The following is a 64,271-nucleotide window of genomic DNA, read 5'->3' as shown; positions in this document are numbered from 1 at the left end:
TGTGTTTGTAATTAAAATTAATTTTTTTTATCTTATGTCCATGCACATCCATCGATGGAATATATACAAACGTGATGTGAAAAAATAAGCACGTTTCGCGGTTGTCACGCCATCGGTCAACCAAGAAAACATATAAGTGACTACGGTTGACCAGTCCGATCGAATTCGAAAATATGGTGAAATTGACTAAATTTTTTATCACACTCATAATTTATTGTAATAAACTCATCCAACGGTCGGTTTTTTCATTTTCTTTGAATTGATAGGGGTTGCTCTTTGGAGTGTATGATATATAAATATAGATTTATAAGAGTAACTACGTTTGACCTAGTTGATCGAATTCGAAACGATAACCAAATTGGCTAGATTTTTTACAACCACCATAAAATATTACAATCTCTCAATCGAGCAGTTGATTTCTCCAAATTCATTTTCCACTTCACGGTTGTTTTAGAATGGACCTCAACAATTTAAATGCAATGTATAAGTCATACAACTTTAGGAGACAAATTAGTATAGGCCAACGTATTTGTAATTAAAAATTGAAATTTTTATCTTATGTCCACACACATCCATCGATGAAATATTTACAAACGTGATGTAAAAAAATAAGCAAGTTTTGCGTTCATCACGCCATCGGTCAACCAAGAAAACATGCAAGTGACTACAGTTGACCAATCCGATCGGGTTTGAAACTATGGTAAAATTGACTAAATTTTTAACCACACTCTTATTTTATTGTAATAATCACATCCAACGGTCAGTTTTCTCATTTTCTTTGAATTGCTATATGTTGCTCTTTGGAGTGTATGATGTATAAATATAGATTTATAAAAAATTAGTGCCTTTAAAAATTTATTTATCAATAAATTAGTATCTATATATAAATAAAGATTTTTTTTTGGTACAATATAGAATTATAGATATGTTATCTTTGATTGTATTTGATCATTATCCAATGAATTTCCAAAGCTTGATTAAAAAAAATAAAAAATTGTGTCTTTAAATATTTATTTATACATAAAGCCCGCAAGGCCCAGCCCAAAAAAGCCCGCAAGGCCAAGCCCGGCCAGGCCCGAAAAAGCCCGCAAAGCCCGCTTTATATGGACGGGCTTGGATCCGTCTATTTTTAATAAAGCCCGGCCCGGCCCGGCCCGCTATTATTTAAAAATATAGCAAGGCCCGGCTCGGCCCGGCCCAAGCCCGCTATGAATGGGCCGGGCCGGGCCCGGCCCGTTGACGACCCCTACTTTTACCCAATTACTTCTCCTTTTTCACCTTTTTACTTTTACCAAGACTTTTACCTCCACACTTTCACTTTTACCTTTTACCTCCTTTTTACCGAATTTACCATTACTTTCACCTTCTTCACTTTTTACCACTTTACCAAGGTAAAAACTTATTTAATCCAACTTTTACTCTTTTCTTCATTTTCTTTATTTTCTTTCAAAAATAAAGTCATTTCCTTTTCTTCTTCCTTTTCTTTTTCTTTTGGCCAAAATACACAACAACAATTCACCAAAATATTCAACACAAAATTCCAACACTTAGAAAACTAGGATAATAAAATTCTACTAATTAAATCCTCCTCAAACATCTAATTTTCACAATTTTCCAACAACAACAATAGCTCCACAAAAATCAAAATCAACCAAATAAATTCCAAAAATTCTAGGGTTTGTCCAAAACCCATTCCTTACCCTTTCTTCTTCAAAAATCACGGCCTATTCCTTCTCCTCGGCCTTCTTCACCTACAAATCCGTCCAACATCAACATCTCAACCAAAAACTCAAAAACAAGGTTGCATGGATAGATCCTTACCAAAAATCCTTGCCAAACCCGTAGCCTAGCTTCATGGTTTAAGGAGAAATCGGGTTCATGCACCAAAAATCAAAAATGGAAATCAAAAACTCGAATTTGGTAAGAAAGATGTATAGATCGAAGGAATAGAGGCTAGATTAGGATGGAAAATACCTTGATTTGAGCTTGGAAAGAAGAAATCAAAAAAGCCCCAATTTTAGCTTCGGGTTTTTGGAGGATTAAATGGCTAAATTTCATGATTTTGGTTGGAGAAATGGAAAGAGGGGAGGAAGAGAAGAAAATATGGAAATTTTGGTTAAAATCCGGGTTCCGGCGACCGGCGGCTAGGCGGCGGCGGAGATTTCCGGCGAGAGGCTAGAGAGAGAGAGAGTCTCGGGTAGAGAGAGAGAGAGCTGAAGGAAAATGAGGAAGAGGCTAGGGTTTTGGAGAGAATGAGATGCTTAAATACCTCTCCCAAATTTAATTGTGAAAAGTCAAATCTGCCCCTCCTTTTGGGCCAATGAGCTTGGGCTGCTCCTATTTCATTTTCCTCTTAATTTCCTTCAAGCCCACTCCGAAAATACACTTCAAACATCCTTATTTCTCTGACACTTCACCGAATCATTTCGGGAAAATTTTCCGGGTTTGTCCTAAGCCTCGATACTTTAAAAATACTTTTCTAGACCCAAATTGGATTTTCTCTAAATTTCTTAATCCTTTAAATGGCCTCAAAGTCTTAACCTAAGCGCGAATACTTGTGTACCATATGAATACGTAGTTTCATACGTTATACGACAAATTAAAATAAATAAGAAAAAGTACGGGGGTCTACAATAATAACAAGTTAACAACACACTAATAATATCATAAGAGAAAACTAAAAAAAGTTACATAAAGAACACTATAAAGTTGACCCTTAAGCACATAATAAATTACCTAATATACTTCTAGCATGCCCATGTTTCCACTTTTCAGAGCCCGAGTGGAACTGAATCCACAGGCCCAGTTCTCCAATGACAGGTTTGTTGTCTAAAATTATAGACATTTTTTTTGTCCAAAACTCATCTCCAATGACGGGTTGGATTTAGGATTTAGGGTCTATACCAAAAATCAAGTTTGGTGGTCTAAAGTCTATACAATGGTCTAATTATAAACCTTATTTGTTTAGACATGTGAAAGCAAGAGCTAGCCCACATGCATGGATGATTGAAATGTTCAACTTTCAAACTTGAAATTTCAATTTCTTACCATTGGACAGCCAACGTTTCTTTCCTTTTATTTTTATTTTTATGACTATGTTTGTAACGGCTATTTATAGGAAAAAAATATTTTTTCATATAAATTTTCGCCTTCACATCTTTATAATTTCTTGCTTTCTTCATCTTCTCCTGCTTCTTTTTTTCCTCATTTCACTCGCATACATACTAAAGTTTATATTCCTTATTCCAAAATGGCATCCAATAAAAAAAAAATTTGGATACCAAAAGAAAATGAAGTTTTGTGTAGATAAAAATCTAATCGATAATCTGTAGAGTTGTGTATGAACCGACACATGGATTTGAAAGTCTTATTTAACAATATAGTAAGATTTCTTCAATCACTAAAATTATATTTTTGTCTCAAAAATAAATTCTAAGTATAATTGAATTAGTATGTAACTAAAAACGCTTATGATTTTGAAGTATACAAATTAAAAACAATAAAATATATTAGAGTCTATCATTTGGATCTCAAAATATTAGAGTTTGAAAATTATAGACCTTACTGTTTGGATGAATAATACCTTTTAAAGGTGTAAAAATTTAGACCATGATCTATTATAGACTTTGATGATTAGAGATAGCCTAAGCCACCATACTTTGCCAAAATCACAAATGTATTCGCGTAATACTACCATCCTCCATGGAGGATTCGATTGCGATTAGCTGCCCTCTATAACAGAGATGCCAATGCACATCCTCTAGGTTGTAGGGATGGTGCCAGTGAAGCCTACCATATTGGATTTGCAGGAAAGAACCAGATAATGGTGGTTGTCTTATAGGACAGCCGTGCCAACAATCCTGAGATCGACATGGGATGCATCAGACAGGGAGAATATAACAACTAGATTAGATATGGCGTCAACTAAGGTTTGAGAGTTTTTGTTGAGGATGGAAAACCAACGAGCATAACAGAACGGCTAGGTCAATTTTTTTTCTTCGTTTTTTCTAAGTACAATATAGCTGGTGAGGTGCAATTTGAGGCGTTACAGTGAACATGACAAAATTAATATTAGACAAAAAAATATGTAAATACTCAGTATTGTAAGGAGATTCTCTATTTGATAATCAATGTTCTTCATTGATAAAAGTTGTCCAACTGTGATATTTACATCTTTGACCACTCAATTACAATAACCACAATAAATATGGTCATAAGTCGTAATTTTAGTTCTACTAGGTGTAATTTATTATTTTGACAATATTTGTTACATATTTCTAAATTATATTACATATCAAGATAGAATGTGTTGTTAATATGATAAATTTTATTTTTAAAAATGGCACATGTCAACATTAAGTAAGTAACATGTTAACCAGTTCAATAGGTTTTTACTCCATTAATTTATTAAAAATAAAAAATAAAAAATGAGGGTATAGCATACATCAAGATACCCTAGACGACCCCCTAAGAAATACTACAATTTTAACATATTGGTTAGAGTAGTTTTACAAAATATTCCAAAGATGTGTCATATCACTCATATCATATTGGAGATGCTTTAAGACACCGTTTAGGTGAATTATGCACGAGGCTATTGAGATTATCTCTAGCAATACTAGTCATTTTAGTCAAAGTTTAGCTAAAGTAGCTAAAAAGTCATTTTAACTAAAGTAGTTAAAAGTCATTTTAACTAAAGTAGTTAAAAAATTATTTTAACTAAAGTTGTTAAAAAATCATTTTAACTAATTAATTTTAAAATATGTTTGCATTAATTTTCTCTATATTAACTATTTTTTTAATTTATATTATTTATAAAATAAAAAAAAGCAGTTTAGATACATTTTTAAATTATATAAAATAACTTAAAATGAATGCTCTAAATTATAAAAGTAATACATCGTCTCATCACGTTTTTAATATTTAGAAACGAGATAACTAAAAGTTAAAATAAAGAGCAACTTAACAGTTTGGTGTAGCTATAAAAATATCGCTCTCTCTCTGACTCTAGCAAGAGAGGTAGGTTGGCGGCGGCTAGGTTTTGCTGGTGATGGCTCTGTACTTTCACCTAAGAAGGGGATCTCTTCACCTTCCTCTCAGTTGTTCCTTGGTAACGGCAGGCTTGCTCGGTGGTGCGTGTATTCTATAGGCTTCGGCCTTATTTTCTTTGCTATGTTCGTGATTTGTGCTCGCAACAATGATGGTGGTGTGGGTGATAAGGAGGCGATCTGAGGTCATCCTGGCGGATTTCAACGCATGGTGCTTGCAAAGGCTAACGCACGGATCTCAAAGAGACAACATACACATGGTGATTGGGTTGCTGATTGCGCAGCTTGTGATGAAGATCGCTAGCAGAGTTGGGGTGATCTCGGGCTTATGGTGGTTTGCTTGTCGTCGGATCTGTTTCGCTCGGAATCGGGTCCACGTGCTACCAATAGTGGTGGAAGCGCGGGTGACGTCCTTCAGCGAGTTGTGTATGGTGGCGGTGGCAGGGTTGTCTTCTCACTTAGTGTTTGCCCTAACTAGGTTGACTAGGCCTGGTATTGGGTTGCGAGGGCCATGTTTTGGGCTTGAATAGTTGTGTTGCTTTCCATTTTAATTTTCAGTTTGGGCCTTCATTTTTTTGTTATGAAAGATAATGGGTCTGTTTATTTCTTGCTTTGAGTGGGAAAGATCGCACAGAAAACAGAGACCCCGTTGAGTCCCGCTTTTTGAGGCGTTATTTTTATTCCTCAGGGCTCTGCTCTTCTTTATTCGGGCATAATCCTAGAAGGTGGGTGTAATAGGATATCACTAATTTAAGTTGCTCTTTTTGTTAGAGGTGGCTTTACAGTAGTTTTTACATAACGGTTTTTTCTGTCGCCCCATACTCCCATAGGAGGGATCGTTTTTGTATTGCTTGTTGAGTTACATAATGGATGACCTCTTCTACTCAAAAACAGTTTGGTGTAGCTACTAAAATTGAAAAAAAAAATTAAAAATTAAACATAGTACTCTCTAAAATAGTTAGAAAATTAAGATTTTTTTTTTTTTTTTGAGAAGGCTAGAAAATCAAGATAGAAAGTGCTAAACAACACCATTTGAGTCACAAAAATGGCTTCCTACCGTAAAGCTGCAAATGTGCTACCTCAGCTTCAACCACGATTATCCTAACCTGCAGAATTAACCCCTACACCGTTTGAATAGTGCACCGAGTTGTCACACAACAAACCCGGTAAGCTTTTGCAAGCCCGTATGAGTAACTCAAAACCACCACTAAACAACTCACCCAAAACTAAGGAAACAACTCACACCTTGATTCCTTAAAACACGAAATAAAAGAGAATAACTCACACTTTAATTTCCTTTCAAATCGAAAAAAAAAAAAAAAAAAACTTACACCTTGGTTTCTTTCAAAACGAAACATAGTGTTTGGACCCAAAAAGAGCATTTTGGCCCGACAAAGCACGTCTTGGAGAAATTGAGCCAATGTCAGTGGCTCAAGGTATATATTTTCGACAAGTTTGAAATATATATTTAGAGGCTAAATAAAGCCTACTATGGAAGCATGAAAATGAAAAGTCCATTTTAGCACTTTTTCCTACTTCGGCCAGGAGAAACCGAGCTAAACAAGGAATGAGGGGCGGCAGGCTAACCAAATGAAATCCAAATGAGCTAAAACTTTCCAGATTAATTCTAGACATCCTAAGGATCATTTCTTATGAAGAGTTCCAGAGCTAGATATGAGTGGAAGGCCTTCAAACAATCAGTCCAATCTTTTGCAGAAGCAAAACTGGAAAGCTGGACCTGTAAGAGGTCCATCAGCCTTTCTGGCCTAAGCACTATACCAAAAGCTCTGAAATTTTAACAGGATGATCTACACTCATAGTGGAACATTTGTTATGAAGAGATCATGGTCAAAATCTGAGTGCTTGATGGAGATAAAAATTCAAGGAATAAAGGAGCCGAAAGTGCTTCCTTATCTCCGAAATTCATCATTCTTGGTGTAGTATACATGAGTCATTGTATGAGTCATATAGTATGAGTCATTGTATGAGTCATATGGTACTTGAGTGTATGGTTACCAAGCATTCACACTACAAAATATTCCTATAAATACACCCTTGTACAACAACAAAAAACTCACCAATTCACTCATCAACACATCTCTAAGATGATCTAAGTTCTCTCTAGAGCAAACCTCTCTAAGAGCAACTCCTCTCCTTCTCTTTCTCTTACCGGTGATCACACTCCTAGTCCTAGTCTTCTCAGAAGCCGACTTTCAGTGCCACCAAACCCTCTGTCAACGTACTTCGGTCCTAGTCTCCTCGGGAGCCGATTGTAGTACCGCGATCAACGGTTATGGAACCAGCCAAGCAAGGGTAACGCCCTCGCAAACCTTCCAGCCAAGCTAAAGTCACGCTTTAGCAAGATCTCTATACTTCCCGGTGATTTCGCTCTGCTCAATCTGCAATATTGAGTATCGACTTGTGAACAAGAATAAACTACAGCAAAAGTCCTCACCACGAGGCATAAAGAATCTTACGACGAGGTTGGTGCTCTCCTCGTCTACAATCGCTCAAAAGAAGTCAGGTCAAGGGACACCCCCGACGACCGCACCCGAACGGTGCTGGCACGCCCGCGCAGAAAAGAGACTGTTGACCAAGCTGCAGCAAAATTGGAGCCAAACATTTTGGCACGCCCAGTGGGACTACACCAGAGTCTTTTTATGTTCACCATCATTGGGATGCCAGAGGAAAATCTTTACCAAAAGAAATTCCTGAAGTCATGGCGACGATAGAAGGCTATGTGTCCATTCCCATTCCAGAGAATGCGAGCATAGAAGAGCGGCTTGATATCCTTCAAAAGAATTCTACCGCATACCATGAGAATCTGAGAAAAGCCCTCGCGGAGGACCGTCAACGGCTCGATGAGTTCACGGTTCCGATCAAGAGGCTCGAGTTGGGGGCACAACAAACACAAGGTGAATTGGAACGTCAAGAACCTGCTCGTGAAGAGGTCGTTTCTGAGACTAACTTGCCTATAGGTGGCAATCAACCTAAGGGTCTCACTGGTGAGTCACAGCCTTACACAGAGGCTGTGCATGGAAAAGGTCATCAACAAGATTGTTCTTCTGACAATACAATTGTCTCTGAACAAATATCTTATTTTTCCATTGATCAAGCCAAATACGTGGCTACTGATCAGATGCATGGGGGGTAAGATATGACCCATGATCATCCTTTTGATCAAAAGAAGTTGGCAACAGTTGGCGACAAAGCCGATCTTGGGACACCGTCATCTCCCAAATTGCAATTGAAGATCATGCCTCGTCAACCAACAAAGATACTTGGGGGGCAAGATTACCCCTCTCACGAGCCAAATTCCTCCAAAATCTTCAACGTGAAGTATCTTTGTTCTTTATCTACAAGCTCTCACAGGAGGGAATTTTACCCTACAAATTTTGATACATCGGAGCTTGGAGTGAAGCATAGATGGCCTCCCCCGCGGTCTTCTAGAGGTTAGCCAAACATGGTGCTGCTAGCTTCTTTATTTCTTTGCATTTAAATTTCTGTTATTTTTTCGTTTCTTCTTTTCTTTTCATTAAAATTTGGTAAGGGGTTGTGAATCGTAATGGAATAGGTGAAGTCTCTTTTGTTAATATTGGCCTAAACTCCTTATTGATGCCTAGTTCAGGTCTCTTAAGGTTAAGGGCGGCTTTTATTAACACTTGTTGAACTGTCTTCACACTTATGACATTTCTCATCTTAGTAAGTATAGCCTATGTGAAATGGTGTCTAGAAAGGGGACAACGTTCATGACAGGTTCTTGAATCCAGAAGTGCGTGCAAATGGGCCTAAACCACTATGTGGGAGTAGCTCATGCCAAAATGGATTCTGCCTCTCTTGTTCGCCCTCCCCCACCTGGCCATTTCAGTAAGGTTGCCCAAAGGATTTGAAAGAAAATTTGTGTCTAGGCGACTATACTTGGGCCGCATGTCTAAACATTGATTCACCTTGTCTTATTGAATTCAAGCTACTTATTAAAAAAAAAAAAAAAAAAAATACAACTCTTAGGGGGACAATTCTAAGTGTTCCTACAAAGCTACTAAGCCGAGTCAGCGGCTCCGGAAACTTTTTCCAGCTTTGCCCTCGCAGGAAAGGCTGAGCTCAAGGGAAATGTGAGAGCCACTACTGTGACCGCCACCTCCATTGGAAGTAGTCTTCATGTTGCCAAAGATGTCCTCACCATGCATGGGGAACAGAGGAAGGGTTTCAATCTCCATGTTCATAGATCCATAACCACCATAGTTCCCCATCTGCCCGTTAACAGCAATCATCACACCAGCAGAAGAAGCAGAAGCAGGTGCAGATGAATTGGCAACATTGTCATCACCAACAAGCCCTGATCTTTGCATGGGCACATGAACATCCGAAGTGGACTTCTTCTTCTGCTTCTCCCGAGCCCTTTGGTTCACGAACCAAAAATAGACGTTCTTGAACTCGATCTTGCCGTACCATTTCAGCTGGAGATAGATCCTCTCAACCTGCTCTACAGTTGGGGACCTAACTCCCTTATTGTCGAAAAGCTCCTTAAGGATTCTTATCTGATCTGTAGTGGGAGTCCACCTACTCCGCTTATAAAGCATGTTAGCACTACTCCCGGCTGCTTTGTTGCTTCCTCCATCCTCGGTTGGTTGCTGTGTTTGTGGTTCCATTGGTGATGGATTGAGAGAATGCGAGAATTGAAGAGTGATGATGATGAGTAATTAAGAAAGATTGCTGTTAGAAATATTCGAATTGATGAAATGATTTTGGGATTGGAACTTTGGGTTTATAATGTGGAGGAAGATATAGGCATGCAAATATCCACCCTTGGATGGACGGTCAAAGAGGAGTCAAATCGATGTCAGTAAATCGAGATTAGTGATTCCAAATCTCGGGAAAAAAGGGACTAAGCAGCATGTGAGGAGCGGTTTTTGAGGAGTTAGCTATTATTAAAAGATTAATAGCATGTGGGGAAACCGAACGGTTTTCGAGGAGGTAACTGTTCTTTTCAAGAGATTATTTTTCACGACTGTTGTTTTTCAACGAGTGATTAATGCCTTAAATCTCGGAAAAGGAGTTATTGGTGCTAAGAGTTTTGAGTTGGGAGCCAGCAAGTGGATCCAAAAGATACATATTTTCTTAAAACCCTCGCCGCAAGTCTCTTTTTGACGCGGAGCATATTATTCCAAATCTCGGGAAAAAAGGGACTAAGCAGCATGTGAGGAGCGGTTTTTGAGGAGTTAGCTATTATTAAAAGATTAATAGCATGTGGGGAAACCGAACGGTTTTCGAGGAGGTAACTGTTCTTTTCAAGAGATTATTTTTCACAACTGTTGTTTTTCAACGAGTGATTAATGCCTTAAATCTCGGAAAAGGAGTTATTGGTGCTAAGAGTTTTGAGTTGGGAGCCAGCAAGTGGATCCAAAAGATACATATTTTCTTAAAACCCTCGCCGCAAGTCTCTTTTTGACGCGGAGCATATTTTTTTTTTTTTTTAAAAAAAAAAAAAGAAGTTCATATTATTTTCAATATACAACTATAGGGGCCTATATTTGGGGCCTTGCGAGACACAATTATTGGCTTCTCACGAATATTTGGATATCAGGATAAGAAAATATTATTGTATTCATAAAGTGGCTTTGCGGCCAAAAGCAGTACATTCATTACAAAGCCAAAAGTGGCTAGAATACAAAACAGGAATCTTCGGATTATCTTCTGAATCTTTTCTCAAGTGGAAGCAGCTATGGAATCCAACGTCGGGTTGAACCGCGCCCCTTTACATGGAAGCGGCAAAGGAATACAACATAGGCTTGGCCAACGCCATTATCCATGAGAAGGGGAGACTCCAGTGAAAGAAAATGGAGCCTCCAAGCCCCCTCAATTCGAAGCAGCTATAGAATCCAACGCCGGGTTGAGCCGCGCCATTATCTCCTGGAGGGGCAGAGAGTGAAGGAACCGAATATCAGCTTGAGTCTCTGCACCCCCTCTAGCCTTGGTAACCACCATTAGTTGGACGTGAAGTATAGGAACAGCCATTCTGTGGCTTGAACCCATTCCTTCAAAGAGTCCAGCCCTTCTCATCCCTCCAAGATTCTATCAAGAAGAGAAAGGGGGAGAAGGAGGTGAGAACCAAAGCCCCTTCCATCTGGAGGGCACAACACGGGCCGGGTCCAGAAGGAAGGAAACAGAGGAGGAAAGACGAACCTCAGAGTGGCCGTCCTCCCTTTCTCCGTTTCGCTCCGTGTGTAGGATTATGACAAAGATGATCTCGCATGATCGTGGATCCCACACTCGGAGCCCCCTCGCGTTTCTAAACCAATCTGAAGCCTGGCATTTTTGTTGCAGAACTCCAGAAGGACGAAACAAGGGGTTGCCTAAGATTACGCCATGAGGCCTAACCCAGGCTTAAGATTACGCCATAAAGCCTAAAATTTAGAGGCTAAAGGTCATTTCATGAGGGGAAGATTTGTGAAGAAGGAGAAAAAGAAGCAAGGACTGAAAGGCCATTTCTTGAATATTCCAGAAAAGTTGTTGTGAGTATTCCCTTCCCTAAATACAACTATTTATAGGGACTTCAGGCAAATCCCTACGCTTGGATGAAGCTCTATTTCAATTATCGAGAACGGTTTCCAAGAAGGTAACTATTCTATTCACGAGATTATTTTTTCACGACCGTTGTTTTTCAACGAGTGATTAATGCCTTAAATCTCGGAAAAGAGAGGATTAATAGCATGTGAGGAGACCGAACGGTTTTCGAGGGGGCCTACAGAGATTGGCCCACAAAGCTCAATTTCAAGCAAAGTTCCTCCACGCGAAGGTTCGCCGCAATAGCACTAGCTTCGGCCTGAGTGGCCCGTTCTCTGAGATGGGCCAGGTTGCGGCCCATTTCTTCAGAAGCTGCCAAAGGTTCATCGAGTTGGGCTTCTTCTGTAGCAATCGCATTTTCAACAAAGGCTAAACCGATATGGAGGTCCTCGATCCGAAGTTTGAAGTCGGACCTTTGGATTTGTAATTCCCGCAGGCGGTTGTTTCGCTCATTTAAAATACCGCGAGAGATGTCCATTTCTCGAGAGAGGCTATTCAAAGCTTCTCGAGTGTCATGAGCCTGGGCGTTCGCGACCGGTTGACGTTGGCGGGCCTCACCAAGTTCATTCAGCAGATCGTCAATGGCACTAAATTGTTGTAGGGTCAATGCCTTCTCCTGGCGAAGATACCTTAGAGCTTCCAAGACTCGCGGGAGGATGTCAGTCTCCAATACCCGAGGACCCAGATGTTCGTGAAGCACCATCTTAGCCTCATCCACAGCAGAAGGAGGAGTTACCTCCAACACCCTCCTCAATCTCTCTAATCTGGTAGGAGGACGAAGAGGAAGAGGCGCCACAGGATCACGAACCACCAATGCAAAAGGGTGGACAGCTTCTTCAGTTTCTTCATCTTCAACAGGTTGGTCTGTCCCTTCTGCTGCAGGAGAATCTGGAAGCTCAACTCGCGGCTCACCATGGGCAAGTGGAGTAGATTCAAGCACAGGGCCATCGGCTTCGACAGTTGTCTCATTTATTCGCGAGACTTGGGGGGCACCACCACCGTCAGTATCATTTTCCATCTCTAGGGTGACTGTCCGGCCGATAGGACCCTCAGCATTTGTAGCCACCTCCTCGGTACAAACCGAATCCTGGTTAGATTCAGAAATGTCAGAAAGCGGGTTTGGATCTAAAGGGAAATGGAAAGCATTGGCCAACAGTGGCTTACCTCTCGAGCTGTCGGGTCAATATCTGGTACTTGGTCTTCAAGAGGAAGAGGCCTCACCTCATTCACCTTTTGGACCTCTAGTGCCGCTAGAATCTCTGTCGTCATCAGTTCCTCATAAGCGGCAGAATCCTCAGAGTGGCTTTCCACACTTTCATGCTCCGAGGAGTCGTCATCAGAGATCGTTATTAGAATGGTGGGACCTTGCAGATGCTCTGTAGATGTGGGAGACGGAAGAGGCGCCACGGGGTTAGTTGATGCTTGAACTAGCGAGAGAGTTGGCTCTTCTGCAGCGGCTGAGGATCCAGCCTCGCTCAGGCGAGTGGGATCAGTAGTCCTCCGACGGACCTGTCAAAAGATACATAATGAAGATCCTGCCCAGATTCTAAAATTTAAATAAAATAAAACAGGGCCAGAGCTTACCAGCCGCATTGACAAAGGCTCGTCATCCTCAAAGTCCTCTTCAGCGATTTGGGCGCGACCGCGTTTGCAAGTATGAACAGCAATTACCTGCACAAAAGAGGAATCACAACTCAGAAAATAGAAGGGGTTTGGAAAGCCAAATGTGCAAAGTCAGAATTAGTCTAGGGCAGTTTACCTCAGCAAGGCTCACATTGTCATCGTCAGAGGACTCCCCCTCAGGAGGCTCCTCGGCTACTGCCTTCTGTTTCCCGGCCTGAGTAGAGGCTGCCCTGCTCCGGGTGGTACGCTAAAAATAAAACAAATGTACTTAGCAATAAGGATTGATACTCAAGCCAAGGAAAAGAAATGGTGAGGGAAGTTGGAAAATTACTGATGCCCCATGTTCACGAATCTGTATTCCCGGTTGTGCTTGCCGCGAGGGCCTTTGCGGCTGCGGGGGCGGAACAGTTTGATGTTGCGGAGGAGCAGGAACAGGAGGCGGAGCCTCGCCAGCATAATATTGTTCAAGGATGTCGCTGTCCACGGCAAAGGGATGTTCCAAGTCGCGGAAAAGGATGGCGAAAAGGTCATAGTTATTCATGCCCCAACAGTTCACTGACACTTCTTTCCACCAATCAGCATAGTCATCATCAACATCGTTGAGGGGGTATAGCGCTCTGACCCAAGGGGGAATCACTATCAAAGTAAACTGACTCTGAAAGGGGGCAGACCCAGGCGGAGCTGATCTCCGCCAAGAGGTGTAGTAATTGGCAGAATCAACCAGAGGCTAGGGTACCAACTGGGCCAACCCAAATTGACGAGCAAAGTGATTGGGTGCATAAAGTTCGTAACTTAGTTCATCCGTGGCCAATTGAATGTCAGAGCAAGAAATAGTGCGGCGAAACATCATCATAGCTTCTTCGCGATGACCCGGGCGAGGAAGAAACCCATTTGCCAATATCGCGGGGAATCTTCTATTTACCACCAACTTCACATCCGGCATTTCATCCAGAAGATACAAAAATGAGAAACACTCGGAAAATGCCGGAGATTCATACCTTCCCTCGCGGCAGAACCACCGGCCCAACAGAACGTCATTTGGAGGCACTGCTGGCATGTCTGGTCGGCGAAAATGGGGGAAATAAGTCTGGAGCCAGAAATCCAAAATCCAGAAGGGGCCTGAGGATTGGACTTCGAATGGATGGATAGCGACTTGATAAAGGGCTCGATAAAGCGAACCCAGAACCGGTTGACCAAGGCCAACGACTGTGCCATTATAAAGAGCAGTGGCCAAAGAGGACCAAGTGCCAGTTGGTTTACCAGCAGAAGTACAGAAAATAAACTTACAGAGCCACCACTCGAGGAAGGCAATTCCCCCAGTTTCGTCATGATGTCCGCGGTAGTAATTTCGCCAAGACGGGAAAGATCTGCTATGAATGCTGCGACCAGTCTGAGTCATTTGCAGCGGGAATTTCTCGTCATCAAATCGGCCTTGAACATACGGTGCCGCGTGGATGGGTAGGCCCGTGATAGCGAGAATATCCAATAAGGAAATACTCATCTGCCCAAAGCGGAAATCAAAAGTGTTGCTGGCGGTGTTCCAGAAGCAAAAGGCCGCATCAAGAGGAGCGCGATTAAGGCCGCCGGGAATTTGAAGACACAAGTCAATAGCATCCGCAATGCCTACTGCGCGCCAGCGAGCCAAATCTCGGGCACGAACCTCATTGTACCAGACTACATCAAGAGGTTGGATTGAGGGCCAGAAACCAATTTTGACTCTATGATGTTTCTGGCCCCAACCTCCAAGATCGGCAGGAGACCGGAGAAGAGCCGGGATGGGACGGCGGATGGGAAGCGCATAATAAGCCATAGCATCATTTGGCAAACGATCGCGAGGTGTGGGACCCAGACTCGCTTGACTATCGCCGCCACCAAAGCCCATCAGTCGACTTTTCTCCTCTCCGGTCTGACTTCTACATCGAACACTCATGTTAGTCCGCCAGGTGAATGCGGCTTTCTCAGTGATTTCATCTGCCTGATCGATAACAAATGGTTTCTTGGATGCCATTTCTGGGTTGTGAGGAACACTTCTCCAATACGCCTTGATTTATAGCTCAAATATGTTTGGAGATTAATTTATTAGCTGGGCCAGTGAGTGGCCCTAGTTGATAATTAATGAGTCATTATTCCATCTTGAGAATCGCATCTAAGGCGACAGTGAAGATACTTCTCCAATACGCCTTGATTTATAGCTCAAATATGTTTGGAGATTAATTTATTAGCTGGGCCAGTGAGTGGCCCTAGTTGATAATTAATGAGTCATTATTCCATCTTGAGAATCGCATCTAAAGCGACAATGAAGATATTCCACCTTTTCCTACCACCGCAGGGCCAGCATAGTGGCTTGATGTTTTTTAAATAAAACATGATTAAAACCGATGCGGTTTTTAGATGCTAAAGTTGTAGCAAAATATGGTGGTTTCACTTGGTCACACGTCATGATGACGATAGCCATGATCCAATCATCCTCTTTGGCATAAGACTCGTGAAGGATTAAATGAAAGCAAACAGTTTGCTTTATGACCTATTTAGAGGCCTATATGGAAACAGTCAAGCCAATACAAGTGGCTTTGGAGCATCAACATTATAAGAGTAGTGCTGATTCAAGACCTCTTCAGTCAAGACGAAGACCTTTGACTTCGAGGTCTGGGGGGCAATGTTTGGACCCAAAAAGAGCATTTTGGCCCGACAAAGCACGTCTTGGAGAAATTGAGCCAATGTCAGTGGCTCAAGGTATATATTTTCGACAAGTTTGAAATATATATTTAGAGGCTAAATAAAGCCTACTATGGAAGCATGAAAATGAAAAGTCCATTTTAGCACTTTTTCCTACTTCGGCCAGGAGAAACCGAGCTAAACAAGGAATGAGGGGCGGCAGGCTAACCAAATGAAATCCAAATGAGCTAAAACTTTCCAGATTAATTCTAGACATCCTAAGGATCATTTCTTATGAAGAGTTCCAGAGCTAGATATGAGTGGAAGGCCTTCAAACAATCAGTCCAATCTTTTGCAGAAGCAAAACTGGAAAGCTGGACCTGTAAGAGGTCCATCAGCCTTTCTGGCCTAAGCACTATACCAAAAGCTCTGAAATTTTAACAGGATGATCTACACTCATAGTGGAACATTTGTTATGAAGAGATCATGGTCAAAATCTGAGTGCTTGATGGAGATAAAAATTCAAGGAATAAAGGAGCCGAAAGTGCTTCCTTATCTCCGAAATTCATCATTCTTGGTGTAGTATACATGAGTCATTGTATGAGTCATATAGTATGAGTCATTGTATGAGTCATATGGTACTTGAGTGTATGGTTACCAAGCATTCACACTACAAAATATTCCTATAAATACACCCTTGTACAACAACAAAAAACTCACCAATTCACTCATCAACACATCTCTAAGATGATCTAAGTTCTCTCTAGAGCAAACCTCTCTAAGAGCAACTCCTCTCCTTCTCTTTCTCTTACCGGTGATCACACTCCTAGTCCTAGTCTTCTCAGAAGCCGACTTTCAGTGCCACCAAACCCTCTGTCAACGTACTTCGGTCCTAGTCTCCTCGGGAGCCGATTGTAGTACCGCGATCAACGGTTATGGAACCAGCCAAGCAAGGGTAACGCCCTCGCAAACCTTCCAGCCAAGCTAAAGTCACGCTTTAGCAAGATCTCTATACTTCCCGGTGATTTCGCTCTGCTCAATCTGCAATATTGAGTATCGACTTGTGAACAAGAAGAAACTACAGCAAAAGTCCTCACCACGAGGCATAAAGAATCCTACGACGAGGTTGGTGCTTTCCTCGTCTACAATCGCTCAAAAGAAGTCAGGTCAAGGGACACCCCCGACGACCGCACCCGAACGGTGCTGGCACGCCCGCGCAGAAAAGAGACTGTTGACCAAGCTGCAGCAAAATTGGAGCCAAACACATAGAAAGCAACACACTCCTTGGTTTCTATCAAACACAACATAGAAAACAACTCACACCTTGAATTCTATCAAACACAACATAGAAAGCAACTCACACCTTGATTTCTATCAATTGTACCATAGAAAGCAACTCACACCTTGATTTCTATCAAATCGTTAATAAGTAAAACAACTTGCACCTTGTCCTCTTAAAAAACGTTAATAAGGAAGCAACTCACACCTTGTTCCCTAAAAACACGTAATCTCATGAGTTAGATATAACCAATCATCCCGTTACCCCATGAATCACAATTGTGGTTGACAGACTAGAGCTCTAACTGAACGTAACCACTCGTCCGGCCAAAGACGTGATTACCTGATATTCTGCCCAAGGTCATAGATCTTCATTCCTCGAACTTTTCAGTCCCATGGAATAAAACATTAAAAGAGTCTCACTGGACCCAAAATGTTACACAAATCTCAACGCTTTTCAAAACAATCGAAATCACCATTTCCATAATCATTGTTTTCTGAAAAGCCATAACCCAAAACAATAAAGAGCATCAATTCATGCATATTGTTTTCATACCCAAATCTCAATGCTTTTCAAAACAAATCGAATCAACAATTCCACAATCATTTGTTTTCTGAAAAGCCACAACCCAAAACAATAAAAAGCATCATTCATGCATATTGTTTTCATAAATCCACAAACCACCAAAACATATATATTCCACGTAAATATATATATACGTAGTCATCCGCTCAGGAATGCCTACTAATACCAACTATAGTTTGCAGTTAAATCAATAACTCTCAAAACGATAAAGGTAATTCTGTTCGTAAATGATCCTTGTGAGATTACTCACCTCGAAACTCCCGCTACGTCTTCACACCACTAGCCTACTTACAGAACGCACTCTGTCAAGCACCTAAGGAAAGTACAGCCTTGATTTCGTCAATGAAACACAAGGAATAACGTTCGAAACCCTAAATCGAACCAAAATTCCCAAAGTGACGCCAATCAAGGCGAAACCACATCTGAGACCTCCCAAAGTCTCCAGAATACTTCCACGATCGATATGTCCAAACCACAAGTCGATCGGACGTTCGGATCCTCACGGATCGAATAAATCAACCGGTATGAAACCGTAAAAATCATAACAAATTCATACGAACTCCAAAAATTGCGTATCATATATCAAAACGCTCGTATCGAAGAGTAGAAGATATATAATACCAGAAACCGTCCCTTACATGGCCGGAAAACCGCCGGCCAAAACTCAATATTTCACAAAACTTCCAACATCAAAGATGTTCATCTCAGCATGCTTGACCATTTTCATAACTAGCACGAAGTCAAAATCGAAGCGTAAAGGGTCAAAAACTACCTCGCAAGCCATGGATTACTGTTCAATCCGAGTTGAATCAAGTTTCACGTGAATCGATCCAAACAACCACCACAGATCGATCTAGGAGGTTGCTGCGAGCTTCCCAAGCCTAGTTTGAAGCCTCGCCGACGTCGGAGATCGGAGAACCGATCGAGTCCGAATACACAAAACTTTGCCGCCTTGTTGCACCGTCACCACTGCGAATCGACACTAGAGGATGCCAGAGGGAGGAGCGGATGGCAACGACGAACCGATCTAGAAAGTTTCACCGCCGGAGACCGCCGGAAAAGCCGGGTCGGGTCGGCCGGGTTCGGGTCGGGTCAAACTAAAAACTCAGATACTGAAGGCGTCGACCGAGAGAGAAGAGAGAGAGAAAAGAAATTTCCGGAAAAGGAAATGGAATTTATGAAATAATTTCTGATTTTCTCTATTTATACTAAAATGGAAACTTTTTCCGAAAGCCATAACTTCTTCATATGAGCTCTGATTTTCACGTTCCACATGTCCACGAACTCGTATCGACGCGTTCTACAACTTTCGTGAATGAAGTTTTCTGAGAAACCCAACGAATAAAAAGTCAACCTTGAACCCCCCCCCCCCTAAATCCACACTTTTCAAATATTTATTCGTCCGAAACACTTCCGCTCCATCCACGAGCAACGAAACCATCCAATAACCATAAATTAGATTCCGGAAATTCCTCGGAAAATAAATACGAATTTCCGGGGCATCACACCATTATCTTTGCGTTTCTTGCCTAACCAAGAAGCCATGGCCGTTGAATTGGCTCGACGAGCTTACAGACACTCTCTGTCATGTTGACGACCTGCTCAATGAGATCCGGACAGAGGCTCTGCGACACAAGCTGGAAGGTGGTCTATCTGGAGAGAGCAACGCAACTCTTTTTGTGATTTCTGGTATTGACAGAAAGCTTGTGGGGGTTGTTGAAAGATTAGATTTTATTTTGAACCAAATGGCGGCACTTGCTTTGAAAATCCGTGGCGTTAAAGATAGACCACGAGCAAGACTACCCACAACTTATCTGTTAGAGCAAGTTCACCTGTTGAGGTTGTTGGGCCAATACTATTCACTGCTTTTTGCCTTTTATTTCCACCATCTAGATCACTGGATCAGATAATGTTTACAAAAGATCACTCTGGGTCACTTTCTGGGTAAATTTCCTGACCTGCAAATTGACATTTTGTGAACAGTATCTGACCCAGTGACCTCAACGGTGAACTTGCTCTTAGGAAACTCTGGCATCTATGGAAAGGATGAGGACAAGGAGAGCATCATTAGATTGTTGCTGTCAGCCGATGCAACAGATGATAGAATTGGTGTCATTCCTATTGTGGGCATGGGTGGGCTCGGGAACACAGCCCTTGCTTAACTAGTGTACAATGATGCCAGAGTGAAGAAAGAGTTTGATCTCCAAGTTTGGGTTTGTGTTTCGGATGGTTTTGATGTTCTTAGAATAACACAGTCAATATATGAGTTGATTTTAGTTGAAGTTTTTCTATCACTAGTTTGCCTCTACTTCACCATAAATTGAAAGGTGCTTTGGCTGGAAAGAAGTTTCTCATTGTTCTTGATGATGTTTGGAATGAGAATTATATGTCCTGGGATTTGCTGAGGCGCCCGTTCCAATTTGGAGCACAGGGAAGTAAGATCATTGTCACAACACGGAATCAAGGTGTTGCATTATTTTTTATGGGTACTCTTCCAACTCACCATCTAAGCCAATTATCTGAGCAAGATTGCTGGAAACTGTTTGCTAAGCATGCCTTTAAAAATGCAAATGTTGGTGCACATTCACAAGATGAAATGGTCAGATTAAGAAGTGAAATTGTGAAGAAGTGTAATGGTCTCCCTCAATTGCAAAATCACTCGGAGGTGTCTTAAGCTCTCAATCAAATCTGAAAGACTAGGAGATGATATTGAAAAGTGAAATATGGAAGTTGCCAGGTGAAGATATTACTATGCAAGCTCTTTGGTTGAGCTACCATTATCTACCTTCACATCTCAAGCGTTGCTTTGCCTATTGTTCCATATTTCCCAAAGGTTACCAGTTTACAAAATCAGAATTGGTATCGTTATGGATGGCTGAAGATCTCTTACCACTTAGTAAGAGAAAGACGATGGAACAAGTTGGAGATGACTACTTCCTCCTTCTAATCTCAGGGTCTTTTTTTCAACATTCATGTGCTTATACAAAATCAGTGTTCACCATGCATGATCTCATTAGTGATTTGGCAAAGTTTATATCAGGAGAGTTTTGTGTTACGCTTGAGGAGGGTGATGTCTCACTCATCATTGTAAGAAAGACTCGTCATTTTTCCTACATGAAAAGTCACGTTACAAAAGAGGAACTTGAGGGTTTATATAATGCAAGATATCTGCACACCTTCCTATCATTCCCATAGTATTTTTCGTACCCCAGACTTTCACATGTTGATGGATGTACTATGTGATCTATTGCCAACATTACAATGCTTGAGAGTGCTCAATTTATCAGGATATGATATCAAACAGTTGCCTGGTTCAGTAAGCAGCTGGTGTTGTCTAGCAGTTTAATTGAGAAGTTGCCTGACTCAATTTGTACTTTATATAATTTATAAACATTATTGTTGAGTTAAAATGCAATGGGGCTCTGGCGAAACCCATACCCTAGCCCTCAGCCATGGCCACCGGTATCAGTCTCCCTTCTACATCATCTGTTGATGACACTCAGAAGCTGATCTTGTGTGGCGACCACCCAACTTAGTCCTAGGTTACTCATCATCTCTTGCCGGAAGGAAATAGGTGATGTGAGGGATATGGATCGGTGCTCCGGTCTGATCAGACTCAATGGTGATTGAGTGGACGAATGACCATGTCAGATCAGGCCGAGGCCAGGCCAGCTCAAGGCTGGGTTGTACACAGTCGGGAATGACCGGCGTATAAAGGTTGGAAACCAAGAGATAAGAGGCCCTGTGTGGCGGACGTGCGACCTCTGGACCTGGATCAAAGAGGCCAAATTCCGATTGATAGCGACGAGGGCCTTTTCTCTCCAACCCGTGGAAGTGGCAGAGATAGTCGTCGTGCACCATGAAGCGAACCAGGCTCTGGAGCATGCAGAGCAAGCCGGTGGGGTGTCTGAGATGATGACGGTGGCTGCATCTGATGCCCGAATTGGCAAAGGAGTGGTAGCGGCGGCGTCTAGCGTGCTTGGCAGAGGAGCGGAAAGTGGGGTGCTCAGATCATTTTGGAGGCTTGAATGGATTGGGTGGCCCAAATTAGGTTGGGTGCGCAGATCATTTTGGAAGCCCAAAAGGTTGTGGTGGCCCAAATCAGTTTTGAGACTAAAATCAAATGGACCTGGAGTGTCCAAACCTGCTTTGAGTTCCTATTGGAATTGGGCTCTTTGGTGGACCGTGCGAATAGGCTCTGTTTCTTCAGGGTTTCGTATTTGGGATCCCGGAGGATCATTACCCTGCAGCTGGAGGCTCGAGAAAATGGCAAAGGAAAGCTTTAGGTTTTCCTGGTCTTCTTGCCTGTTACTAGAAAGTTGGTCTTCTATTACTTTCATCTTAGTTTTCTCTAGTTGTACACTAATTGAGATCTCTAGGTGACTAGGTTTACTATTTAAAGAGAGGTTAGTAGTGAGGATTTGCTGTCTTGTAGTTAGGCTCAATAAGTGAACGTATGTGTTAACAGTGAGGGTCACATGTCCTTTGCTCGGTAGCTTATTGTGTCATTTATGATTTTGGTATGAGACAGCATATGATGTACATGCTTTCTGGCCATGGATAAATTAATGAAATCTATTTCTTAAAAAAAAAACATTATTGTTGAGTTATTGTCAAGAACTTGTTGAGTTACCAACTAATTTGGGGAGCCTGATCAACTAGCGCCATCTTGATATCAAAGGGACAAAGTTAAAGAAGATGCCCCCATTTATGGGTAAGCTGAAAAACCTACAATTATTAACTAATTTTGTTTTGGACAAACACAGTGGGGATAGCATTGCAGAGTCAAGTGAGCTTCAGCATTTGCACGGAAGTCTTTTGATCTCAGGACTTGATCACAATGTAGATGATGTGGCTGCTTTGAAGGCCAATTTGAGAGGCAAGGAATATCTCAATGAACTAGGTTTGAAATGGGGAGATGTTACTGAGGGCCCACAAAAAGATGGAGAAGTTCTCAACCAGCTTGAACCTCATCCTATGCTAAGATCACTTGTGATTATATCTTATGGAGGTGAAAGATTTCCAGGTTGGTTAGGAGGTCCTTATTTCTCTAAACTATCTTCTATTGAACTTGTAGATTGTAAGAATTGTGTCCGCTTGCCCCCACTGGAGCAGCTACCCTCCCTGGAGAAGCTTTCTATTAAGGGGTTTGAGGGACTGTGTTTGATTGGCTTCGAGTTTCGTGGCCCATTTAGATCTCCCAAAGAATTGAGTTTCATCAATATGGTCAAATGGCAGAAGTGGTGTTATGTTGACGGTAATCATGAAGAAGGCGGAGTCTTTCCTAATCTTTGTAAGCTGACTCTGGACAACTGTCCGGAGCTAACAAACATTGTACCATTAGACAACTTCCCAAAGCTTGAAGATTTGAGATTGTTGGGTCTGAAGTCCTTTGCTGGTTCACTTTCACAAAGATCTCAATGTTAGAAAGATAATGTTAGAAAGATAATCTTGCATATCTTCCGTATGAGATAAGCATGATCTGTGTATATCTGTTAATAGTTGTATTCCTTGATTGTAGTTCCTTAATTGTAGCTGTAGCTTGATTATAGGAATAGTTGCCTTGTAATTAGGAATCACTCCTTGTATATCTATTCACCGTGAATGAATGAAAATCCATTCTAGCCAAATATCTTTCTTTCATGGTATCAGAGCAGGACTGAAATCCTGTCTCTCTCTTTCTCGCTGCTGTGCTCCATATTCACGTGCAGTGTAGCAATCCCTCACCATGGCAGATGAACAAAAACTCTCTAATCCCTACTTTCTTCACCATTCAGATCATCCAGGTTTGGTTTTGGTTTCCAAACCACTGAATGGAGATAACTACTCACCTTGGCTGCGAGCAATGACCATCGCTCTTAATGCCAAGAACAAGTTGGGCTTTGTCAATGGCACTATCAAGCCTCCTTCGGAAGAAACACATCCGGATAATTATGCTGCATGGTCTCGGTGTAACGACATGGTCCACTCATGGATTGTCAACTCCATTGCTCCAGAAATCTCAGACAGCGTGATCTATTACACCACAGCTCGTGAAGTTTGGGAAGATCTTCGTGAGTGTTTCTCCCAAAGCAATGCACCTCGCATCTTTGAAATTCAGCGAGAGATTGCTTATCATCGACAAGAACAACTTTCGGTTTCTGCTTATTACACCAAGTTGAAGAGTTTATGGGATGAATTATCTTTCTACACAGATGCGTCTTCTTGCACCTGTGGAGCACAGCATGATCGACAAAAGCTGATGCAATTTCTAATGGGTTTGAATGAGTCTTACAGTGCTACTCGGGGGCAGATACTCTTGATGAATCCTCTACCTTCAGTTCGGCAAGCTTATTCTTCAGTTTGTCAAGAAGAAAAACAAAGACTTCTTGGTAACACACAGATGACCTCCGATTCCAATACAAGTGCTGCCATGGCCGTTAGAAATAATCGAACAAATCAGTCAGGTCGTTCAGGAAGGACAGATCGTTCAGACCGTTTTTTTAATGGACCACAAGATGGACGACGTACCGATCAAGATAAGCGTCGTTCAGGCTCCTTCAAAGGGCGACCTCAATGCACTTATTGTGGAGAAATGGGGCACTTTGTTGAAACTTGCTATCAACTAATCGGATATCCACCAGGTCATCCAAAAGGGAAATCAAACCTCTTTAAAAATGATGGGAACCGTGGTCATATTTCTGCTGCCAATCAAGTCTCCGAAGGAGTGACTAAAGATGAGGTAAAATCTGTGATATCGGGAATTTCCGAAGCCCAACTTCAACAGCTCTTATCTTTTCTTAGTACCAAAGATGGTGGTACTAATGATGGTGGTAATAATTCTCAAGCACATGCAGCCGTGACCAAACCAGGTTTGTCAAAAATCTTTTCTCACACTTGGATCATCGACAGCGGTGCCACTGACCATATTTCTTCGTCTCCAAAATTATTCTTGCATGGAGATAAAAATTATTCATTACCTCCGGTACTGTTACCTAGTGGAGAGAAAGCACATATTATCGCAAAAGGATCATTGCCTCTGAACTCTACATATTATTTGCATGATGTCTTATGTGTACCTACGTTCAAGGTTGATTTAATGTCTGTTAGTCGTCTAACGAGAGGCTTGAATTGCTCGGTGACATTTTTCCCCTATTGGTGTGTTTTGCAGGATCTGGTTACGAGGAGGATGATTGGTTTGGGTAAGCAGCGTAACGGCCTATATTACTTGGTGGCATTAGCGATGAAGAAAACATTGACCAACCCTCCTTCAGTCACAAACCACCAACCAGCTTGCAACCTCACCACCTCATCCACTGATCTTTGGCATAGTCGTTTAGGCCATGTTTCCTTTTCCCGATTAAGTTTTATTGCCAAGAATTTTTTGAATATTTCGGTTAATTCCAATAATGCTTGCCATATATGTCCTTTGGCTAAGCAAAGTCGTTTGCCTTTTGGTATTAGTGCCATTTCATCTGAAAGACCTTTTGATCTTATTCATTGTGATATTTGGGGTCGATATAAAAACCCTTCTCTTTCTGGTGCTCATTACTTCCTTACTATCGTGGATGATTACACACGCTTTACTTGGATATTTTTGATGAGACACAAAGCTGAAACACAATCACTTTTGAGACATTTTTTTCATTATGTGTCCACTCAATTCACATCTCGTATTAAAACTTTTCGAAGTGATAATGGTGCAGAATTTCTTTCACTTCAATCTTTCTTCCAAGATAATGGGGTTGTTTTTCAACACTCTTGTGTTTACACGCCTCAACAGAATGGGGTTGTGGAACGCAAACATCGTCACATTTTGCAAGTAGCACGAGCTCTCAAATTCCATGCACAACTCCCTACCCAATTTTGGGGGGAGTGTGTTCTTTCTGCAGTCCATATCATTAATCGTCTCCCCACTCCTCTTCTCTCTTTCCAAACACCTTTTGAACGTCTTTATAATAAACCTCCTTCTTTTTCTCACCTTCGGACTATCGGTTGCTTAGCTTATGCTACCAACCCTCGTGTCACTCATAAGTTCTCCCCTCGTGCTATCAAATGTGTTTTCATCGGATACCCAGTTGGTCAGAAGGCTTACAAACTTTTTGATTTAACAAACCGAAAAGTTTTCACCAGTAGAGATGTAGTTTTTCACGAAAACACCTTCCCTTATGCGTCTGTAGAGTCCAGCCACGTTCCCCCACCTTTGGCCCACACATCTGGCCCAATACCTTCCCCCATTCACGACCCCACTCCATCTCTTGACCCTATGTTTGACTCAGACCCTATTCCACCTTCCACTTCTCTAGATTCCACCGAACACGCAGCAGCCTCACCTCTCCCATCTCCTGCCATACCCATCGTTCCTTCTCCCGCTGCCACAACGTCGTTGTCACCGGAACTACCTGCTCCCACCTCTCCGTCCCCAGCGCCTTCACCGGCGTCTTCCCCAGCACTCTCACCCGACCCGCCCGCCCCTGCTCCCGAGCCTCTTCGTCTCTCCGGCCGCACCACCGCCCCACCGGTGAAATTTCGAGATTATCTCTGTTCTCAGGTCACGCTTCCACCCTCCGACCGGTCATCTCCCTTGTTTCCAGGTCCACACATGGGCACTCGCTATCCTCTCTCCAACTATGTCTCCTATCACCGCTACAGGCCTGCGCATCGCTCATTCATCTCTCAGATCAGTCAGGTCACCGAACCACGATCCTATTCGGAAGCTGCCGCCTATCCTGAATGGCAGGAGGCGATGCGGTCTGAGTTGCAGGCCCTCCAAGCTAATGGCACCTGGACTCTCACTTCTCTTCCGGCCGGCAAGATCCCGATTGGCTGCCGTTGGGTTTACAAGATCAAACATCGCTCTGATGGCTCCATCGAAAGGTATAAAGCTCGATTAGTGGCCAAGGGCTTCACACAATTGGAAGGTGTTGATTATCAGGATACTTTTTCTCCCACTGCCAAAATTATTTCTGTGCGTTGTTTACTTGCTTTGGCAGCAGCTCGTGGATGGTCCCTTCACCAATTGGATGTTAATAATGCCTTCCTCCACGGGGATCTCCATGAAGAAATCTATATGTCTCCACCGCCAGGGCTTCGGAGACAGGGGGAGGAACACTTGGTCTGTCGACTTCATAAGTCGTTGTATGGTCTGAAACAGGCGTCTCGCCAATGGTTCGCAAAGTTCTCTGAAGCTATTCGATCCGCTGGTTATGTACAATCCAGAGCTGATTACTCTTTGTTCACCAGAAAACAAGGCAAGTCCTTTACTGCTCTTTTAATATATGTTGATGACATTCTAATTACTGGAAATGACCCTGTGAGTATTACTGCACTCAAGAAATTTCTTCATAGTCATTTTCGTATTAAGGATCTTGGGGACTTGAAATATTTCCTTGGAATTGAGTTTTCTGCTTCTAGAAATGGGATTTTTATTTCCCAACGTAAATATGCATTGGAAATCATTAAGGATACAGGGTTGATGGGAGCAGCCCCTGTTGACACTCCTATGGAACGAGGATTAAAATTGTCTAACAAAAGTGACCTGCTCAAGGATCCGGCTCGTTACAGAAGACTAGTTGGGAGATTGATATATCTTACTGTTTCACGGCCGGACATCACATATTCTGTACATGTATTAAGTAGGTTCATGCATCAGCCTCGACAGCTTCATATGGAAGCAGCTCTACGTGTTGTACGTTATCTTAAGAATGCTCCTGGACAAGGTTTGTTTTTCTCTTCAACAAGTGATTTCAGACTGCGGGCCTACTGTGATTCAGATTGGGCAGGCTGCCCGATTACTAGACGATCAACCACAGGTTATTGTGTTTTTCTTGGTCCTTCGCTGGTTTCATGGAGATCAAAACGACAGAAAACTGTGTCGCTTTCTTCAGCTGAAGCAGAGTATCGAGCCATGACAGGTGCTTGTTGTGAGTTAACATGGCTTCGATATCTTCTCAGAGATTTAGGAGTGCTGCATCAGGAACCCGCCTTGCTATATTGTGATAATAAAGCCGCATTGCACATTGCCGCAAACCCTGTTTTTCATGAGCGAACTCGACACATTGAGATGGACTGCCACAACATCAGAGATAAAATCCAAGATGGTTCAGTTGCTACAAAATTTGTCAGTTCTACGCATCAATTGGCGGATGTCTTAACCAAGGCTTTGGGAAAGGAGATTTTTACTCCTATGATTCGCAAGTTGGGAGTTCGAGATATTCACTCTCCAACTTGAGGGGGAGTGTTAGAAAGATAATGTTAGAAAGATAATCTTGCATATCTTCCGTATGAGATAAGCATGATCTGTGTATATCTGTTAATAGTTGTATTCCTTGATTGTAGTTCCTTAATTGTAGCTGTAGCTTGATTGTAGGAATAGTTGCCTTGTAATTAGGAATCACTCCTTGTATATCTATTCACCGTGAATGAATGAAAATCCATTCTAGCCAAATATCTTTCTTTCACTCAATGCCCTAAATTTCTGTCCCTCCGTAGACTGATTATTGTTGGATGCCCTAAATTTGTATGGTCCTCAGATGAGGGGATGGATGCGCATAATTTGAGGAAATGCATATCTGTGATTCTCAGGAGTTTCGGTCATTGCCTAAACAAATGCACACCCTTCTCCCATCTCTCGAGCATCTGGAAATAAAAGTCTGTCTAGAATTCAAATCCTTTCCTGAAGGGGGATTGCCGCCAGCATTAAAATATCTTGGATTTGATTGTTACAAAGGACTCTTTGAAAACCGCCAGCATTGGGGTCTAGAAACAGTCAGCTCTATTAGAGATCTGAGTATCTCGTTTCAGGATGGTGAAGAAGTATATACATTTCCCGAGAGACTGCTTCCTACCTCTCTCACTTGTCTCTCCATCTCCGACCTTCCAAATGTTACGACCTTGGAGGAGTTGAGTTGCTTCAACTCTCTTTAATTGTTATACATTGCTAGTTTGCCCAAGCTTTAGAGCTTGCCAGAAGAAGAGCTAGCTTCTTCTCTTTCTCGGTTGGTGATCTGGGACTGTCCTTTGCTCCAAGAACGAGTCCAGAAGGAGAGAGGGGAAGATTGGTCCAAGATTGCTCACATCGCTTGCATAGAGATCAATGGAAAGGAGATATGATATGCTATATATGATGATGAGTCCCCAGTGCTCTCTGAGGTAATTCCTAATTCGTTGTGTCTACTCCCTGCTTTATAAAGCAATTTGTCTATCTTTTAATTACCTAATCAACTTGCTTTCAGAATATAACTTTGATTTAATCGATGTTTCCTATTTGATATTACTTTAGCTGTGACCTTTCGTCCCTGTGTTATGCTTTAGGAATATCCTAAATTGATTGAAACTTTTGAGATACGCTGATACACCTAAAAGCTTATATTGCTTATAACTTTGACAGGCTAACTATTACAATTTGTCCTCCGATCCGATTGTCTCAATCAAATAGTAATTTCTGCTCACAGATTCAACCATCTGTTTAACCTTTGGACTTTAGATATCTTTGAGGTAGTATGGAAAACAAGATCAAGTATATAGATTTTCTTTTGTTATGCAAGACAAAAGAAGTGACGCGTATAAATTTTGTCTCGGCAGCCAAAGTTCATGATTCTTTCCTTTTAATGTTTGTTACCTTGAAATAAATGAAACATAGTTATGTTTATTCTACGCCTCATTCTTGTTTTACTTGGGAGGTTTGGCATAGCACATATTGTAAAGCATGATGCAGCAACCATATCATCATACACTTACCAAGATCAATTCATAATTACACAAACACATGTACTGCAGCTATATATAAATATGTATTCAAGAACATTGCCAATAGGATTGGAATTGTACCTGCATCTACACTCTTGATTCCATCCAGGATAGTTTGTCCAAGTGAATACATGTTCGACATTTGATCACGAACTCAACAACACAACAAGAGAAAAGGAATGATCTTCAACAGCAAAAGGTAAAGGAAGCCTACTGCAGCAAATCACCAAGGGAATAGCCTTCTGCCTTCTACTTACTATAAACCTCACTAATGGGAAATGAACTGAATGTTTAGCGTAGTAGAGGCAGGGACTATCTCCTGCTATATATAGGCAAAACTCAAGATGAACTTATCCCATAAAGGAGTCCAGATAAAGCCTAAACTTATCACTTATGAGACTAAAGTTTATCACGTAAGCTTAATGTTAATCAGGTAATGTTAACTTGAATTTCCAACTCCTAAAGAGAGACATACTATCTCAATAGGTAACTAGATAGAGATAACTCATGTATTTCTTGTTATTTATCTTAAACTAAATCGATTGTTATTTACTTAATAAATATAGATAATGTAAAGTCCACTTAATTCTAACACATATGATACCGTATTGGCAAAATTGGACTTTGTTATTTCATATCCCATTTTGTCTGACTGATTAAATGGCTTACATTTATCTGCTATGTGTCAGGATCAGCCGTGTTCCCCTGGTCAGCAGCTGACCATGGGGAATATGGTCACTCACCGTCCGATTTCAATCGGACGGTTGACAGCTAAGTGATGAAATCTGAGATGAGAGCTGTCAACCGTCCGATTTCAATCGGACGGTGAGTGACCATATTCCCCATGGTCAGCTGCTGACCAGGGGAACACTACTGGTGTCAGGATAATGCACTTAGGTACACGATCTCTTGTTAGTTGTTTTATTGGATTTTCCCCGGTTTTCATTGCCCCTCAATTGTAACTTATATATTGACATTTTGTTTCTTCAAATGCAATTTCAACAGGCTCTTGACTTCTCGACTTTCTACAAGCTTCTGATGTGTACTTCATGGTTCTTGACCGAGTTATAACTTCATCTGAAAGGAGTAAACATTGTAGTTGCTGATAATTCAACCGTGTTGGCACTATCAACCTCTACATGCCCTTCAGGTATAGTATTTGTTTGCAGCATTTCATTTCGTCTATTTCCCTTGTTTTAGTTCACTAGTGTTAATTCCTCTGGTTAATATTACTATTATTTTTTTATTATTATTATTATTTTATCAATAATAGGACTTCAAGGAAAACTGCATGTGAAAACTAAGGATTTTGCATCATTCATCACTTTGTGGAAAATTAGATGCAGCCCTAGCTAATTATCTACATAGCAATAATCAGTTCTTAATTGCAGCAACTATCAATCAACTAATTCCAAATCACTTATTCATTTGCCACACTCCATGATTAATTTGAAGAATTTAACAAAGAATCCTTGGTTTGACACACTGTAGCAAATGATTATCTAACATCAAAGTTGATCATATTATGATCTCATGTCATATCTGATTTGTGCTCTTAAAGTTATTGACAAAAAGGAGATTTCATTATCTGACTCAGGTGCCATACAACAAGAAGGAGTTCTCTTCCCTCATGTAAATCATAAAAAATAAAAAATAAAAAGAATTCCACAAATGGTCACTCAACTATGATTTATGACACTTTGGTCACTCAAGTTTCAAATATATCACTTTAGTCACTCAACTATTACACTGTCAATCACTTTAGTCACCCAATGGGCATTTTATCTCACTTTGATCACTTCTCTTATTCATTCTAATACATATTTCTCAATTTTTCACAATTGGTTGGATGAAAATATCATTAATATTGTAGCAAATAATTTTTTTTAATGAAAAAAATTAAAGAAGTGACTAAAGTGATATATTTAAAAGTTGAGTGACCAAAGTGATATATTTAAAAGGTGAGTGACCAAAGTGTCCAATAGATAAAAATTGAGTGACCATTTGTGATATTTTCCCTAAAAAAATAATAAATAAATAAAATAAAAATAAAAATAAAAAAACTATACAAGCATTCACAAGGAATCCAAGAGAGAAACTCTTCTATGCATGATAGAGTGACTCACGTTATTGAGAGATGCCAAAATTACAAACGGAAATAAGTTGGGATGCATTACAGTTGTAATCACATCTTTTACACACCGTACAAAAATACCCCCGCTGCCACAATCTATGTAGCTAGAAGCTAGTATAAAAATATGTACCGGTGTATACAAGAAACTTACAATGGTATTGTTTGGCTCTAGTTTTTCTTGAGCTGGTCAACAGTCTCTTTTCTTGCGTGGGCGTGCCAGCACCGTTCAGGAATGAATCTGAAAACCCAAATACCCCCGAAGTAGGAAAATGTGCTAAAGTTGACTTTTCATTTCCATGCTTCCATCATTTTCTTTTCTTGCAGCTCGCATAATCTTCCATAATTCTGCAGGTACGCTTTATTTAGCCTCTAAATAATATATTTCGAACTTGTCGACAATATATAGCTTGAGCCACTGACATTGGCTCAATTTCTCCAATACACGCCTTGTCAGGTCAAAATGCATATTTTGGGTTCAAACAGGTATAATTGCCACAACAAGCTACTTTTCTTGGGTTGCTGATGATACTAGGGTTTCTTCTATGTGCAGATTTTGTACTTCAGCACTTGCCATCCCATTTGGATTTTCTCGGCAATTAATTACCGGGGGCTGACAATTTCCTCCAAATGACATCATTGTTTTTCCATTGTTTGTTCTTAAGAATTAATTCAACTTGTGATTAATTATGTATCGTCCACCAGGTCCAACAACTTTGATTCAATATATTCGTGCTAAATGTGGGTTGATGACAATTGATGACCCCATCCTAATGAGGACAAAAGCAAGCTATTGTAACCCTCAAAATTAACTCAAGCTTAGCTCACCAGAGTTACCAGGTCTTTTAAGTTGCAAGCCAAAAGAAAGGAAGGAAGAAGTCTCTGTAGGCTGTTTGGATCCTTGTATATGATATATGAAATAAGTTCAGTTTAAATTATTATTACCATTAGAGATTAATGGGTTGAGGACAAACAAATTGATTTGAATATACTGTGTCAATTTTCATCCTAGGATTATCCAAATAATTGAAAAATAAGACAAGTAAATGCTTGTCTTCAGCTGGGTATTCATTGATTGGATGTACCTACCTCAAACAAGTCCTCCAATGGCAATAGTAGTTGCAGAGTCCATGTTCTAAATATCACTGTGTTCAACCTGGTCCAATACAATGCTAAACCAACAAAGATTAGAAAACTCAACCTACTAACACTGAACAGAGAAAACTCATTTGCAAACACTAACATGAAATGAAAGGTTGCTACTTTTGAGAAACCATTGCAAGCCGAAGAAACACATCCAAGCGAAACCCATAAACCACCTAACTTTTTGGAGAAGATTCACGGCGGCATTTCGGCTGTTCCTTTGGGTGGCCGGCGGCATTTTTGGCGTCCCACATCTCCGTGTAGCATACACAAACTGGAGATCAACCTTGGGTCTCCTCTTTTTGTTTTCTGTAGTGAGCACTTTTGGGCCAATCTTTCTTTCCTTTCCTGCACCTTGGGCCTTCCTTTCAAAATCCACTCCCATTTCTCACAATGTACTTGGCAATTGTGGGTGAGGCTCTACATTCAAAATGAAGATCTTCGGACTACATCGTAAATATAAAAATCATTATGAAATTCTCATTTAAAAGTCCTCGTTTGTTAATACTGTACCTCTTGCAAATTTGATTCCTTTCACTAAATCCGATTGTATATGCAGTAACAGTTTATTACACCCTGCAATCGGCAAAATATAGGACTGGAACATTGCTCTGCTCCTAACATTGTCTGCTCTCCATTATAAATAGCACATAACAAAGGACCAAAGAAAATTACACAGAACATTGCTTCCCTTTATCTAATATAATGAACCTGTGAGACAGATATAAGAAAATTGCTCTACTCCTTTTATGTAATGTATCAAATAAGGAGATCCTTGATGAATTCATATTGTGAATACTTTGGAAGAAAAAAAAGAAACTAAACAAGTACAAGGTCAAATATGGAACGTTGCAGCTCATCTTATGAGCAAGAGCCCTCGTTTAAACTGTTAAAGTTGATTAACAAATTAATCCTCTGAAGTTCAAACTGGCGCCTTGGCTGCCGGTTGGATGAATGTCGATTTCTTTTAGCTGATGAATGTCAACATCTTTGTTTTGAAAAGAAGATAATCAACGGAAGGGGGGTTTAGGTGAACAAGATCCTTTAGTCATCGCATGAACATGCGGATATCTGCCACCTGAACAATAAGCGTTCACAGTGGGCACAAAGCAGGTTATTTCACTTCAATTGGCAACCATAATAGTAGGTCTGATTTGTGTTGACCTCAGTTGGATATGAAAATAGAAGACAAATTCTAATGTTAGCTATAACAAATAGCTAGCAGAAAACAAGGAAAAAAGAGAGCAAGAGATATGAACTATAGAGGCTGAGATACCTGTACAGATCGTTGAGTTCAACGCGTCATGAGTAAATCCAGCAGCATTGCACATATTTGATTGCTGCGAAAGAAATCCCAAGAAACCTTCATATATTTTGATTTAACGAAATTATGAAACAAAAACCAATCAACTGCGCACATAGAAACCGGGGAAAGAGGAAATTAAGATGAATTACTTCAAACTAGATAAACATTCCTGAATCTGAAGAGGCAGATTGAGGTTTACAATCCAACAAAGTTTACCTGTTACCAATTACAATTTTTCAGTCACCAAAAGGATGCAGGGATTCATTTCTAACACATCCAGCTGTTCCTCTCCCTCAATGACCAAAACACAAGAAAATTGAGACGCACCGATCTATGAATCCTATCACAAAACAATCAAGTTTAAGCAATAAGACTTATAATGTGGTTGAAAACTGATCCATTTCAATTAAACCTCTTGAATACTCTCTAGAATTTGGAAAATAACCAGGTACCTGGAAGGTTAAAAGAGCAACTAAATCTGCAAGCCAGAGTGACGAGACCATTTTAACTCCATATAGTTTCAGAAAATGACACAAATTATAACTTTGTTCCTGATGCCATCTTGCATTTCTTTCCCAGATTTGACACTAGTGTCTGAACAGAAAAAAAAAGACTATTCTGCTTGTCATGTCAAAATTATTGAGAAAATGCCACAAATTTCAACTTTTGTGGGATAGTTCTCATATATAGTTAGCCATAACAATTAGCAAGAACCCAAAATGCTAAGGATCAGCAACTCGATATTTTACTGATGGAAACAAGCAATAAAGAAAATGAAATATAGGAAAGAACTAAGAGTAAGAAGCTATAAATAAGTAGAAAACAACCCCATTGCATCAACAAGGGATCCAAGATGAAGCAAACTATTATCATGTAAAGCCTGACTTAATAATAAATGGGGCATAGAAAAGCATCAAATTTGATGGAACAATAGATTTCAAATCCAGTCAGTATACCTGGATGTCTTACTGAGCTAATCCATCAGCAACTACAATTTCTCGGTTACGTCTATGTAGGATAACAAAAGAGAAACCTGTAACATGTTCAATTGAACAAAAAAAAATCCTGTCACATATTTTAAACATAACCAAGTGAGTAAATTTGTGACAAGGAAAATATGAAATACTGGAAAGACGAAAAAACATACCTCAAGAGCACCGCTGGTTAATGAAATTAGCATAGTTTCATCAACTTGCCATTTGGTCCAAAATCATAAGTGAACTAGAGGAGCCTGTAAAAACAGAAACGGAAAGAACAAGAGGTCAGAACTCAAAATTTAAGTAACTTACCAATGGCAAACTACTCTGCTTCAAATAATGCAGCCGATAGAAAACTGTACACAACTTTTCTAGATGTATTATTTTTGGAGCAACTATAATCATATCTTAGTTTCTTAACTTTTAGTTAGTTAACCTAGGTTCAGTGTCACGCTGCAGCGGCTGCCAAATGCGAATGCTCCATTGCAGAAGTAGAGAACTGGCATGGACTCATCGATATCACTGTTTCTGGTGGCTTTCCCAGGATACCTCACTCAGAATGCTATACCGCCCGGGGTACCGATTCAACTCCTCGATCCTGTACCAAGAAAACAAAGTTAGAGGGATAAACCGTACCGTACGGTTTATGCCTCTCCGATGCCTGGGTAAGATACTAATATATAAATGAACTATAGAAATAGTGGATAAAGGAGTTATTACCCGTAAAAGGTAGTTGTGCTGATGCCTTTATACTCGAGCATGGGAAAGGAGTTTCCCCTATCTTCGATGTGGGACGCAGGTTGTTCTTCTGATGCCCTATCAGCCCTCTGTTGTGTAATTGGATGGGCTGTGCTGGCCATGCCCCGGGCCCTGGGTGCCCGGGGTGACATCCTCCATGGGCCCCGTCATGGTGGGTTGTGAACCCGGCCCGTGGCATGGTACCTGGGTATCCCTAGGGGCCCCAGCCAATAGTGCCAAACCTAGTGAAGATTTCTCTAGTATGTACAATCACATTATCATATCTTATTCCAATCGCTCCTTTTATCAGGGATGAGAGAAATCCCCTTGAGGAAGTGACTCTAATTCTGGACAACTATCTATGTGCAGAAACTCAAGAGATGGAAATAGAGTGTGCATTTCTTCTGGCAATGACCGAAATTTCTCACAACTTTCAATGTGCATAACCTTCAATTTGGGCGCCTCCATCAGGAAAGCATTCAAATTTTGGGCATTTATTTATTCTCAACCAACTGAGGGACAGGAATTTAGATTCTTGCAAAAGTGAAGCACCAGTAAAGGAATTCAGACTCCAGAGTTCTAGCCATTCAAGTTTTGGGAACTTGTCGAAAGGTAACATCTTTATTAGCTTTGGACACCTCTCTAGAACCAGCTCATGAAGATTAGGAAAAATTCCACCTTCTTCTTCTTCGTTACCTCCAACATCCTAACACCATTCTTCCCACTGTAACATATCTATGAAAGTCAATTCTTTCAGAGATCTGAATGGCTTAATTCCACTTGTATTGTTACCACAAAACTCCAGACCGACTGACACCACTCCACTAAACCCTCCAATATCAATCTTTACAAGAGAGGGTAGGTGTTCCAGAGGTGGCAATAACGAACAAAACTTACAATCGACTAGTGCATCAGAAACTAGATTAGTACAAGAATGATCTCCCACCCAATTTGGAAATCTTGTGCCTCCATATGATTCAATTCTGAGTTCTTTTAGGTTTGCATGAGGTTAGAGCAGCTCCAGCACTTGTCTATCTTCTTCTGAATCCTCAGTATCACCTCCCAATTTCAAAACTAGTCCTTTGAGACACTTCTTCCATTATGAGGAAATTCACCGGCAACAAGGAGATTATTCGGCCAGCGGTTAAAAGGTTTGCCATATCTTTTCTCTCTCTTCAAAGTTTATATAAGTAAAAGGAAGCTCTTATTAGTATGTTTTCATCAAAAGATTGGTATGAATATGGATGTACAAAACATAAGGATGCTTATGAGGTGAGAAAGTGGATCATTCGTGACACAAGTTTTTGGAACCATGTTGCTTATTGCATAAAGAGTGTTTTGCCACTTTTTTGTGTCTTAAAAGAGGTTGATTTAGAAGTGAGACCCGCCATGGGAATTATCTTTGAGTTGATGGATGCCGCAAAAGATAAGATTGCAAGTAATCTTGAAAATATGGAAGCAAAGTATGGACTAATTTAGAGGAGAATAGATAATAGAAGGAGTCCACAACTTCATCAACCATTACATGCGGCAGGTTATTACTTGAACCCTCAATTCCGATATGAAGACAACTTTAAATACCGAGCACGTGAAGAAGGGTTTGGAAGAGTGCATGGATATGATGTGGTTGGTGAGGCTCGTGTCGCAGCGGAAATACAATTGGACTTATATGAGCAAAAGCTTGGTAAGTTTGGAAGTACGATGGCCGAATCTACTAGAAAAATCCAATCACCCGGTTAGTTATTATTTGCTTAACTTCCAGTACTTTGAAATGCAATTTTACCAAATGTCTATATGATTTTGATTTATTAATCTATATTTATTTTATGTTCTTAGTGTTTTGGTGGGAAAAATATGGGACAGAAACACTGGAGTTGATGGATTTTGCTACTCGGGTCCTTTCCCTTACTTGTAGTGCATCGCGGTAAGAGAGGAATTGGAGTACTTTTGAAATGGTAAGTTTTGTTTGTTTTATCACTTTTAATTTGAATTGTTAATAGTTAATAATTGCTAGCCTATTGAATTGTTACATTTGTATGTTGAATGTTGATTGTAGATTCATACCAAAAGAGGTTGCATGCTTTAGTCTATGTGAAATATAATATTGCTATAAGAGATAGTACTTTGAAAAGGAATGCTACAATGACTGATTTTATTGTAGTGGAATAAATTGAATCTGATGATAAATGGATAACAGAGATAGAGGATCCACTTCTCCCAGCCGATCCACATTGGCTTGAGGACAATGTGGAAGATCTAACATTAAATGATGAGGCGGTAAGAAATGTGCCAATTGGTACATGTCAAAGTACCCTAATTGATAGAAAGCCTCCTTCTCGTGTGCCTACTCCTCCCCATGAGCCTACTCCTTCTCTTGATAAACATATTGTTTTATACAAAAGGAAATCTAATGAAGGAGCACGTTCAAGTAAGTTCTTGAAGAAATCTATGTTCAATTAATTGTATGACATAGTATTCAAATAATTTCTCAATTTTATCTTTAATTGTCCATCTTATTTTTGTATAGGTAAAAGAAAGGCTCCAAGGAAATCAATGCATCTTGATGACATTGTGGATGATGATATTAGAATTAATCCATATGATGACACCAATCCCCTCTTCGAGCACCATGGTGATGATAGTGATGGAGGTGATAGTTTGGGTGATGATAGTCTGAATGGTGATCTTCTAATTGATGAGGATAATGATTTCCAAAGATGAAGTTGATTTCAATAATTGCATGTTCTTGTTCTTTGGTCGTTCAATTTTAAATCTTTGAATTATTTTATGTTTGGTGATTTTCTTGAATCATATGGTTTTAATACTTGCTTATTATGAATGGATGACAATTTATAATGTTTTTTTTTTTGTTATAATACATTTTCTATATATAAGACTAATGATTACATAAATACAGCTCATTTATACATAAGGCTTATGCCTTATGCCTCAAGGCGAACGCCTTGCTGAGGCTCTCCTGAAAACGCCTTAGCCTTTTAAAACATTGGTATTTATAGAATTTTATAAAATTTACTGTTCCAACTGGTATAATTTTTTCCCTCAATTTTGTGGTAATTTTTTTGGATAAAAATGAAATTAATAACCCTCGATTTAATAAGAGTCGTTGATTATTTTTCCCTTCAAATCTTAGCCCTCAAATTCAAAATTATAACGGTTGCAGTGTAAAAAAAAAAAAAGGGCGACATCTGAACCGTCCATATTCAAAATGGACGAGTCATGGCCGTCCAAAACACAACCATTGTAAACTCACAACGGGTTAGCATGGGACATGTTTGTCAGGTGAGGCCCACTATATTTGACCAATATTTTGTTTTTTTTTTTTTTGCTGAGTGTTTCAAGTTTGCAAGGGATTTATGTAAAGGGGAAATTTCATGAATAGTACCCGAAGTAAGGCCCACTACAAATTTTAGTACAGCAAGTTCCAAAACATAAACTTTGGTACATCAAATATGAAGCCCGACCCAATATACGTACACAATGTGAATGACTCCATCAGTCTGCATGCCATCACACACATAATGAAGGGCAAAATTGGTTTTTCATTTGTCAACGGGTTTCCTCTATCTAAACCTTGCACACCGACTCTGCTACCCCAAACTCTAGCAATGGCCTTCAACGACCTCTCCACCGTGTCTGCCACTGCTGACGATGAGAAGTACGGGTTCAAGAGGCCTATGCCTTTTGTCATCACTTGAAGAATCAGAAGCACCAGATTTTGATCAAGAATCATGACCCCTGTGCCTTTTGTGGCTTCGCTTCTTCCTCTTCTTATCTCCTTCATAGCCACTCTTATATCCATCACTGCTGTCATCACTTGACCCTGAGGAATAGCTCTTTGGCTTCCACCTGGATCTCTTTTCCTACTTCTTTTCCTTTCACCACCTCCAATTATAGCCCATATGCCCAATCCTACCCTCCATCATAGTCGGATTTCTCACTGGAGCTCGACCTCGACAACCTCAAAGCAATCAGAGCCCTCGGAAAGGGAGACATGGGGACCGTCTTTTTGGTCCACGATCAGAAATCTGACCCGTTCGGTGTCTGCCCTTTCGCTCCAGTCTTTGCTCCGCGCCAAGCTTAACACTGACCTGATCCAACTCTCTGGCTTCAGAAGCAGTAACAGAGGCGGTCTGGGCGGCGAAGTGGCAGAGGCTGGGGCAGTCGGAGTGGTTCGGAAGACAAGAGCCAAAGTAAGAAAAGCTTCTGGAGCCAAGACTCCTCCTTTGTAGCCGATTAGTGGTCCACTGTCGATGGTAGCATCAAATTCTGGAAGCTTCTTCTTCTTTCCAATTGAGGAACCTGAGAGCGAAACGACATGGCTTCTGGAGCTTCAGGCGAGGTTGGTTCAGAATTAAGGAGAGGGACGAGAGCGAGGTCGCCATTACTGTGAGGCCAGATAGTAGTAGAGTAGTAGTGTTTCAGAGCGAGTTTGGAGAGAGAGAGAGAGAGAGAGAGAGAGAGAGAGAGAGAGAGAGAGAGAGAGAGAGAGAGAGAGAGAGAGCTGGGTGCCCAAAATAAGAGAAGGGAGATAGTTGGGTGCTCAGAGTAAAAAATTTGAAGAGACTGTTTTACCCCTTGGTATACTACAGTTGGCACGAAGCTAATGACATCATTGACCATCGTGTATGTTTACTGGGTCAAGCTTGAAACCTCATGTACCAAAGTTTATGTTTTGGAAATTGCGATACTGAAATTCGTAGGGGTCCAAGTTCAGGACCACTTACCAAATTTTTCCCTTATATAAATGGGTATTTTTTTTGTGTATTTTTTTTTCTTTGCTGACAGAAATAAAACAAGAAACTAAAAGAAAAAACCTCTACTAACACCCCCTCTCAGCTGATCCAAATGGACGCTGGGGACACAGCAAGGGGTAAACAGAAAAACCATACATAATCATTTTGAGAATTATGAGCCAAAGATGCTAGATGATCTGCCACAAAATTCGTTTCCTTGTAAATATGCCTGAAAACAATGAAATTGAATTGTCGAGCCAACTTCCTTATATCCTGAACTAGAAGTTGAATTCGCCATGGTACTTCACATCTTCCTTGAACACAGTTGATAAGCAGTTTGGAATCACCTTCTACTAAAATATTGGAGTATTGATGAAGAAGAGCAGTGTGTTAACCATCCCTTAAACTTCTGTAACAAGAGCAATAGTCTTCCCCAACTTCTTATTAGCAGCAAATAAAGGATTGCCATTTGCATTCCTAATAACATATCCAACAGTAGCATTTCCATTTCGAACAGAACCATCAAAATTTAAGTTAACTTGATTTGTGTTAGGAGGCTGCCACTTAATATGAAAATATTGAGGAATTTTGGGACTCTGGTTCTTAGGATTTGCTTGAACATAATTTGAACCTTACAAAACTGCCTGACAAAAGCATTGATGAGGAGTAGTATTTAGATTCTGGAAAATTAATTTATTTCGAGAGTTTCAGATAGACCAAACAATCATTAAAATAGAAGGAAGATGTTCTCTAGATTCAACATTATTACTTATATGCTCAATCCATGAAATAAAAGAGTTATTTCAATTGATTGGCTTAGGATTAAGGGTTCTACACCAAACCAGTAATGCAAACTGGCAATGCATAAAAATGTGATCAACTGATTCACATCACATCACTTGAGCAAAGAGAACAAGTTGGAGATATATTATGATTGTTGATTTTAAGACCATTTTTGAATAAAGTCTAAGCAAAAATTTTAACTTTAAGGGGAATATTTAATTTCCACATCTTATTTAAAAGGACCATATTAAGAGGTTAAAGTTTATGGTCATTGATATTAAGAGGATCCTTCCAACAAACAATATTCTAAACTCTCAAATACGATAGATTTATGTTTAATTTCAAGACAGTTAGAAATATCTCTTTTAATAGAGGCAGAAATATTATTAGAAAAATAAATAGTATATTTGTGGTAATTTATTTGCTGGCCTGAAACTTTAGAAAAAAAATTTAAAATATTAAGGATATTCTTAGCAGCTGAGTGAGTAGCCTTAGCAAATATAAGACAATTATCTGCAAACAGAAACTTTAAAACTGTGAGAGGTAAGTTAAAATCACAACCTAATTTCTAGATTATTAAGAGCAATGACCAAAATATCAAGTTTCGAGGAAGTATCGATAATCCCAAAAACGAAAATTTTGACGGAAATATCGTGGATATATCGATTTCGGTAAATAATCATGAAAAATGATGAAAATTTGTAGAAAAATATGAAAATTTTAAGTGAAACTTTTAGATATGTTTGTTTTATCAATTATCTACTATGTGTGAAAAGAAAACCTTGATTAAACATTATTATATAGTGAGTTGTAATAATTTAAGATGAAACAGTAAATGCTAACTTGTCAACAATTCTTAAATTTTTTGAAATAAACATCAGGTTCACCAAATACTAAATAGAAGCATAAGAAGGATCAAAGAAGAAAGTAATGGGAGAAAGAAGTGAAGAAAGAAACTTATAGTTTAGGGCTTAGGGCCAAGAAGTGAATCAAATTTTGAACTATTTATAGAAGTGGAAATTTGAAGTTGGTAAATACTAAGGAATATATATATATTAGAATGTAGTAGAATTTAAACAAGTGCATGTGCAACAGAGTTGGTAAAGGCATTCAAAGAGTATTGAAGTGACCATGGTTCGAAACTAGGGTGACCCCTAGAAGCTTTTTGATTGGAATTTTAGTCTGAATATTAATTGATCACGTGGTGGGGACATGTGGGTTGACTTTGTTGACTTTAAATGTGAGAAAACCAGCAAATGGCTGCGGAAATCTCGCGAAAAATGGCGAGATTGTTGATATTGAAATTTCAAAAATCTGGCACTAAATTTATTTAAAGAATAAAAATATCGGCGATATTTGAATATTTATATTTAAGTCCTTGATTAAGAGTGAGATTGTCGATATTGAAATTTCGAAAATCTCTCACTAAATTTATTTGGTAAGCAAAGGAAAATATCGTCTCCTAAAAGAAACAAAAATATCGGCGTTATTTTCAAAATTTAAGTCCTTGATTAAGAGTTCTTAATAAAGGTATTGTTTTTTGTGTATGTCAGAGTGCGCATATGGGTATTTGTTCCCCACAGCATGTGCCTAGTGATATTCTATTTTAGAAAACAAAAATCACGCGTCAAAATGTAATTGGCAAATCCAGAGTGGATATCAAGATAAGATTGAAAGGAAACTGGGGCAGTAAATAAATATTCGAAAACAGTCAAAAAATACCAAACTGAAGGACTTATGACGTCAGATTTCGAATAGACAGTAGACCGCTGACGTCAGATTTCGAATAGACAGTTATGACGTCAGATTTCGAATAGACAGTAGACCGCTGACGTCAAATACCGAAGCAAAGGACTTATGACGTAAGATTCAAATAGACGAACCCAGCTGGCATTAAATTAAACATTCCCAGCTAACATTCGGTTAATAGTCAAAAGAATAAAAAATTACAGTGGAGCACGGAACCCCATGTCTCAAAGTGACAGCTGACAGCCACTGACATTAATAGATAAATTATCCTCAGCAGGCCTGCAGACAAAAAAAAGAAAAAAGAAAAAAAAAGGACAGCTCCGCGAATCTGTTGGCTTTTATCAGATAAATAAATATAAAATATCGCGCAGGTTCCGCTGAAGTTGCTCGGCCTTTGTGTCCACTTTTATCACAGCTGCCAAGTTTGTCTTGGTTTTCGATACCCACCCAGACTCGACTTTAGATTAGCACATGGAGAGATCTGATATCGAACCGTTGCTTTGCGGGTTTTAGAATTTAAAAGCTCTTCATCTGACTTGAGTGAAGAGGTCCTAGCAGCTCCCTTTCTTACTTGTACTCGTTTAATTCTATTCTTGGGCACTGCCGGATGAGATGGAGTGTCCCTACTTTCACAGATCTGTCTTAAGGCCAGGTCTTAAGGAGTTACACCCAGCCAATTTATCAAGTATGGCCTCTAGCACCGGAATTCAGTTCCTACCTGGGAGGAGTTGGCGCATCAGGTTTTGTTTTCTTACTTTTCTTTTGCACTAGTGCTAAAATCATTGAAATTGATCTGCGTTGGTGGTGAGCAGTAGCTGTTTCCCTACAAAAAAAAAAAAAGGGTAGTTAGCTAATAATATTTTGGTAAGTTAATATATTTCTTGCTTGTATAGTTTTTCTAGTAACTGAGTTCTCAAAATTCAACAATTGTTGTGGTGGTAGATTGGTTTTGTTATTTAGGTTATTGCCTTATTGGGTAGTTACTTTATTTAAGGAAAACATCACATAGTTAGTTACTTAACGGTGGAATCTATCATATAGTTAGTTACTTATCGGTGGCTCATTCCACATTGGAACATCATTCTGATCACTTAGCTATAATTTTGTCAATCACTTTAATTATTTTGTTACATCTTCTGTTAAAATCTTAGTTAAATAGAGGTTAGTTTTGAGATTTACATTTTTAGAAGGTAAATTTGTCAAAATCTCATTTAGGTCACTCCTTCTAAAGAAAGTGTAAGCAAAGTTAAGTGATATTTGTGAAATTCTCCATTTTATTTATTTTCTTAATTAAAATTTATTTGTAATTGTAACACGCGCCTTGAAATTCGTCACTATTCATTTGAGTTGGCAGTCCTCACTAGTTCACTCTCCTCTAAGTTTTGGGTCTTTTCTTCGCATTTCATCTGGCCCTGTTCTAATCACGCAAACGGTAAGTATCTGTTTTGAGTTATTGTTCAAATGTATTTCAATTGGACACAAATTGGGGAAACTTTAAGGTGGGTATAGTTTGTTCATTAGGTGTTTAGAGTTCAGATTGGATCCTATTGTTCGTCGGAAGTCAAAAACACAGGCGCCACCTCAGTCTTCGCTCCTGGGGGCGTTGCTTTAAGCGGTTACCCGCTAGTGCACTCGGGGTTCACCCCATTCGTGCTACACAAGATTGCCAACTTTTGGGTTGCTGTCTCTGTGATCCCTTTGTGGATCTGTTTTCTTTCTTTTTCTTTAGTTTTTCAGGGTTCTTAGGGTGGCTTTCTGGTGCGCTTGGATTTGTTTGTTTCATCTCCCAAACGCTTTGGTTTGGTCGATTTGCTGTGGGTTTGTCACGGCCCAAACCGGACGAGACAACGACCGCTTGCTATAAACTTAATGAATGACAGAAGCAAGCCAGGCCTAACCAATGAATTTGCATAAGAAATTCTTTTAACTACACCCTTAACAAAAACGACACAGTAAGTAATCTCCTTATTAAATAATCCTTGCAATAGAAACATAGCCACGAAACTTCGTATGGAAGGGAAATCCTAAAAATAAATAAATAAACTCTCCATGTCACGAATTGGCAAAACGTGCAATTAGCTATTCTCACGCACCCTTCCACGCAGCTATAGCTTGGCAAGGTATTATTCTAATTCCTCAGACCGACTAGCCGCTCTATGCCGATACTTTGTGTCACCTGCTACGTCCTCTTCCTCTATGTCTGAGAATAACAAGAGAAAGAAATATACGTCGATGAGCTCAGGAGCCCAGTCAGCAAACTTTATCTTAACTAGCTGGATCAAGCATGGCAAGGAATAAAAGAAGGAAGGACTCCACCAATTAAGATAAAAACAAAGGCTGTAAGGTAGAAAGCATAAATGAAAGCTTACAAGTCTCATAGAATTCTTACTATATATATAGTGTAACAAGTGAACTCAAATCGACAATGGTTAAACTATGACCACCCTTAACCCCGGTGGTTAGGTCCAATACCCACATAACACCCCGTGGTTGGGTCCAAAGTAATACCAAAGATTGGTTCTGGCGCCAGACATTTCTTACCCACGTTTACCCCCGTGGTCGGGTCCATAACCCACACTTAACCCTGTGGTTAGGTTTCTAAAACAACATAATCAACCTTAACAGTACTTCAAGAATAGAGCAACAGGAGTCTTGCCGAGCAGCAAATATTGAATATAAAGACATGTATGGAGTAGGCGTGTGTCTATGTGCTTGCGTACAGATATAAGTGTGTGTCTATGTAAGCATATATATTTATGTGTGTGTGTGTGTGTGTGTGTATATATATATATATATATATATGTACATATAAGTAAATTGTGCAGAGCATAGAAGTTTAGCTAACGGCATGCTTCCTTATGATAATTATATGATTATACATGAGTGCTAACTATGATTTTACTATAGTGCAGTGCCTATAAAATAAGGAACTATCACACCTCTATACTTGTAATTATGCAGAACAGTGCTTCATTGCCAAGAATACAATAGTCCAAAAATTCAATAGAACAAAATTGAAAACTATATATCATGACTTGCATCAGGAACACAAAAAAAAACGGCATGCTTGATCCATATTAGAATTTCCAGCATAACTCAAATATCCCACACTTCCAGAAATCAAACAATTAACTTGATTCCCTACCTCAAGCTGAGCGGAAGCATTTCAATAAACCCAAAATTTAACAACTGAAAGGAAACACCAGCTAAGGTAAAGATCACTTACAGTAATGTAGGCCAAGCACCCCCCCTCAAATCCCCACCAACCTTCTCAGCCTAAGACAATTATATGAATTCCATGAGTACTTAATGTCATCTCCCAGAATTCATCACTAGAATACCCAGATTTGGATTTCGTTGAAAGACCTTAAAATGATGGCAATTCCATAAATCCAAACCCAGAATTAATCGAATGCGTCTAAAATACACAATGAAGCCTTACTAAGGGGATTCGAGCACGAATTTACCTTTGGCACCCAATCTTGGAGTTCCTCTTCTTTCCCCCAAATCACTAACTCCGTCTTCTGTGTCTATCAAAAACCCAACCGTGAAATCAGAAAATCAAGATGGCAATAAACCCTCCTACCTAGTGGCCAAATACCAAAAAGCCCTTAAACAAACCCCCTCTTTTTTTTTTTTTTTTTTTTTTTTAACCCCGGTTGTTACAGGGTTCATCCTGCTGCACTCTGCTTGTGGCCGCGACTCTTCGACGGCTGATGGTTTGGGTGCTCTGATTGAGCCTCCCTGGTTTAGGCTCATGTCCTTCTTCTGGTCATGGTCTTTCTGTGGTTGGTCTGTGTACTTGTCTCCCCAAGTTTCGATCTTTGCGGCGGTGCTGCGCTGCGTTTCGATTTTTGCTTGTTGCTGGGTGGTTGCTTGGTTTGTACTGTTTGTGGACTTGCCTGTTGGGCTTTTGTTTCTGTTTTCTCTTGGTTGGCCCAGTTGGGCCTTCCCTTGTATATGTAATTGTGTACTGTTCTTTGTAATCTTATATAATCTTTAAGCCAGAAAAAGATTAGGGATCTTATCCGGTATTATAACTTTATTCAATCTTTTTTTATCAAGTAGACTTTATTCAATCTTGATTTGTACTAGTTAATTTGGTTTGGTGATCTGTACCGGTTAGTACGGATAAATTCTTACTGAATTTTTTGCCTTCCAAAGTTCAGAAAGATTTGACAACTTGGATTCCTGTAGAATTGGTGATGAACGACTGGTTTAAATGACAGTTCAGTGTTTAAAGCTGAATGGTTTAGGCCCACTATGTTTGTTTCTTTCTTGTTTCGTTTGGGCCTTTTGGGCCTATGTTGTCTACTTACGTTTCTATCTGGAAGACCTAGTTGTCTTTCTTGTGTAATAGGGTCTCTTCTTTAATATATCAATTCTTGTTGTTTGCCAAAAAAAAAAAAAAAAGCTGAATGGTCGCTTATAAGCATAAAGTTTATTTTCATACCAATTCGAAAATGGAAGCATGCTTTTGCTCAAGCTATCAATGAAGAGTTTGAAGTTTTGCAAACTTGTAGGGTTAGATTGAGTTAGTTTTATCTGTTGTTCTTCTAAATTTTGTATCACATTGCACTTTTATTTGTTGCCTTTTTGTCTTTTCTACTTTAATCTATGTAGAGATATATATTTGAGGGGTAAGGCTCATATGTACTTAAATATATGATGCCCTGATATTTGTGCCTCATATTTGAAGTATCTATTTGAATTACTGTTCAATTTCGTTCTTTTGATTGCTAGTGTACAAATTACAGTTTATTATTGGAGTTAAATTCCTAGTAAAATTGAAGATTATCTCAGGCCTTCCTATTGCTAAATTTGACATAATCTACTCTATTTATTGAACTACATAATGTGTTGATATCTGTGCCAAATATATCACTCTTAGATATTTAATATCATAATCATACATATTTAGTTATTTCTAGCATAAGGAAAATGCAGCTATATCCCGCAAAATTTGAAAAAAGATTAGATATTGTAGCTACATTGAGGAATATGCAGTTATGATAGGATTTCTTCGTATGTTGGTAACTACTTTTTTCTATGACCAAATTAACATACAAATTTAGAGGCTTTAAGGGATCTGTATCGAATGGTAGCAAGGGAAAGTGTTTTTCCTTACAATATTAACATACAGCTTGATAACCCTCCATCATAGTTAAAACAAACAATATTACTAAAAGGCATGTCAACACTGAAAATTTTTCTGATACAAGGAGAAAAAGAATTCTCACTTTACGCAGATAATTCATTTTCCACACTGTATTGGAACTGTAACTTTATATGTTTCCTTTCAATTGTATGTTTTGTCTTAGTTGTATTATGTAGATCATACAGTATATGTATAATCTCTACTTTTGGTTTTTGAACTGACTACTAATAAACTTATTCTTATAATACAGAATTCATGACATCAAGGAGGGTTACTACGCAGGATGCCTTTGCACCCCCTCCTCCTCCTCCTACTTCAACATCTGTATCATGTAATCCTGATAGTAGGGTTATATTATGTTCAAGACAGGCAGCCTTTTCCCCACTTGAGCGTAACCATGTCCCCAGCAATGGTTCTAGAGGGGATTTGCTTCCCTTTGACTGTATCACCAACACTGGTGCTAGAGAAGACTCCCGTCCCCCTGACCTTGTCACTAACAATGGTGCCCCAAGAGAAACCCTTCCCAAGTTGCAAAGGTAGGGCTTCAAATGTCATTTTGCTTGTTTCACTCTTATATTGAAGTTGTGGCATGGAATTGTATACATGGTGGCGGGTTGGAAATTATGGTGGCATGGATTTAAGGTGTTGTTATTCATAGTTCATACTATGAAACTTGGAAGTTTGGATTCATTCTTCTCTTACAACGTGTATTATCATATTTTGCTAATGTAGAAATTTTTATTGTACAGGAAAAATAAATGGTGCACTTGTTTCACTGGATGATGAAATTTTGGTTCATAGTGTAGAGGGACAATGGGATAAATTTGCCGGAGAATTTAGCTAAGAGGACCAAAATGCATATGTGGACTTCGTACTGTATTTCTTTTGTTGTCAGGTTTTAATTTATGAACTCCTGTAAGTGCACGAGTCATCAAGTTTAGTTTTTTTTTTTTTTTTTTTAATTTTTTTGGTCAACTGAAATTTCCCTTAACAAGGCCAAGAGAAACAAGACAGCCTAATAGAAAAGGCCCACCCAACAAGCTTCTCACAGATTGAGAATACGATTCCTGTTCCAACTGTAATTGTAACACGCGCCTTGAAATTCTTTGTTAGGCCTTTCTGCCTAGGCTCAAGAAAGGGCTCCTTTCATGCAAAAGACGTTCCAGTCAGTGGATTTACGTACCGGGTTGAGTAGGCTCAAGCCCAGCCCGGAATGGAAAGATTGAGTCGTTCGAGGATTGTGCGGCACTCGTCACTATTCATCTGAGTTGGCGGTCCTCGCTCTTTCACTCTCCTCTAAGTTTGCGGTCTTATCTTCTCATTTCATCTGGCCCTGTTCTAATCACGCAAGCCGTAAGTATCTGTTTTGAGTTATTGTTCAAATGTATGTATTTCAATTGGATACAAATTGGGGGAACTTTTAGGTGGGTATAGTTTGTTCATTAGGTGTTTAGAGTTCAGATTGGATCCTATTGTTCGTCGGAAGTCAAAAACACAGGCGCCACCTCAGTCTTCGCTCCTGGGGGCGTTGCTTTAAGCGGTTACCCGCTAGTGCACGCGGGGTTCACCCCATTCGTGCTACACAAGATTGCCAACTTTTGGGTTGCTGTCTTTGTGATCCCTCTGTGGATCTGTTTTCTTTTTCTTTAGTTTTTCAGGGTTCTTAGGGTGGCTTTCTGGTGCGCTTGGATTTGTTTGTTTCATCTCCCAAACGCTTTGGTTTGGTCGATTTGCTGTGGGTTCATCCTGCTGCACTCTGCTTGTGGCCGCGACTCTTCGACGGCTGATGGTTTGGGTGCTCTGATTGAGCCTCCCTGGTTTAGGCTCATGTCCTTCTTCTGGTCATGGTCTTTCTGTGGTTGGTCTGTGTACTTGTCTCCCCAAGTTTCGATCTTTGCGTCGATTTTTGCGCTGCGTTTCGATTTTTGCTTGTTGCTGGGTGGTTGCTTGGTTTGTACTGTTTGTGGACTTGCCTGTTGGGCTTTTGTTTCTGTTTTCTCTTGGTTGGCCCAGTTGGGCCTTCCCTTGTATTTGTAATTGTGTACTGTTCTGTGTAATATAAGATAATCTTTAAGCCAGAAAAAGATTAGGGATCTTATCCGGTATTCGTACTGTTAACTTTATTCAATCTTTTTTTATCAAGTAAACTTTATTCAATCTTGATTTGTACTAGTTAATTTGGTTCGGTGATCTGTACCGGTTAGTACGGATAAATTCTGACTGAATTTTTTGCCTTCAAAGTTCAGATAGATTTGACAACTTTGGAGAGATTGAACTTGGATTCGTGTAGAATTGTTGATGAACGACTGGTTAAAATGACAGTTCAGTGTTTAAAGCTGAATGGTCGCCTATGCTTTTAAAGTTTATTTTCATACCAATTAGAAAATGGAAGCATGCTTTTGCTCAAGCTATCAATGAAGAGTTTGGCCTTCATTGGATTAAAAAAAAAAAAAATGAAGAGTTTGAAGTTTTGCAAACTCGTAGGGTTAGATTGAGTTAGTTTATCTTTTGTTCTTATAAATTTTGTATCACATTGCACTTTTATTTGTTGCCTTTTGTCTTTTCTAGCTTAGTCTTTGTAGAGATATATATTTGATGGGTAAGGCTCATATGTACTGAAATTTATGATGCCTTGTGCCGCATGTTTGAAGTATCTATTTGAATTATTGTTCAAATTTGTTCTTTTGATTGATAGTTACAAATTACAGTTTATTATTGGAGTTAAATTCATAGTAAAATTGAAGATTATCTCAGGCCTTCTTATTGTTAAATTTGACAAAATTTGCTCTATTTTTTGAAATACATAATGTGTTGATATCTGTGCCAAATATATCACTCTTAGATATTTAATATCATAATCATACATATTTAGTTATTTCTAGCATAAGGAAAATGCAGCTATATCCTTCAAATTTTGAAAAAAAAAAAAAAAAAAGATTAGATATTGTAGCTACATTGAGGAATATGTAGGTTATGACTGGATATCTTCTTATGTTGGTAAGTACTTTTTTCTATGATCAAATTAATATACAAGTTAAGAGGGTTTAAGGGATCTGTATCAAATGCTAGCAAAGCAAAGTGTTTTTCCTTACAATAAGTATGTTTGAGTTGGGGCACCTGATTAATCTTAAAACAGAACAGCTTGATAACTGTCCATCATAGTTAAAACAAACAATATTACGAAAAGGCATGTGGACACTGAAAATTGTTCTGATACAAGGAGAAAAAGAATTCTCACTCACTATACGCAGATCATTCATTTTCCACACTATTGGAACTGTAACTTTATATGTTTCCTTTCAATTGTATGTTTTGTCTTAGTTGTCTTTTTATTATGTAGATCTTCTGTATATGTATAATCTCTGATTTTTGGTTTTTTAACTGACTACTAATAAACTTCTTATAATACAGAATTCATGACATCAATGAACTTTACTAGGCAGGATGTCTTTGCTCCTCCTACTACTTCAACATCAGTATCATCTAATCCTGATAGTAGGGTTATATCACGTTCGAGACAGGAGACCTTTTCCCCACTTGAGCATAACCATGTCTCCAGCAATGGTTCTAGAGGTGAGTCACTTCCCCTTGACGGTGTCACCAACAATGGTGCTAGAGAAGACTCCCTTCCCCCTGACCTTGTCACTAACAATGGTGCCCCAAGAGAAACCCTTCCCAAGTTGCGAAGGTAGAGCTTCAAATGTCATTTTGCTTGTTTCACTCTTATACTTGTGGCATGGAATTGTATACTGCTACATGGTGGTGGGTTGGAAATTATGGTGGCATGGATTTAAGCTGTTGTTATTCATAGTTCATATTATGAAACTTGGAAGTTTGGATTCATTCTTCTCTTACGTGTATATCATATTTTGCTAATGTAGAAATTTTTATCGTGCAGGAAAAATAAATGGTGTTGTTTCACTGGATAATGAAGTTTTGGTTCATAGTGTAGAGGATGCTGGACAATGGGATAAATTTGCCGGAGAATTTAGCTAACAAGGCCGAAATGCATGTGGACTTCATATTGTATTTCTTTGGTTGTCAGGTTTTAATTTATGAACTCTTGTAAATGCACGAGTCATCAAATTTAGTTTTTTTTTATTTTTTTATAATTTTTTTAAATATTTTTTTAATTTGGGTCAACTGAAATTTCCCTTAACAAGGCCAAAAGAAACAAGACAGCCTAATAGAAAAGGCCCACCCAACAAGGTTCTCACAGTTTGAGAATACGATTCCTGTTCCAACCGGTGATCGATAACCTGCATGGCTGCATCTGATCCCAACTGAATTGACCAAACGTAGCTGTCAATTAAGCTGTCAATTATTTGTGGTTTTAGAATGTGAAAGGCAATTGAAAATTGCCTAAGTCGATGATTCAAATTTGGGATTTTGTGAACAATTGACAAGAAATGAAAAAAGATATTAAAGATGAGTCAAGAAAATAATAAAGGTTGTTTCAACCCAAATTAACATTTTCCTGACAAGGGGATGTCTCGGAGGAAACTGGCCAATATCGGTGGCCTAAATCATATATTTTCTACAAGTTCGGAATATATTATTTAGAGACTAAATAAAGTCTACTTGGAGACCAAACCATCTTGCGGCAAATCGTGATATTTATTTATTTACTAGTAAACTATCAAGGATTTCATAATTAATTATCCTATCAAGAATTTGAAAATTAATTATCCTTGATAATTAATGATAATTTGCTTGCTTAACAAGATGGTACAAGATTGAATATTGATATACAAGCTGCACCTATTGGATCAGATTACGTGGGCTACTTGCATGTTACTCATATATGGCGATTAAGGAGTAATGCACGTGGAACAGTTTGGGTAAGAATCAATCATCCTTAATTGCTTTTAACAAGGAATATATACATGCAATACGTGCATATCCAAGAGTTGGATTCTAAAGCAATTATCTTGCCTAGAAGGTAGCTGTCATAGAGGCAACCTATTATTGCCTGTGATATGTTATCAAAACTAGTAAGTGTTTTGATTGGATTCAGAGCCAATAACTGTGGCCTAAAATATAGTATATCCTTTGAAGGTATTTAAGTCCTGTTAGGAAGGTGAATCCGCATGATGTAGCCTATATATAAAGAGGCTAAAGCGAAATACTACACAAACAATCTCTCAATCAACTAATCGCACAGATTATCAAGCCTCCCCAGAGCAACCTCAACAAAAGTTGAACCCAGAGATAGTCAAGGTGACGCCTTGATACTGTGAAGCTAAAGTGACGCTTTAGCAACAACTGTGCTTTCTCCTCCTTCCCAATGATTGCTCTACTCAACCTATAACGTTGAGTATCGATACTGTGACGCAAAAGATCACACCAAAAGTCCTTATCCGTAAGGCAAAAGAAAAACCTTGTGAAGAGGTTGGTGCTCTCCTCGTCCACAAGCTTGAAGAGAAGTTAGGTCCAAGACAACCAGCCCAAACAACTCGCACCCCATGGTGCTGGTACACCGTGCATCATTAGCAAAAGAGACTGTTTGCGTAGCCTCCTTGGGCCAGCCAAACAAAGGTAAAAAAAATGATTTTTTAAGAGTTGTCGATCAATGACAACGATGGACAAGCTACCGTCACAATCCTACACTACAAGAAAAAGGTGCATTTGCGACACTGGTTCTGCGACAGATACACTAAATTGTCGCAAGTATAAACATTTTACCTCCTAAATAATAGGGCGAAACTATTTACTACATGAGTTTAAGTAATGTCACATTTGTTGTCGTATATACTGCTTATATCGCACACTCGGGGAAAAAAAATAAAAAATAAACGGAACAAGGTTTTCCAAATACACGATCTTCTTCCGCCAAAAAAAAAAAATACACGATCTTCTCTCAATCTGACCATCAAAGCCCCAAAAACAAACTCCTATCCTAGTTAGATCTAAACCGCCTGCAACCAAGCAAGAATTTGATCTTCCAATCCGTATGAGCCCACAATCCGGTACACTCCTTCGCATCCCCTCTCCGATGAGTGAGACCAGCAGTTCTGATTGAAAACTTGAGATATGCCAGAGTACCCCCGCTCAAAGTTTCTGCTGTGTTCGGGCTTCATTGGGGCAATTTCTCGAGCAATTGGCGTGCAACCCTAAACTGGTACGAACCCATTTTCCTTTAGAATTCTCTTCACCCATTATCTTATTTGCCCCCATTTTGTCCGGTTGCAGAGTTCATTTTACTTTCAGTTTCTTCAATTGCTGGGATATGATGTATAAATGTCTCCTACTTTGTAATTCTGTCAACTACAAGAAAAACAAACTCAATCACTTTAGGTTTTATGGATCTCAGTGTGATATTACAGTCCATGTATTGCTGTGAGTTCAGGAATATCTTCACATTTCGGCTGACAGAGCAACCGTGCTAATAATGCTCTGTTTTATATGTTGGTTCTGAGATCACGAGAGATCAAAAGTCTAACCTTCAATTTCTATCTAGTCGTTCCTATTTTCTTTCTTGTGTCTCAGGTACAATTTACTTTGGCTTAATTTGATTGCTGGTTAAAAGGGAATTGTAGTTTGGTTCAATTTCTATGAATTTTGGTTGAGATTTTTTAGTTTGAATAATGTGTTTTTCTGGTTTTCATGTTGCCCCATTTTCAAATGCCTTGGGTTCCTATATATATGGAGTTTCGGATTTCTCACTAGAGCAACATCACTGCAAGAAGGTAATTTTGACTTTGATAATTTCAGTTATTGGTTTAGCAATTGAGTTTGGTTTTCTTATTGAATGGTTCTAATTCCAGGTTTAACAATTGATCCATTGCCATCACTATGTGGAAGAATAAACAAGGGACTGCAAGATTAAGGTGTTGTATAAATCTGGATATGCTTTCCATTTCTCTTTATTTGTTTATTAATTTTTTCCATTTCTCTTTAATTTGTTTCATGGAACAAGAAGTATACCTTGGAGAGAATGTTTGCAAACCAGCTACTCAAATGTGCAAAAGATCAATTATCATTTAGGGCCGTGACTCAGATCTCCAATGCTGCAAATTGTTCTCATGTCATAAATACAAATTCTTGGTCTGACAGTGGTCATGTTTGGCCACACTGGGCAATACCAAACCAGTACCAAAGATAGATCTGCATCCTGTCATCAAGGTGCTATTTTCCGAGTGCAGCATGCAACAGCACTGAGTCTCAACTAAGGTTGGTTTAATATTTCAGCTCTTTATATGTTTTAATGAGTCATATAAAATAGGACTAAATACTTGTTACTCCTCAAACTTTGCCCTGAAAAACAGTTTAGTCCCTCGTCTTTTAAATTAAACCGGATAGTCCTTACTCTTTGCAAATCTCACACAACAGGTCCAAAATGACATTTATACCCCTCACTTCCTTTTTTTATATATTTTTTTATTTTTCTTTCTTTTTTTATTTTATTTTTTATTTTATTTTACGTTTTCTGCTTAACTCTCCCTCTCTCTCCCTCGACCTCAACATCTCCTCCGCCCACTTCGGCCGTCTGGTTGAGTTTCTCCACACCGACGTCTTGAACGACGTCGTTTGCCCAGCGTAGGAGCACGACAGCCATGTGAGCCTAACGTAGCAGCCAGGCAAGCATAGCAACCCCGCGCACAGCAGGCATGTGTGCACGCAGCACAGCCTCGTCACACCACTCTGCCCAACTCAACCAAACCTTAGAGACCAATTCCACCATCTCCACCCAGCTCCGATCCCATTTTACCAAAAAAGAAAAAAGAAGAAGAAAGAAAATAATTGCTTTGGGCACCCAGAGAAAAGCTCTGGGCACCCGGTTTATCATTCTCCTCTGCCACTAGCCTAAGTCGAGCTCCGGAGAGCTGGGTCGAGCACCGGAGGTCGAGAGCCGGAGGTCCTGGGTCGAGCACCAGAGGGAATAGACCAACCGTCCCAAATCATCCGGTCACCAAAATCATCTTCCGGTGATGTGGATCCTCTTCCTCTGTTGCCGGTCACCAAAATCGTCTTCGGGTCCGGAATCGAGGCTGGGCCTTGTCGATCAGAATTGGAGGCGTCGGGTTGAGAAGGATGATAGAGAGAGAGAGAGAGGTGGCGTTTGGAGAGTGTCGGGTTGCAGAAGAACGTTGATGTCGCCGGCGCGGAGTCTCGATCTCGTTTTGGGTGGAGTGGGGTCCGATGCCGAGGTTGGAGAGGAGTGCGGCGTTGTTTTGGGTGGAGTGGACCATCGGAGAATAGGGCGGGGCCGTCGCTGTGGAAGAGAAAAGGCGGGTCATCGTTGCTGAGCGAGAGAGAGAAAGAGACAGAGAGAGTAAAAAAGAGAGAGAGAGAGAGAGAAAAAAAAAAGAGAGAGAAAAATAATATAGAAAAAGGAAGTGAGGGGTATAAATGTCATTTTGGAATTGCAAAGAATAAGGACTATCCGGTTTAATTTAAAAGACGAGGGACTAAACTGTTTTTCAGGGCAAAGTTTGAGGAGTAACAAGTATTTAGTCCTATAAAATATGCAATACACATCCTGAAAAGTGTTCCTAGAGTAGCCTTAGTACATACAAGAATATAATTTTCTCAGTTATTGTTTTTCTTTTCATTGTCTATTGAGGGTTTTGTTCATTGCTTGCCCTCCCAATGTTTGTTGTCTTCTTAATTATCTACAGTTAAGTATATGTTGCTTGAATTGGTTATAGGTGTATTCATTTGAGAGGCAACTTCCATCCTTGAAGAACAAGTGAACAACCAATTGGTAAGCTACTAAGCTGCTTGATTTCAGAGTTTATTATTGGGAAGGAATGATATGCAGATGTTATGTGCCTAGAGAAATCTTGATCATGCTTTGTGCATTTGTGACAGGATATTGCAGGTTCAATTGATGACAAATATGCGAAATTTCCACATTAATTTGGATGTAGAAAGCTACTTTACATACTGTACATGCCCATATCACTACTTTGAATAATAATATTTGTCTGACATTAGAATATAATTTTTTTGTGTAAACATTTACATCAGCTATGATGTTTATTTGTTATGAGTGAAAGGTACTTTTAATACACATGCAAATGGTGTTTACTTGCTAGATCCCTATGAAGTGAAAGATCAGAACCTCTTATTGCGACAATCATTTTTGACTGTCGCAGTTTTTTTTATTACCCCACAAAGTATTTGCGACGGATAAAAAGTGTCGCATCTTTGTCGCAAAAGGTTTTTACGACGCTTGTTTACGCGTCGTATTTAATGAAACTATTTATGACATAAATTATTGCGACACTTGAAGAAACGTCGCAAAACCGTCGCGAAAGGTATTTGCGACGCCTCTTAAAGCGTCGTAAAAAACAAAAAAGTATTTGCTACACGATTTATGACGACGCTTCAATAAGCGTCGCAAAACCGTCGCAAAAAGTTATTTGCGACGTTTTTTGCTTTTTTTACGACGGTTTTCATATGTCGCAAAAGACTCATTCTAGGGAAGTTTTTTTTCCTACTCACTCACAATAACTATTTTTTTTTAGACTATTTTGCCCTTACTCCTTTGTCACATAGAGAGAGAATGAAAGAGACCAATTTGGACCGAGCGTAACCAATTTGGGCCGAATGATTTTTGGACCGAGCTTAACCAATTTGGGCCGAATTATCAGCCTGTACCGAGCATCAGCTTCGGCTCGGCTACAGTATGAGAATTTTCATACCGTCAGCATATGATATACCGACCTAGTTGTACACATACGTATATCTATACATAATAATATGCAACACAAAATGAATTTTGTAAGCAGAAAATTTTAACAATACACGACAAATGGCTCAATCCAAAGTTTTGTACATTAAGTTTCAAAGAATTGAAATTGGTACATAACCCGACACACTTTTAATATATGACATCAATAACACCGTTATAATTGCATGCAATTATTCATTTTTCAAAGGGTAATTTTGAGTTTTCCCCTCTCTATCTCTCCCTCCTTCCCTATCTCTCCGTATTTTGAGAAGTATGTGCGGAGGAGCGGTGGATTGAATCTGATTAAATCAGACTGCAGTGGTCACTGCTGCAAACTTGCAAAGTGTGGTGGTCGACTGCGGTGGTTGAAGCGCGGTGGTCGACTGAGGTCACTGCGAGAAAAGTTGGGTTTTGTATTGAAGAAGAGACTGAGGGAGAGAGGCAAGATCTGGCAATTCGATCCTAAGCTATTTTCTTCATTCTGATTCTTATTTTTTTTATCAATCCTTGAAGAGACGGATTTACCCTTACAAATTTGACGGAAAACACATAAACTAACAGAACATGTAACAACATGTACCAAATTTGGGTCGTGTTTTGAAAGTCATGTACTAATTTGAGTTCTTTGAAACTTAATGTACAAAACTTTGGAGTTGGCCATTTGTCATATACTGTTCTTAAAAATTTTTCCTTTTGTAAGAGGTCGAATCTCACCTCTCACACTATGCCAAAAAAGCTATCAGACGACACGCATCAAACGACTGAAGACTGATTTTCTGTTGTTTGATTTTTTTAGACGACAAATAAATTGAATGTGTTGTCTGAATACACAGAGAAACCATACTTGTTTTATTTTGAAAATATGGTCACATTCAGACAACACTTATATGTCGTTGTAAAAGATGGAAATATTTCGTATCTAACCCTAGCAGAAATTTTGGAATTCCCTCCAACTACCTCAAGTCATTTCCCTCTCAAACGTCCCAAACCCTAGCTGAGAAGTCAATAAGGGTGATATTCAGACAACATTGTTAAGAAATTGTGTACGTTGTCTGAATGAGATGACTTAATTTTTTTTTTCCTTAAGTCTTTTTTGGCATACTACACAAAACACGTGAAACACTTCGTGTGTTTCCCAAACATTAGCTCTGTCTAAAACTCCATCCAGTCAATCTCTCAGCAACCAAAAACTAGAAGTTCCAGTAAGAAACTCGGCCAATTTGAGAGGTCAATATGCATGAACCTAAAACTCGGCCATCTCTCAGATATGAGAATCCTTACCCAAACCTAAGCCACCCTTCTTAGTCTCGCCTTCAACCCTGAGAATCCTTGTTGTTTGCATTTGCGTCTTAATGGAGCTGTCCAGCAACCACTCAAGAGAGAGGAAGCTTCACTATTCTGTTTTCGATTGGGTTATTGATAAGCATTTTGCTTCATTTAGTTTACGGTTTTGATTGGGTTCAACTTCAATGTTCGATTTATGGTTTTTCTGGAAATTGATTTGGGGTTTGATAAAATTTCCTTGTAAATTCGATTTAGTTGTTAAGTGTTTCTTCGATTTGGGGTTGGGGATATTGAAATGGATTTACACGTTTAGGTTTTGTCTTGTTAGTCGAATTTGTTGTTTTTGAATTTCTGGATTTGGTGCTATGGTTTATGAATTCAGTTGCTAGTCTAACTCACAGAAAAGCTTCGGGTCGCGTTCTTACTCTCCGGCGTTGATTCCATTCACGATGTTGATTTACAGGTAACCCAGCTAAATTTTGTGTTCTCCCTGAATTTCAAGCTTCAAGCTTTAAGCTTTGTCTTTGTTTTCATTGGAGTTTGTTGTATTGGGTTTTGTTCAGATAAGGGATATTACAAGCAATCCTAAGGTAGCCAGTTAGTCACAGAGGTTGATCATTCCTTCTCTTCTCCCTCTGACATCACAACCAAACAAGCTCTTCAATCTCCCTCTCTCTCTCTCTCTCTCTCTCTCTCTCTCTCTCTCTCTCCCCAAATCTCTTTGATTCTTTTGGGGAATTTTAGCGACGATGTCGATGCTCGATTCCTTCTTCAACAAGGGCTTCAAAGCTGCCAAATGGTATCATTATCTCTCTCATCTCTCATCTCTCAGTTTTGATTTTTGATTTGTCTTATGTTTCTACCTTCTCGGTTTGTGAATTATTGGAGATCTAAGAGCAACTCCAACAGCTTCCCCATATTTTGATTTTTCTCTACTTTAGGGAAAAATGAGTCTCTTTTGCTCCAACAGATTCCCTATAACTATCCCTATTTTAAGGAAATTGAGGAAAGAGAAAACCAAATTCCCTATATTTACAGCAATCTCTAAAATTTTAAGGAAGAATATGAAGATTTTAGAGATTACCCTAAAATAGGGAATCTGTTGGAGTTGGAGAAGAAAAAGATGCTAAAGCTTTGACTTTTGCTTCCCTATTATGCAGAAACTATAGGGAAGCTGTTGGAGTTGCTCTAAGACTTGGGTTGTTTTTTTTATTGCTATGGGGCTGTTGAGGAAGTACAAAAGTTCATCGATAAGTGAACATGCCTAACTTAGCTGTGTCAATTTAGCACTACAACAACTTAAACATCAACATATGCCCATTATTTAGCAACAACTATGACAATCTGAATATTTTGTGGACACGGGAATTCCAATCAACTCTGATTTATGTAAAGGTTTGGTTTTACAGTGATTTTATGTAAGTTGTATTCTTTGTGTGTAGCAAAACTCTGCTAAAATTGACGATTCCGCGGATAAAGTTTGTAAATACCAGATAGAACAAAATGATTAAGAAAACTGCTTTGCAAATGTAAAATGAACTTTCAAGCCAACACCAAGATTGCTAATGCAGTGTAAACCTCTCCACTGAGGAAACTTCACTGCGTGGCTTCTAACGTAGCCAACACGAGAAAAACAATCCACTATGAATCAAATGAGTTTACAGTATACAAGTAGTGTTGTTCACAACAATCACTTTCACTTAGCAAATAGCTAACTTGTTTTACAACTGTTCTAACTCCTAACTCAATTATCACCCTATTCAAATGAGTCAATCTTCCATTCTTCCTTGCACTCAATGTCTCACTGATCTTGAGAATGAACTATGCTAGTGACAGAGTATGCAAGGAAAAGAAACATATAACATGCAAAGAGAGTTTTTCAGAAAATGATTTTAGTAAACATATGCAGCACTAATACGACAAGTTTTGATGCTCAAAAACTCTCTCTGTTAAAATCAGTTCCGAAACCTTTTATAGAGGAGCAAGACTTCCCCTCAATCAAATCTCTTTTTCATATCAAACAAGATAAACAAGGAAAGCTTTTGAAACTGATTTCGATAAACATTCAATACTTTCTAACTGTTTGCAAATCCAATCTATATTTGATATGCAACTCAAAAACCTTTTAATGCAGATAAGTATCCCAAATCAACTTAAACGATATGCATATCAATTTCAAAGTCATATTAATGATATGGAATGAATATCACTTTTAACTTAAGATCAGTGAGGCGATTCTCCTTGATTTCCTCTTCATGATCCGATTCTGCAATCTTCTTTTTGTTTCCTTGAACCACCGGGAAAATAGGAGGGATACTCTCCTAGTTCTGTGCAACCTCTCGTCTCCTAGTGTGTTTGGGAATGTGTGTGTTGAATGAGAATAGCCCAACATACTTACAAAGTTGTTGAGGAACAGGAGAGAAATTCAGATTAAACAGATGCGCCGCGACATTGCCAAGCTTCTTGAGATTGGCCAGGAAGCTACAGCTCGGATTCGGGTAATTTCTCTTTTTCCATCCCAATATGTGATGGGGTTAATTTACTTGTGTAGTAGCCAGATCAAGTTCTAAGTTTTTGATTCTTGATGATTGTTTAGTAATGATCTATTTGGTATATGCATTTCAGGTAGAGCATATTATTAGAGAAGAGAATATGATGGCAGCTCAGGAGATCATCGAGCTATATGTTGAGCTTATTTCTGTCCGCCTTCCAATTGTTGAATCACAAAGGTTAGCCTCTAAAAGTTGTGATTCTTTCTACTATGTTTTTCTTTGCTTCAATTATTTGGTATATGATTTGTATTTCTGATTATTTCTAAAAACTTTATCTGATTGACCTCTAGTTTAGTGTTTCTGTAAGAGAACAGTTGCGTTGAAATTATGTAATATTTCAAGTTCTCTCTGCAGAAGGAATTTTCAATTTAGATATAAATAAAACAAACTGAGATGATTTGGAGAGCAGGAGCATAATGCATGCTATTGTCTCTGTTATCCTCTTGAATGGCATCATAGTACAACTGTAGATTGGTTTTCACGCATGTTCTAGGTTTGTTTGCCAATTTCAAAAACCTCGGTGCATATCATCATTAGATTTGAAAAGGGGATGAGTAAGTACTGGATCTTAATTCGGAAGTTTTAGTAAATATGATGAAGAAAATTGCTTGTGTGTTGTATTTAAGAAGAATGTCTTTTAAGATTTCAAGGATGTCTTGTTTGCAGTTTTCCTTACAATTGGAGCGCTGTGGTGGTTTAGTTTAGTTTCAATCATGTTTTCTTTGGCTTAGTTGGTTACGTTTCTGTGATTTGTACTGCTACTCTTTTCTGTTCTTTTATTGCCCCTTGGTGGATCTCTTGTACATATATTTATCCTCTTTTTTGGCAGTAAGTCATCCTTTATGACTTAGAAACTTATTCTTATGAACCAACTAATGCATTGTAATTCCGTCTAAAATTTTAAGTAGTTCAGATATGTGTCAGTGGATAATCTTGGCTTCTAGGTTGTATCCAATGTAATCAGTAGCAGGCATGTATTGCTGAAAGCATGAAGGCAACATAATTTAAAATAGAAAAACAGTGAAATAATGGTTGAAAATGTGATTGAAAACAAACATCTCAAGTGAACTTTCGAAATTATTAAGTGTTATTCTCTTTCCCCTAAATATCACCTGAAGGGCATAGTCTTAGGTCATTCAAACTTGCTGAAGCAGATGGTTTCTGTGAACCCATCCATTGAATGGCTAACAAATAGCACTGTAGATCCCTCAATACCTATAATGGAAAGAAACACATAGGAGAAAGCAAGCCAAACAGTGTGTTATAAAAAAGGAGCTGCTAGTTGAAACAATCAAATACCTAAGCATCTTAAACCACTTTCCAAATTTATCCCCGTGGATTAATAAATAAATAAATAAAACAAAACTGCACCATGCCCATCCCTCGTGCCCTCCACTGCGACATCACCAAGACTTGACTGCTAACTGTAGAACAGGAACAAAATAAAATTTGCTTACAACAACACTCTTGGTATTTGCTTTCTCCGAAAACTATGGAGTATTTGGTTCAAGTTTGAGAATCTCTGTGCCAAAGCCCATACATTTGACTAAGTCAGCTTGCTTGTGATGAAAAATGCTTCAGCGTTTGGGAATTTAAAAGCTGGTTGTTCACCTTGGGATTTGTTGTAATGGTTGTTCTAGTTTTTAACTTGTGTCCCTATTCTTGTAAGGAATTGTATATTGTTTCATCTTTGTCACTCTGAATTACTTTTCCATAAATTGTTTTCTATCTTCTTAAATGAAACTAAATTAGAAGTAGGGTTGGAAAAAGTAGGAATCATCAAGTTGTCTAGTTTGTATCTCGGGGAAATAGATAGTCAATAAAGAGAAAGGCTCAAAAGCATGTTAGATTGTTAAGGATGTTAACTAGTAGGTGCTTCAGCTTTCAAGACTTCAGTACGATGGAGAAATTAAGGATTATATAGTTACTTTTTGGAGCTCAAGGCAACGGACGTTAAAGAATGAGAAAAGACCTAAAGTTTTGATGTAGTTGATTCAATAAAAGAAATGCTGGTAACTAGCTTTCTCTCTTCATGTTTTCTATATCCATTCTCTCATTGATATTTTGTTTTCGTTACTTTAAAATCAGGTAGAGAAGAAAAAGAATAATTAAAGTTTTAGAATTTATGATTGTTGTTTGGATCTCTTAGTTGTTGAGAGGGTTACCCAGACACAGAGCTTTTTCTGTATTCGGCTTGTTGTTTTGTTTCCCAAATTGTTACAATTAAAGCATTATTACCTTTTCTATCATCATTATTTTTATTTTTATTTGGTTTAAACTTTAATCGCAGCTTCCTCCGCTGCTACTCTTTTCGAGTGCCAGTGCTGCATTTGGAGGTATGAACCGTATTGGGCACAAATTTGGATGCCAATGGGTGTCGGAACCAAAAGTGTTAATGTTTTAGATTCCACCACAATTTTCCTGTTCATATTCAGCTTGCTTCCCTCACAGTATTGGCCTGAATTTTATGATATAAGTTCTTCACAGTCATTGGCACAAGGAGAAAATCTAGCTTCTCCTAGCCAGGTTTTCGAAT

At 39.3% G+C, this 64,271-nt stretch overlaps 1 protein-coding gene and 4 long non-coding RNA genes across 7 annotated transcripts; 4 read left to right on the top strand and 1 right to left on the bottom strand.

The window, feature by feature from the left end:
* The first annotated feature begins 28,330 nt into the window (after nucleotides 1-28,330).
* LOC133717555 (uncharacterized) lies at nucleotides 28,331-32,576 on the top strand. 2 transcript variants are annotated; one of them, XR_009849725.1, is made up of 3 exons: nucleotides 28,331-28,884; nucleotides 30,487-30,631; nucleotides 32,166-32,576. It is a non-coding gene; the product is annotated as an uncharacterized LOC133717555 (long non-coding RNA). The 2 variants fall into 2 exon arrangements; XR_009849726.1 differs by lacking the exon at nucleotides 28,331-28,884 and adding an exon at nucleotides 30,329-30,378.
* A 929-nt stretch (nucleotides 32,577-33,505) lies between these two features.
* LOC133714234 (uncharacterized) lies at nucleotides 33,506-34,621 on the bottom strand. The gene is made up of 4 exons (XR_009848505.1): nucleotides 34,514-34,621; nucleotides 34,278-34,401; nucleotides 34,032-34,095; nucleotides 33,506-33,833 (listed from the first exon to the last, which is right to left on the bottom strand). It is a non-coding gene; the product is annotated as an uncharacterized LOC133714234 (long non-coding RNA).
* A 2,367-nt stretch (nucleotides 34,622-36,988) lies between these two features.
* LOC133716103 (uncharacterized) lies at nucleotides 36,989-38,497 on the top strand. Its single transcript, XM_062142841.1, has 6 exons — nucleotides 36,989-37,214; nucleotides 37,311-37,460; nucleotides 37,613-37,687; nucleotides 37,833-37,895; nucleotides 37,974-38,204; nucleotides 38,304-38,497. Exons 1-6 carry the CDS (start codon nucleotides 36,989-36,991, stop codon nucleotides 38,495-38,497), a joined length of 939 nt encoding a protein of 312 aa, XP_061998825.1.
* A 4,900-nt stretch (nucleotides 38,498-43,397) lies between these two features.
* LOC133715011 (uncharacterized) lies at nucleotides 43,398-52,386 on the top strand. 2 transcript variants are annotated; one of them, XR_009848914.1, is made up of 6 exons: nucleotides 43,401-43,802; nucleotides 48,471-48,756; nucleotides 48,970-49,135; nucleotides 49,334-49,573; nucleotides 51,632-51,908; nucleotides 52,119-52,382. It is a non-coding gene; the product is annotated as an uncharacterized LOC133715011 (long non-coding RNA). The 2 variants fall into 2 exon arrangements; XR_009848913.1 differs by having other exon boundaries at nucleotides 43,398-43,802; nucleotides 48,970-49,573; nucleotides 52,119-52,386.
* Nucleotides 52,387-55,146: 2,760 nt separating this feature from the next.
* Nucleotides 55,147-57,603, top strand: LOC133714145 (uncharacterized). Its single transcript, XR_009848477.1, has 3 exons — nucleotides 55,147-55,393; nucleotides 56,872-56,927; nucleotides 57,035-57,603. It is a non-coding gene; the product is annotated as an uncharacterized LOC133714145 (long non-coding RNA).
* Nucleotides 57,604-64,271: the final 6,668 nt, after the last annotated feature.

The sequence above is a fragment of the Rosa rugosa genome, chromosome 6, assembly GCF_958449725.1.
Source record: "Rosa rugosa chromosome 6, drRosRugo1.1, whole genome shotgun sequence".
NCBI classification, from domain to species: domain Eukaryota; kingdom Viridiplantae; phylum Streptophyta; class Magnoliopsida; order Rosales; family Rosaceae; genus Rosa; species Rosa rugosa.
This window is presented reverse-complemented; position numbering and strand designations above follow the sequence as displayed.

Bases quoted from the DNA above. Each gene is read 5' to 3' on its own strand.
- LOC133716103 (XM_062142841.1), top strand. From the start codon at position 36,989: ATGTTTTCATCAAAAGATTGGTATGAATATGGATGTACAAAACATAAG. The intron at 37,461-37,612 runs GTAAGTTTGGAA...TTATGTTCTTAG, and splicing joins CTTATATGAGCAAAAGCTTG to TGTTTTGGTGGGAAAAATAT. The intron at 37,688-37,832 runs GTAGTGCATCGC...TGTTGATTGTAG, and splicing joins TCGGGTCCTTTCCCTTACTT to ATTCATACCAAAAGAGGTTG.